Source organism: Elephas maximus, chromosome 17, assembly GCF_024166365.1.
Source record: "Elephas maximus indicus isolate mEleMax1 chromosome 17, mEleMax1 primary haplotype, whole genome shotgun sequence".
Classification (NCBI taxonomy): Eukaryota; Metazoa; Chordata; class Mammalia; order Proboscidea; family Elephantidae; genus Elephas; species Elephas maximus.
Genome location: NC_064835.1, coordinates 28,367,431 through 28,439,519, shown reverse-complemented (window position 1 = coordinate 28,439,519; position 72,089 = coordinate 28,367,431). Strand labels below are relative to the sequence as shown.

General features: G+C 39.6%; 1 protein-coding gene and 1 pseudogene across 1 annotated transcript; both read left to right on the top strand.

Moving 5' to 3' along the window:
- Positions 1–30,089: 30,089 nt before the first annotated feature.
- LOC126060195 (small ubiquitin-related modifier 1-like) lies at positions 30,090–30,421 on the top strand (annotated as a pseudogene).
- A 23,953-nt stretch (positions 30,422–54,374) lies between these two features.
- Positions 54,375–56,049, top strand: PATE1 (prostate and testis expressed 1). The gene is made up of 4 exons (XM_049856343.1): positions 54,375–54,380; positions 54,834–54,894; positions 55,026–55,154; positions 55,895–56,049. Exons 1-4 carry the CDS (start codon positions 54,375–54,377, stop codon positions 56,047–56,049), a joined length of 351 nt encoding a protein of 116 aa, XP_049712300.1.
- Positions 56,050–72,089: the final 16,040 nt, after the last annotated feature.

Genomic DNA, 72,089 nt, shown 5'->3' with positions numbered 1-72,089 from the left:
TAACAGAGAGGGAATATCAACAGAGAGATGTAAAATATAATAAAGAACCATTAGACCAAAAGTTTCTGTAATAGTTACAGGTAATTTACATTTTTTCTTTTCAATTTTTAAAAACAAACATGAATTTATTTTTTAATAGCTTAAAAACTAAAGAAAGGATATAGTAAATGAATTAAGTAGCATAACAGTATATTATTCCGTGGATAAGATCTATCTAAATTAAGATGACCCAGTTAATAGAAGAGCAGAAACAACTTTTTTTTTAAGGGAGAAAATATGCAGAGTTTTCAGTCATGATAATGCTGAGAATTTGCTAGGCTTTTTTTTTTTAGTGACAAGCAGATAACTCATGTTGGGTTCATAATAGAGGTACTGACGGAATAACAGTCATTAATACAAAACCTTGAACTACCGAAGTTTTCCTTCAATTCCATTTATCTTTCTATGTGTATAAAGAAACTCATTGTCATCGAGTCAGTCCCAACTCATTGCGGTCCTATAGGACAGTAGAACTGCCCCATAGGGTTTCCAAGGAGTGCCTGGTGGATTCCAACTGCCGGCCTTTTGGTTAGCAGCTATAGCTCTTAACCACTGCAGCACCAGGGAAGCCCTGGTGATTAAGAGCTACTGTTGCTAACCAAAAAGGTCGGCAGTGTCTGTCTGACACTAGAATCTCGACAGTTATCAATTACACTCTATTTCCCCCTAGAACAGAAAATTAGACAAGTTCCGTCTTGAACTGATCTACTTAGAAGCATGGACATGGTTCTTCTAAGAGGGAAACAAACTACTTTGATTTTCAATACAAGTAATATGTGACATGTTCTTAACAAACTTGTGGTCAAAGTAACACTTGATGTTGATCAGAAGCAACCACAATAAGCATATCAATAGCTGAATTGTATGTGTTTCCTAAGCTTGACACATAAATATTTTGTGAGGTGGGAATTGAATAGTGAGTTAGAACTTGTTAGAATATAGCATTGCACGAAGTACTATTTCAAAGGACTCAGACTTATGTTGTGTATGAATTGTTATTCTTTTGAAGTTTTGGAGCAACAAGTAACAAAGTACCACATATCTTATCCAATGAATGCTCTTGAATTTTGTGTACTCTGTCCTTGTCAAGCCCTTGCCAGCTGTTTGGACATTAAACAAGGTGGAGAGAAGCAAATATTGAATCTGATCATTTGTAAACAGATGTTCTCAAAAACAATTTCATTGATTTAGTTTTTTCAAGTCATTCATTTATTAAATAAGCCAGATTCTTGTAACTGATCCCTAGTTATATAAGTCAATTATGAAGGTAAGTTTTGGCGAAAGGTTAGGATGAATTTACTATAGAAACAAACAGATTTTTTTTTAGATACTATTTAGAATTTTTTCAAAAGATATATATTTATTGGGCACCTGAATGTAAAGTTAACAGGTGCGAGAACTCACTGGAACTCACAGTTATATGGTAACTGAAAAAATAGTGTCATTTAATTATCTATCAATGCAACTTATTTCATTTTTAGACAGATCTATTACTAAAAACCTGCACACTTTTATTAAATATCTCATTTGCTCATCAACAAAGCTACAAAGGTAATTGAAGTGGCAAAGTATTTTTTATTCTTTCTTTCACCTTTCAAAAGCCTATCTCAAGAAGACCTTCCAGAATGGCGAAGTAAGGGCCTTTAAACGTTTGCTCCTCCATAAAAACAATAGGAACATGGGCAAAAATTTTTAAAGTCCACTTTTTCCAAACTTTGGAAATTAGCCATAGGTTTGCAACATTCCAAGGAACTTTTTTTTTTTAATGGCTAAATTTAGTAAGAAAAGTGAGCTTTGTGACATTTTAACTTGCCTTATTTTATTTCCAGCTCTCTGTCCCCAGTTCTGTGGTAGCCTTGTAAGTCAGCAGCCTTGCAACCATGGTTAAAAAAAAAAAAAAAAAAACCCGTTGCCGTGGAGTCGATTCCGACTCATAGGGACCCTATAGGACAAAGTAGAACTGCCACGGTAGGTGTGAAAATCATCAGCTTAGTAGACCCTGGAGAAGGCAGTGTGAACTTGGAGCTCCCCACAAAGTCCCATTCCCAGAAAGTTGTTAGTTCTAGACCTATAGGGATGCTTTCTGGAAAAGCTTCATTTACAGAGTTTGCCTTTACGTGACCTAATTCAGGGCTTGTTCAGTGGGAAAATTTCTATCCTCAGAACATTGATCAAAAAAATCAGTGGCAATTGTTTAACATTGCAGATGCTTGAGGCAGTGATACCAGTTGGGGAAAATGCATGGAGGTCCAAAAAACCGAAAAGAAAAATCTAGGGAATGAGTTGTCCATAGTGGCTTTGAAAATCTCCAAAATATTCTTGGGACTCTAGAAAGATACACACATGTGCAGAGCTGTGCACATACTCAGAAAAGACCTGAGAAGACCCTAATATCTCACCTCTGGCTGACCTTGAGGCTTTGTACAAACAGGAAGTGAAGGCTAAGACAAACTTGTAAACTGCCAAAGCATTGAAAGTGTGCCCCCAACATACACAGAGTCCCTCAGTGAAAAGTGAGTTCAAGGCATTTAAGGAATTTGTTTCACATCATTAGCTGACCACACAGGTAACTGAGAAAAGATGTCAGTGGCCACAAATGATAAAGAATATAGACTTCGGAGAATTAGTTGAAGAAAGTCTTTTTTGAAATGAGCCAAAATGAATAACCTGAGAACAAGGCAATCATTACATTTTCTAGCGGGGGATGTAAGTATAAAGTGTTTCAGAGGGGCAAAGCATGCTGAATCAGGAGCCCTGGTGGCACAGTGGTAAAGTGCTTGGCTACTAGCCTAAAGGTCATCAGTTCAAATCCACCAGCCACCCTGCAGGAGAAAAGGTTGTCGTCTGCTTCTGTAAAGAGTATAGCCTTGGAAATTCTATGGGGCAGTTCAGTGCTGTCCTATAGGGTTGCTATGAGTCAGAATCGACTTGACGGCAATAGGCTTGGTTTTGGGTTTTGGTTAGGCTTGCTGTAGAGTCTTTACTCTTCTGGCTCCTTCAAGTGTTCCAATGTAACTGCTTCAGTCTTTGTCAATCACAGCTGTCAATCACATAGTAATGTGGTGTGATCAAGCCATTAAGCTGGTTGCCTTAGAAGTATGTGAATCTAAGGTAAGGGTAAGAGCTGAACAAAAGACCATTGTCTTCATCTGCTTAAAAATTATTTGATTTTTTTCTAAAAAACAATCCTATATTAATTTTGAAATTAAAAAATAAATTAGAATGAAGAACACCAAGGTCACACGACAACTAAGAGCCCAAGAAACAGAAAGGGCCACATGAACCAGAGACCTACATCATCCTGAAATCAGAAGAACTAGTTGGTGCCCGGCCACAATCAATGACTGCCCTGACAGGGAGCACAACAGAGAACCCCCGAGGGAGCAGGAGATCAGTGGGATGCAGACCCCAAATTCTCATAAAAAGACCATACTTAATGGTCTGACTGAGACTAGAGGAATCCCGGTGGTCATGGTCCCCAAACCTTCTGTTGGCACAGGACAGGAACCATCCCCAAAGACAACTCATCAGACATGAAAGGGACTGGACAGTGGGTAGGAGAGAGATGCTGATGAAGAGTGAGCTAATTATATCAGGTGGACACTTGAGACTGTGTTGGCATCTCCTGTCTGGAGGGGGGATGGGAGGATAGAGAGAGATGGAAGCTGGCAAAATTGTCACGAAAGGAGAGACTGGAAGGGCTGACTCGTTAGGGGGAGAGCAAGTGGGAGTACGGAGTAAGATGTACATAAACTTATATGTGACAGTCTGACTTGATTTGTAAACGTTCACTTGAAGCTCAATAAAAGTTAATAAAATAAATAAATTAGAGACTTCTGGCTTCACCCTGATATGTAAAAATCTTGGAATTTGTCCCTTCCATCTACATAACATGGAAAAAATGAACAAACTGAAAAAATTACTTTTCTTGGACTCATCAGATTGAGGGGAAAACCATTAACCTGAAATCTCCAGAGACCAGTAAATTCAGAGTTGTTGTTGTTGTTAGGTGCCGTAGAACTGGTTCTGACTCATAGCGACCCTATGCACAACAGAACAAAACACTGCCTGGTCCTGAGCCATCCTTACAATCATTATGCTTCAGCTCACAGTTGCAGCCACTGTATCAATCCACCTCGTTGAGGGTCTTCCCCTTTTCCGCTGACTCTGTACTCTGCCAAGCATGATGTCCTTCTCCAGGGACTGATCCCTCCTGACAAGATGTCCAAAGTATGTAAGATGCAGTCTCACCATCCTTGTCAAATCTGCTTATCCAGAGCAGAAGCTGCTGGAGCCATAAACTAATAAAAAAACAAAAACAAAAAAACACCTAAATGATAATTTTCTGGATGCTGGGTGTGGACTAACCTGAGAAAGTCATAGGGACTATAGTCTTGAGAGCGAGAGTCATGAATTGAATTGTACCCCCTCCTAAATTTTTGTCAGCTTGGTTAGGCCATGATTCCCAGGGTTGTGATTGTCTTCCATTTTGTGATTTATACGATTTTCCTATGTGTTATAAATCTCTACCTGCAGTTAATGAGGCAAGATTAGATTATATTAAAGAGGATTAGGGTGGGATGTAACACCCTTACTCCGGTTACATTCCTGATTCAACATACATGGAGTTTCCCTGGGGTATGGCCTTTTATCTCTCAAGGATGAAAGGGTAAAGGGAGGGAGCGGAGAGTGGGGGAACTTCATATCACCAAGAAAGCAGCACCAGGAACAGAATGCACCCTTTGGACCAGGGGTTCCTGTGCAAAGAAGCTTCTAGACACAGGGAAGATTGATAATAAGGACCTTCCTCCAGAGCCAAAAGAGAGGGAAGGCCTTCCCCTGGAGTTAGTACCCCAAATTTGGACTTCTAGCCTCATAGACTGTTATGGCAGCGCTAGATAACTGAGACTGGGGCAATACTTTTATGGGTTTTACCTTAAGGAACCCCAGTAGATTCTCACAGTGAAGACCTTAGAAAGATCTCCTCATGTCTGTGGCAGGGAAAGGTGGGAAAGTAATCACTGTGAAATACACCCAGAGCCTTCTCCACAACAAACAGACTAGATTTACCAGTTTAACAGAGACTAGAGAAACCTCAAGAATATGGCCCACAGACACCCTTTTAATTCAGTACTGAAGTCACTTCGGAGGTTCACCCTTCAGCCAAAGATTAGACAGGCCCATAAAACAAAACAAGACTAAATGGACACACCAACGCAGGGGCAAGAACAAGAAGACAGGAGGGGACAGGAAAGCTGATAGTGGGGAATTCAAGGTCAAGAAGGGGAAAGTGTTGACATGTTGTGGGGTTGGCAACCAATATCGCAAAAAATATGTGTGTTAATTGTTTAATAAGAAACTAATTTGCTCTATAAACCTGCATCTAAAACACACACAGACACACACAGACACACACACACAGCCTTCTCCAGAACAAGAGCTACTCTCAGGGGATAATACTTTACTATAGCCTTAATCCACCTGGGGGAGGGCATTCCTTCCACTCCAGCCCCCTATAGCCTTCCTGTCTCATCTAATGGGGGAAGAAAAAGCTATACCAATGGGGAAATACTTAAGGTCACAGCCCATAGATTTAGGCACACTAAAAAACTAAGATTTAATCTTGATGTCATATAGTGCTCAGCCTTCCTCACACCTTATCTCTATACCAACAGGGATCCAGTATAATAACTGGATTGCAGCTGAGAAAGTTGCAAGACACAAGCTCTGTCTGTGAGGACAAGTAATTAAGAAAGTGCAGATCAAGAAGGGAGAGAAAAACAAGAACAACTGAGGAATTTGAAGCCTCTGGTACCTACAGCTACAGCAATCATTAAACAAGTCTAACTCCTAGTCAGATTAGCATAAATTCTCACACTAAAGACGTCTTTTCCTCTGTTCCTATCACCTGAAAGATTGTATCCAGCTTTCAGCAAAAACAAAGCCCTGGTGGTGTAGTGGCTAAGAGAACATTCAAGAACAGATGGGTAATGTGAGCAGAAAGATGAAAATTCTAAGACAGAATTTTAACAAATGCTAGAAATGAAAAACATAACAGAAATAAAGAATGCTTTTGATAGGTTCACTAGTAGACATGATAAGACTAAGGAAAGAATCAGTGAGCTTGAAGACAGGCCCACAAAAACTCCCAAAATGGAATTCAGAGGAGAAAAAAGAAACCAGAAAAATACACCCAGAACAGACCATCCAAAAACTGGGACAGTTTAAAAAGCTATAATATATGCATAGTTAGAAATACAGAAGAAAAAGAGAATGGAGCAGGAGAAATATTTGAAGTAATAATGGTCAAGAACTTTTGAAAATTAATGACAGACATGAGACCATTTATCCAGGAAACTCAGAGAACACAAAGCATGGTAAATACCAAAACTATAACTAGACATATCATATTCAAACTATGGAAAACCAAAGACAAAGAAAAAAAATTGGAAAGAAGTCAGAGGAAAAAAAAATTATAGAGGAACAGAGTAAGGATTACGGTGGGCTTCTTATTAGAAACCATGCAAGAAAGAATAAAGTGAAGCAAAATATTTGAAATGTATGTGTGTGGCGGGAGGGGAGGGGAGGTGGGGAGACCCAACCTAGAATTCTACATCCAGTGAAATTATTCTTTAAAAGTAAAGGAGATGGAGTCACATCAGCAAGATAGCAGCATAAGCCACTCCACCTTCTCATCCCCCTACAGAAACACCAAAAAACAAGCAAAAATGGGCAGAATCAACATTGTAACACTGGAAACCAGTAAAAAGTTTACATCAATCAATTGAATGCTGAATCAAGAAGAAGGTGACTTCAAAAGAGTAGGAAAACTTTGTGCTCCACCTTTTCCCCAGCTCAGCAACCACCCACATTCCCAAAGACAGGCCCCCTTCCCAGGCACCAGAAGGAGTAGAGTAGGTTGTATTCAGAAATTACTGTTTGTCTGGTCTAACATGCCTAGGGCTGATGCAATGTGCTCATCTCTATTTTTTTCTCTCAGAACTCATGCAAGGTGGAAGAGTGGTGGACATTGCTTGAGCACTGTAACTGCCTGTAGCCACTGGGGCTAAAGAGTGCAATTGAGAATACAACAGGCAACTAAGGATTGGGAAAGAAGGTGAAGGGAGAATCCCTTTGGAAATTAGGGACTTCAAAAGAACCTGTGTGAACAGGAAAATTTATAAAGTTACAACTTGCCCAGGGCAAGACACATGCTTAGAAATTACCTGACAAGATCCTACACTTTCGACTTCAAGCTGATTCCTAGGCTCAGTGCTATCCGGGTAAGTGTTGGAAGAGTGCTCCAGCACAGACAATCTGAAAAGACAGAGAAAGGTGTGCTTTTTTGTTTCCAAACTCAGGATTCAAGGAAATCTCTGTCAAAACACTAGCTGAACAAGAGCAAGAGAAATAGACTTTGGTCACCAAATGCAGCAATGAATACAGTCTATGTGAACAAATATTTGGAAAAGTCATTAAACCAATGGACCACTACAGCTTTCAACAACAACAAAAACAAATGAAAAATAAATCCAAAACAAACAAACAGCAAAGCCTGGGGAAGGGGATGAATTTGATTTCTAAAGTTACAATACTATAATATTCTAATGTCCAGTTTGGAAACCCTGGTGGTGTAGTATTTAAGAGCTACTACCTGCTATCCAAAAAGTTGGCAGTTGAGTCTTTAAACACTGCACCACCAGGGCTCCTTACTATACAAAGACATTAAAACAACTGCATTAAATTAAGTTTAGTGAGATAAAGGAAAACAAGGATAAAGAACTAATAGAAATCAGGGAACTGATGTATGAACAAAATGAGTATAACAACAAAGAGATAGAAATTATAAAGGGGAATCAAACAGATATTCTGGAGCTGAAAAGTACAATAACTGAAACGAAAAATTCATTAGGAATGTTCAACAGCAGATTTGAGCAAGCAGAAGAACCAGCAAACTTGAAGAGACAGGAATTGAAATTATCAAGCTTGAGGAGCAAAAAGTAAAAAAAGGATTTAAAAAAGTGAAAAGATCGTGAAGGACTTTTGGAACACCATTAAATAAGCCAATATCGACATTATGACAATCCCAGAAGTAGAAGAAAGGGAGAAAAGGGAAGAAAAAATTTAAAGAAATAATGGTGGAAAATTCTCCAAATTTGATAAAAGACATAAACTACACATTCAAGAAGTTCAAAAAACTCCAAATAAGATAAACCTCAGAGATCCACATTAAGACCCATTATAATCAAACTGCTGAAAACTAAAGACAAAGAGATAATCTTGAAAGCAGCAAGAGAGAAGCAAATTATCCCACACAATGAGTCCTCAAATAAATTAACTAACACCTGATTTTGCATCAGAAATTACGAGGTCAAAGGCAGTAGAATGACATATTTAAATTTCTGAGGGAAAAAAATACCTTGCTAGCCAAGAATTCTACATCTGGCAAAACTCTCTTTTAAATATGAGAATGAAATTAAGACAACCCCAGATAAACAAAAGTTGGGGGAGTTTGTTACCCCTGGGTCTACCTTACAATATATGCCAAAGGAAGCTCTTCAGAGTGAAATGAAGGGACACTAGAGAGTACCTTGAAGCTGTATGAAGAAGTGAAGATATTTAGGACATGGGCAAATATAAAAATTGATACTATGTATAAGCTTATATGTGACAGACTGACCTGATTTGTAAACCTTCACTTAAAGCTCAATAAAAATTATTTAAAACAATTGATACTATGGCATTTTTTTATTTGTAACTCTAGTTGTTACATCCTACATGGTTTAAAAAATAATAAGTTCATCTTATTTGGCACATGATATTTAAAAATGTAATTTGTGACAACAGCATAAAAAGGATAGGTAAACCTGTATACAAGCAGCTTGTTTGTAGGGTATTGAAGTTAAGTTTGTATCAATTTAAACTAGACTGTTATAAATCTTGCATGTTAAATATAATCCTCATGGTAACCACAAAGAAATATCTAAGAAATATACAAAAAAGAAAATGGGAAGGGAATCAAATTTTTCGCTATTTAAAAAAAATAAATCAATTAAACACAAAAGAAGGCAGTAAAGGAGGAAATGATAGACAAAAAGGTATAAGGAACACAAAAAACAAATAGCAAAATGGAAGCAGCAAAGCCCTCCTTGTCAGTAATTAAATGTAAATGATTAAACTCTCTAATTTAAAGGCAGAGTTTGGTAAAATGGATGAAAAAAGATCCAACTATATGCAGTCTAGAAGACATTACTTTAGACTGAAAGACAAAAATAGGTTGAAAGTGAAAGGATGGAAAAAACATTCTGTGTAAGTATTAACCAGAAGACAGCTGGGAATGTTATACCAACATAAGAAAAAATAGACATTAAGTAAAAAGCAGTTACAAAAGACAAAGAAAGCCATTATATAGTGATAAAACTGTCAATTCATCAAAAAGGTATAACAGTTATAAACATATATGCATCTAAAAACAGAGTCCAAAAACATAGGAAGCAAATATTGAGAGAACTGAAGGAAGAAATTAATAGACAGTTCTCCAATAATAGCGGAGACTCCAATACTCCACTTTCAATAATGGATAGAACATCTAGACAGAAGATTAATAAGGAAACAGAGGACTTGGACAACATTATAAACCATAAACCAACAAGACCTGACAGACATATATAGAACACTCCACCCAATGACAGCACAATCTACATTCTACTTCAGTGCACATAGATCATTCTCCTGGATATAGCCCATACAAGTCTCGATAAATTTTAAAAGAGTGAAATCATACAAAGTATTTTCTCTAACCACTGTGGAGTGAAACTAAAAATCAATAACAGGAAAAAACCCAAAAAGCTGGAGAATACACAAACACATGGAAATTAAACAGCACACTATTAAATTACCAATGGGTCAAGGAAATCAGAAAATACTTAGAGTCATACGAAAAGGGAAGCACAACATACCAAGACGTATTGGATGCAGTCAAGGCAGTACTCAGTGATATCATTCACAGTGATAAATGCCTACATGAAAAAAGAAGAAAGACCTCGAAACAACTGCCTAACTCTACAATTAGAGGAACTAGAAAAAGAAGAGCAAACCAGGTCTGAAACTACCAGAAGAAAGGAAATAACAAAAGATCAGAGCAGAAATAAGTGAAACAAAAAATAGAAAAACAATAGAGAGAATTAACAACAGAAGGTAGTTCTTTGAAAATATCAATAAAATTGACGAACCTTTAGTTAGATTGACAAAGAAAAAAAACGGAAAAAGTGCAAATAACCAAAAATAAGAAATGAAAGTGGAGACATTACAGCTGATGCGATAGATAAAAAAGAATTATGACAGAATACTACGAACAACTGTGTGACAACTAATTGAATAGCCTAGATGAAATGGACAAATTCTTAGAAGCACAAAAACTACGTAAACTGACTCAAGAGGAAATAGCAACTCTCAACACACCCATAAAAAGTGAAGAGAGAATTGGAAATAAAAAAACTTTGAACAACAAAAAAAGTCCTGGACCAGATGGCTTCACTGGGGACATCTACCAAATATTTAGAGAAGAATTGACACAAACTTTGTTTAAGCTCTTCCAAAACATAGAGAAGGAACTAACTCATTCTATGAACCCAAAAGTACCTTGATACCAAAACTAGATAAAGTCAACACAAGAAAAGAAAACTATAGGCCAATACCCCTTATGAACACAGATTCAAAACCCCCTAACAAAATATTAGCTAACAGAATCAAACAGCCTATTAAAAGAGTCATATACCATGATCAAGTGGGATTTATTCCAGGAATGCAAGGATGGTTCAACACTAGACTATCAATCAATATAATACACTACATTAATAGGATAAAGGAAAAGAATCAAATGATCATTTCTAATAATGCAGAAAAGGCATTGGATAAAATCTAACACCATTTCTTGATGAAAATCCTCCACAGGATTAGAATAGAGAGCTCCTCAACATGATTCAAGGCATGTATGAAAATCCAAAAGTCAATATATTTAAAGGAGAAAGACTGAGAGCTTTCCCCTTGATATCGGTAACAAGATTAGTATGCCTGCTCTTACCACTCCTATTCAATATCACATTGGAAATTCTAACCAGAGTAATAAGACATGAAAAAAAAAAGGGGGCAGGGGCATTCAAATCTAAGGAGAAGTAAAATTATCTCTATTCAAGGATGACATGATCCTAGAGATAGAAAACCCCAAAGAATCCACAAGGAAGCTTCTAGAGCAAATGGAGGAATTTAGCAAAGTTGCAGGGTACAATGAATAAAAATCATTTGGGTTTCTATACACCAGTAATGAGAAATATGAAATGGAAATTAGGAAAACAATTACATTTACAATAGTATCTAAGAGAATGAAATACCTAGGGACAAATTTAGCCAGGGATATGAATGACTTATACAATGAAAACTTTAAAACACTGCTGAAAGAGATTAAAGAATAATTAAATAAATGAAAAGATGTTCTGTGTTTATGAATGAAAAGACAATATTGTTAATGTGTCAATACTACCAAAGAAATTCATAGATTCAACACAATTCCAATCAAAATTCCAACAGCCTTCTTTACAGAAATAGAAAATATTTCTTTACAGAAATAGAAAAACCAGTCCTCAGTTTTATATGGAATAGCAAGAGGCCCCAAATAGCTAAAGCAATTTTGAAGGGGAAGACAAAGTAGGCGAACTCACACTTCTTGATTTTAAAACATATTACATAGCTACGGTAATGAACACAGCCTGGTACTGGTATAATAATAGACATACAGACCAGTAGAATAAAATTGAGGGTCCAGAAACAAACCTACATGTCTATGGGCAACTGATTTTTGACAAGGGCCTATGTCCATTCAATGGGAATAGGAGATTCTCTTCAATAAATACCCAATGCCTTTGAATTGATTCCAACTCATAGCGACCCCATAGGACAGAGTAGGACTGCCCTATACGGATTCCAAGGAGCACCTGGTGGATTCGAATTGCCAGCCTTTTGGTTAGCAGCCATAGCTCTTAACCACTGTGCCACCAGGGTTTCCCTTCAATAAGTGGTGTTGGGAAAATTGGATTTCTACATCCAGGAAAATCAAACAGAGTCTGTGCCTCACGTCATATACAAAAACAAATCCAAAATGGATTAAGGACCTAAAAGTGAAGACTAAAACCATAAAATTCTTAGAAGAAACTGTAGAGACAACGCTGTGAGGCCTAGTTTTTAACACTAGATTATTTGATATAATAACAAAAGCACAAACAGCAAAAGACGAAAGAATAAATGGGACCTCATAAAAATTAAATACTTTTGTTCATCAAAAGACTTTACCAAAAGAGTGAAAACACTATCTATTGACTGGGAGAATATCTTTGGAAGGCATGGACTTGAACATAACCTAATAACATATATATATGTATTATGTATATATATGTATACACATGTTATATATGTGGGATCCCTGGTGGCACAGTGGCTAACCACTCAGCTGGTAACCAAAAGGTCAGTGGTTCGAACCCACCAACCTTTCTGTGGGAGAAAGAAGTGGCAGTATGCTTCCATAAAGATTTACAGCCTCGGAAACCCCTTATGGGGCAGCCCTACTATGTCTTAGGGGGTTGCTATGAGTTGGAATCGACTCAGTGGCAATGGGTTCATACATATATGAACATGAATGCTAGGATGATTCAACTCTAGAAAATCAATCAATGTAATACACCACATTAACACAATAAAGGAAAAGAACAACTTTATCATTTCTATTGATGTAGAAAAGGTATTGGATAAAATCCAATACCATTTCTTTTTTGCATCCCCATTCCTCCCCTTTCCCTTGTAACCATCAAAGATAGTTTCTTTTTGTGTGTAAACCTTTTCATGAGTTTTTATAGTAGTGGTCTCACATAGTATTCATCCTTTTGTGATTGACTTATTTCACTCAGCATAATGCCTTCCGATTCGTCTGTGTCGTGAGATGCTTCGCAGATTCCTCATTGTTCTTTATTGTTGTGTAGTGCTCCATTGTTTGTATGTACCAGTTTGTTTATCCATTCATCCGTTGATGGGCATCTAGGTTGTTTCCATGTTTTTTGCTATTGTGTACAACGAGTTAGAAAAAATGTGTACTTTGCAGCTGTTGGGTGGAGTGTTCTATATATGTCTATGAGGTCAAGTTGTGCCCTTTAGATCTTCCGTATCTTTGTTGAGTTTCTTTCTAGGTGTTCTGTCTTTACCGAGGATGGTGTGTTGAAGTCTCCTACTATTATTGTGGAACTGTCAATTTCTCTTTTCAGTGCTGTTAGAGTTTGTTTTACATATTTTGGAGTCCTGACGCTGGGTGCATAGATGTTTTATTATGGTAAAGTCTTCATGATGTAATCATTATACAGTGCTCTTCTTTGTCCTTTATGGTGGATTTTGTTTTAAAGTCCATTTTATCTGAGATTAGTATTGCCACTCCTGCTCTTTTTTGGTAGCTGTTTGCTTGATATATTTTTTTACATCCTTTGATTTAAAATAAATTGATGCCTTTGTTTCTAAGGTGTGTCTTTTGTAGACAGCATGTTGATGGATCCTGTTTTTAATCCATCTTGTCACTCTCTCTTTATGGGTGCATTTAGGCCATTTACGTTCAGTGTAATTATTGATAGATGTGAGTTTATCGCTGTCATTTTGTAGTGTTTTTTTTGGGTGCTGACATTTTCTTTGTTCCTCTTATTCTCCTGGGCTGAATTCCTTTTGTTTGTGGATTTTTTTTCCCATTTATTTTGTTTTTGTAGATTTTTTTGTTTACAGAGACTTTATGTTTTTCTCTTTTTTTTAGTGAATTTTTCTTAAAATTGTACTTTAAGGTTTACAGAACAAGGTAGCTTCTCATTAAACAGCACGCATACTGTTTTATGACATTGGTTAACAACCCCACAACATGTCAACACTCCCCCTTCTTGACCTTGTGTTCCCTATTACCAACTTTCCTGTCTCTCCTGCTGTCTACTCCTTGTCCTAGACTCATTTTGTTTTATGGGCCTGTTTAATCTTTGGCTAAAGGGTGAATCTCGGGAGTGCCTTCATCACTGAGCTATAAGGGTGTCTAGGGGCCATATTCTCAGGATTTCTCTAGTCTCTGTCAGGCCAATAAGTCTGGTCTTTTCTTGTGAGTTATAATTTCGTTCTACATTTTTCTCCAGCTCTCTCCGAAACCCTCTATTGTGATCCCTGTCAGAGCAGTCAGTGTGGTAGCCAGGCACCATCTAGTTGTACCAGACTCAGTCTGGTGGAGGTTGTGGTAGTTGTGGCCCATTAGTCCTTTGGACTAATCTTTCACTTGTATCTTTAGTTTTTTTCATTCTCACTTGCTCCCAAAAGGGTGAGATCAGTGGAGTGTCTTCAATGGCTCCTCACAGGCTTTTAAGACCCCAGATGCTACTCACCAAAGTAGAATGTAGAATAATTTCTTTATAAACTATGTTATGCCAATTGAGCTAGATGTTCTTTCAGGCCATGGTCCGCACAGCCTTCAGCCCAGCAATTTGGTCCTTCAGGGAGTTTGAATGTGTTTATGGAGCTTCCATGACCTTGCCTTGTACAGGTTGTGCTGGCTTCCCCAGTATTGTGTACTGTCTTACCCTTCAACAAAGTTACTACTTATCTATTTAGTGTTTTTCTATCTCCATTCCTCCCCTCCCTCAAAGATTGTCTCTTTTTGTGTGTAAACCTTTTCATGAATTTTTACAGTAATGGTCTCATACAATATTTGTCCTTTTGTAATCAGCTTATTTCACTCAGCATAATGCCCTCCATCTTCATCCATGTTATGATATGCTTCATGGATTCATCATTGTTCTTTAACATTGTGTAGTACTCCTTTGTGTGTATGTACCATAGTTTGTTTATCCATTCATCTATTGATGGGCATCTAGGTTGTTTCCATGTTTTTGCTATTGTGAATAAAGCTGCAACGAACCTGGGTGTGCATACATCTATTAGTGTGATAACTTCTTTCTCTGCTGGATCATATGGTATTTCTATTTCTAGCTTTATAAGGAAGCATCATATCATTTCCCAAAATTGTTGTACCACTTCACATTCCCACTAGCAGTACATGAATTCCGATCTCCCCGCAGCCTCTCCAATATTTGTTATTTCCTGTTTTTTTTTCGGGTTTTTTGTGTGTGTGTCAGTAATGCCAGGGTGAGATGGTACCTCATTGTGTTTTTGATTTGAATTTCTCTAATGGCTAGTGATAATGAGTATTTCATCATGTGTCTGTTGGACACTTTAACATCTTCTTCAGTGAAGTGTCTGTTTATTTCCTTTGCCCATTTTTAAATTGGATTATTTGTCTTTTTGTTGTAGAAGTGCTGGATTTTCCTGTAGATTGTAGAGATTAGACATTTCTCTGATTTGTAAAAGGCAAAAATTTTTTCCCAGTCTGTAGGTTCTCTTTTTACTGTTTTGGTGAAGTCTTTTGGTGAGCATAAGTGTTCAAGTTTTAGAAGATCCCAGTTATCTAGCTTATCTTCTGGAGTTTGTGTGTCATTCATTATGGTTTGTATCCTGTTAATGCTGTGTATTACAGCCTCTAGCATTGATTCTATTTTTTTTTCTTCTATGAACTTTATACTTTTTGGCTTTATATTTTAGGTCTTTGATCCATTTTGAATTAGTTTTTGTGTATGGTGTGAAGTATGAATCTTGTTTCATTTTTTTGCCCATGGACATCCAGTTTTGCCAGCACCATTTGTTAAAAAGACTGCTTTTCCCCATTTGATGGACTTTGGGCCCTTGTCAAAGATCAAGTGACCGTAGGTGGATGGATTTACATCTGGGTTCTTGATTCTGTTCCATTGGTAAATGTATCTGTAATTGTACCAGTACCAGGCTGTTTTGACTACTGTAGCTGTATATAGTAGGTTCTGAGGTTCTTGAGCATTTTTCTATCTTAAAGAACTATCTGTATGTGATCAAATTGACAACAGCAACTCTAAGTATAGATAGGAAGCTTGACCCAGAAATTCCACTAAGTTCTTGAGGTGTAGTGAGTTTATGCAATTGAGGAGGCTTGAAGTGCAATGAGTTTATGTAATTGAGGAGGAATAATTCCTAAAAGAAGGGTGAGAATGATTGAACAACCTGAAGAATGTAATCAGTGTCTCTGAATTGTACATGTAGAAATTGTTGAATAGGTATATGTTTTGCTGTGCATATTTTCAACAACAACAAAATCAGTTATGTTTCTATGCACCAGATATGAGCAATCTGAAGAGAAAATTCATAAGACAGTTCCATTTACAATCGCTTCTAAAAGAATAAAATACCTAGGAATAAATTTCACCAAGGAGGTAAAAGACTTGTACACTAAAACATTGCTAAAGAAATTAAAGAGGACCAAATATATGGAAAAACACCCCATATTCAAAGATTGGAAGACTTAATATTATTAAAATTGCAGTGCTACCTAAAGAAATCTACAGATTCAATCCAATCACTATCAAAATTGCAACAACCTTTTCTGCAGATATGAAAAAAATCTATACTCAAATTCACTGGGCCCCAAATAACCAACACACTCTTGAAAAAGAAGAAAAAGTGGGAGAACTCAGACTTCCAGATTTCAAAATGTTCTCACAAAGCCACAGTAATAAAAATAATGTGACAGTGATATAGATGTAGTCATATAGACCAACGGAATAGAATTCAGAATCCAGGCACAAACCCATACATCTATGGCCAATTGGTTTTGGACACTGGCATCAGGTCCATTAATTGGAAAAAAGTAAGCTTTTGAACAAATGGTGCTGAGGCCACGTGATTTTTATCTGCAAAAGAATGAAATCAAACCCGTACATCACACCATATAAAAAACTTAATCCACAATGAATCAATGGCATAAATATAAGAGCTAAAACCATAAAATTCTTGGAAGAAAACATAGAGGTAAAGCTTCAGTATCTTGTGTTTCACAATGTATTCTTAGATACAACAACAAAAGAATGAGTAACAAAAGAAAAAAATGAATAAATTGTACCTCATCAAAATTTAAAACTCTTGTAAATCAAAGCACAATATCAAGAAAGTGAAGACACCAACAGATGGGAGAATACACTTGCAATGGTTTAATACCTGGAAAAAATATATATACATATTTTCTATATCTCGATAGTAAAAAGACAAAAAGCCCAATTAAAAAATGTGAAAATGATCTAAATAACCACTTACCCAAAGAAGATATGCACTGAAACCCGTGAGAGCTGCAACTTGACGGAACTGCCTTGTTCTTCTGGATCTCACAAGTTTTCCACATTTTACACGGTGCGGTCTTACCACTTCTCTACTGCTCTCTATTAGTGGAAAAATATTTTAGTTTTCCTTCTCAGGCAGGTCTGTGCCTTACAAAGTTTTAGCTTTCATAGATTTTACTGTACAAATAGCTAATAATAACATGCAAAGATATTCAGCGTTATTAACCATTAGGGAAATGCAAATTAAAACCACAAAAAGGTAATAATTCACACCCACTTGGATGACTATTACAAAAAAATGGGAAATAAGTGCTTGTGAACATATGAAGAAATTGGAACTTTCATTCATTGCTAAGGGGAATGTAAAATGGTGCATCTGCTGTGGAAAAGTTTGGCGATTCCTCAGAAACTTAAATATAGTGTTAAATTAAATACAGCAATTACATGTCTGGTACATACCCAAAATAATCGAAAACAGGGGCTCAAACAGATACTTGTACATGAGCGTTCACTGCAGCATTTTTCACAATAATCAAAAGGTGGAAACAACTCAAGTGTTCATCAACAGATGAAAGGATAAACAGAATATAGTGTATACGTGCACTGGACTATTATTCAGCCATAAAAAAGAATGAGGCTGTGACACATTCTACAACATGGATGGACCTTGAAAACATTACGCTAAGTGAAATAGACCAGACACAAAATGACAAACATTGTATGTGTTTACTTATATGAAATATCTAGGACAGGCAAGTTTATAGAGACATAAAATAGGTTAGAGTTTACCAAGAGCTGCAGGGAGGGTAGAATGGGAGTTATTGCTTAATGTGTACAGAATTTCTGTTTGAAGTTATTAAAAAGTTTTGGAAATAGATAGTGGTGATGGTTGCAAACATTGAGAATGTAATTAACACCACTGAAATGTACATTTAAAATGTTTAAAAGGGCAAATCTGTTTTTTTATGTACTTTACCACAATAAAAAGACACTTAAAATATATATACCACACAACATTTACCAATTCAACATTTTTCAGGTGTACAGCTTAGTGATAGCAATATGAATTGGTTGTGTAACCACTTTTTACCAAAAAAAAAGTCAGCTGTTGAGGTTGTTTATGCACAATAAAACAACTCAGGGGATTTGTTTTGTTTCGAGAAGCCATGTGTTCATTGTTAACCTTTTGATTAGCAGCCAAATGCTTAACACCTGCTTCACCAGGGCTCCATCAAAAATCTAGAATAGGCAAATATGGTTTGCAGGTTTAGGCCCAATCAATTGGCCTAATATTTTTTCTCAGTACTTCTGTTCTACCACCTAGTTTTTTGTGTAGTGACTGAAGTCTTAAAAACTAGAAGCAGCCATCCAAGGTACAACAATTGGTCTCCATTCACCTGAAGCAACAGAAGAAGAAGGAGAGTCAGGAATAGGAGGAGGAAATGGGATGTGTGGCTAATTGCTTTCATGAACAACTGCCTCCCTTGCCATGAGACCAGAAGAACTGGCTGGTGCTCCACTACCATTACTGAATGTCTTGATCAAAGATTTTACCTAAGAATCCTGATCAAAAGGGGCAGGGAGGAGTTTGGAACAGATTTTCAGACTCTCAATGGAATCCAGCATTTCTGGAGCCATTGATGCTGGATAAGCCCCTGAAACTATTGCCCTGAGATAATCTTTAAATTTTAAATCTAAGAGGAGGAGCCAACATGGCATTATAGACAGAAGAACCATGCTGTCCCTCTGCAGCAAAGACCCAAAAAACTAAGTAAAACAGATATAAACATCAATCCTGGAACCCTAAGCACCAAATGAAGGAATAAAGAACTTGCTCAAGCACCAAATGGAATAAGACGCTGCCAGAGAATAGAGAACAAGAAAGAGGAGAGTTATGGAGTGGAGGTCCCCTACCTGCTAATGTGGCCAGATTCGCCATCTTGGACTACAGCCACCAAAGAATACAGACAAGGAGTATGAGAAGGTAGCTTTATGGAGCTCTGGACAGGAGATAGATCACCTGGTAACCAGGAGTACATGCTTTCCCACCCACTACCCTTCTTTCCTGTATGAGGCCACAGTTGCTTGGCCAGAGCGATACCAGCTCGCTGCCACCCAGATCCGCCATATTGCATCTCAGCCACCAAGGACTGCAGAGAGGGAGTACTGGAAAGCAACTCTAGGGAGCTTCCAACAGGAGACAGAGCACCTGGGAACCAGGGATACACACTTTCCCACCCCTCAGCTTTCTTCCTTCTATGCGACCTCTCCATTTCCAACGGGCCACTTGCTTGGCTGAAGAGACACCAGTTCTCTGCCACCAGGGTCTGCCCTGGCCCCACTGGATGGCCCCTTCGATGCCATTTTTTTGTTTGTTTGTAATGTGCATTTTTGTTTTTTGGGTTTTTTTTTTTTTTTGGCTTTTTTGTTGCTTCTCTTTCTCTCTTCCTTCTTTCTTTCTTTTCTCCCACTAACCTAGCCCTGTGCTCCATCCACACCCCTTCCTGACAGGCTGAGCCACACCACTTGGCTAGAGAGCCACCAACACATGGCCTTGCTGGTTCTGCCCTGCCCCCATCTACTGAATCCTATGGCATCGCTGTTTTATTTACTTTTTTCTTTTATTTTTTACTTCATATTTTGCATTTGTTTCTTTCCTTTCTCTTCTTTCACCCAAATCACATCCTCTCCTTTCCCTCCTGCCTATCTGCACTCTGCATGGAGTGCCATATCCCAAGTGATACCAACATGGTCCCCTGGACCCCATCCTGTACTGCCTCCCAGCCCCACTCTGTTGCCCTCAGGTCATGCTGCAAACTACCCATCCCCACCCTCCCGCTCCCACTGGAGCTGCCCAGCTGCACCATAGCTGAATGACTGGCCCTGCCCACCTGGATGAGATAGTGAGCATTATCATGCCCACAGGCAACCAAGAAATAAAACACCCCCAGCCAGCCTGCCCAGGCAGAAAAAAAGGCAGGATTAAATAATCAAATCTACCATGAGTAAACAAAGAAAATAATTCCTTAATGTCCTGGAGACAGCAGAAAGTATGAAAACATTAAAAAACAGGAGAGGATGGCTCCAGAAAGCAAACAAAATAAAACACCAGAAGACCTGCTAGAAGAAAAGGCACTGGAACTACCTGATAGGGAATCCAAAACTCTAATATCCAGGGTTCTTCAACAGATGAAGGAAAATGCAGGCAAAAATAAGGAAAAAATAGACAAAATCATGGAAAAGACTGACAAAATAATGAAAGAATTCAGGAAAATAACAGGAATAAAATGTCAAAATAAAGAAATCATACAAAAACAGCGATTAGAAATCCAAAAGATAAACAAGATTTCAGAATTGGACAGTGCAAAAGAAGGTTTTAGGAGCAAATTTAAAACAATGGAAGACAAAATCAGCAAAATTGAAGAAAATCATTGAATACCACTTTGTGGAAAAGAAAAAATCAGAGAAAAGAACAAAGAAAAATGAAGAAACTCTTAGAATTATGTGGGTTACAATCAAAAGCAAAAATTTGTACATGATCAGAGTTCCAGAACAGGGGGAGAAAGCAGAAAACACATAGAGGATCATTGAAGAATTGCTGACAGAAAACTTCCTTAATATCATGAAAGACAAAAAGCCAACCAACCAAGAAGCTCAACGAACCCTATATAGGACAGACCCAAAAGCAAAACACTAACAGATATCATAATCACACTCGCTAAAGACAAATGCAAAGGCAAAATCCTGAGAGCAGCTCAAGAAAAATGAAAAGTCACATACAAAGGTGAAATAATCAGACTAAGCTCTGATTACTCAGCAGAAACCATGCAGGAAAGAAGGCAATTGGATGACAAATATAAAATATTGGGAAAATTCTCAACAAAATTCTAGAGAATATAAGTCAGCATCACGTTAAAAAAAAAAAAAAAAAAAAACACCAAGACCAAGTGGGATTCATACCAGGTATGCAAGGATGGTTCAACATTAGGAAATCAATCAGTGTAACCTGCCACATAAATAAAATAAAAGAATCAAACGATCATCTCAAACAATGCAGAAAAGGGATTCAACAAAGTCCAACACCCATTCCTGATAAAAACTCTCAATAAAATATGTATAGCAGGGAGATTCTTCAACACAATAAAGGGCATCTATACAAAACCAAAACCAACAGCCAACTACATTCTTAATGGAGAGAGGCTGAAAACATTACCCCCGGGTACAGGAACAAGACAAGGATGCCCTTTGTCACCACTCCTATTTAACATTGTGTTAGAAGTCCTAGCTAGAGCAATAAGGCAAGAAAAAGAAATAAAGGGCGTCCAAATTGGTAAGAAAGAAGTGAAACTGTCCCTATTTGTGGATATGACAATATACATAAAGAACCCAAAGGACTCCACAAGAAAACTACTGGAACTAATAGAGAAATTCAGCAGAGCAGCAGGATACAAGATAAACATACAAAAATCAATTGGATTCCTATACACCAATAAAGAGAACTTCAAAAAGGAAATCAGGAAAACACCACCATTTATAATATCCCCCCCAAAAAATAAAATTCTTAGGAATAAATCTAACCATGGACTAAAAGATCTATACAGGCGGGGCCAAGATGGCAGACTAGGTAGATGCTACCTCGGATCCCTCTTGCAACAAAGACTCGGAAAAACAAGTGAATCGATCACATACATAACAATCTATGAACCCTGAACAACAAACACAGATTTAAAGATGGAAAACGAACAAATACGGGGAAGCAGCGACTGTTTTCGGAGCCTGGAGACAGCATCCCAGTCAGGTAACCTTGGCGCCCGGTTTAGGTCAGGGCCCAGGGGAGCTGACGGCGCAAATAAGGGGCGCAGCCCTACCCCCCGAACTCACCCCGGGAGGGGGCCCAGCCTGTCCGCGTGGGTGGTATGGCGACACAGCCCATGGGAGGAGTCCCTGGGAGGCAGTGACTGGTCTTGGAGCTGGGAGTGCAGCGTCCCAACCGGGGAATCTTGCCGCCGGGCTTTGACTGGGCACTGTCACAGCACAAGCACGGGGAGCAGCTCCACTCCCCTGAACAAACCCTGGGAGGGGGCCCAGCCAGTCCCTGGAGGTGGCACAGCGAAACAGCTGGCGGGACAAGAAGTCCCCGGGAGGCAGAGACTGATTTTGGAGTCGGGAGTGCAGTGTCCCAGCAGGGGAAACTTAACGCTCAGCTTTGGACTGGCAACGGAGGATCTGACCATGGCTTCAGCAGGCCAGATCCCCGGGGGCAACCTCCACACAGCCAGCACACATAGGTGACATGCCCCTCGGGAATCTCAGATAAAATAGTCATTCCAAGCAAGACAAGCAACTCCGGCTATATTCCGAGGTGCTACTCTCCTATCTCTCTGATCCCTCCCCCACCCTCCCCAGGCGGCTTCATTAACATTGGAATTTCCTGAGCCGGAGGGAGAACGGCTCTGGCTCCGCAGTGGCTTTGCTTCCCCCCACCGTTTTTTTTCTTTTGGTCTTTTCCTAACCCACTCTTCCGGCCTGAGAGAAGGAACCACAAAAAACCCAGGGACAAAAAATCCATCCCTAATTGGACTAAAAACACAGAACCAGCTACAGCCAAGCATATATGATCCAAATCTCAGACTTTCATCCTTACAGGGAACAAGGTGGTGGTTATAATCCAAAGGCAGTTCTGATAGGGATCTGACTGCATTTTTTTTTAGCTGATTTTCTGGAAAAACAAGTTTCCCAGTGATGTCTCAGAGACAGCAGTCCATATCAAACCACATAAAGAAGCAGACCATGACAGCTTCTACAACCCCCCAAACAAAAGAATCAAAATCTTTCCCAAATGAAGATACAACCCTGGAATTATCAGATACAGAATATAAAAAACTAATTTACAGAATGCTTCAAGACATCAGAAACGAAATAAGGCAAACTGCAGAAAAAGCCAAGGAACACACTGATGAAACAGTTGAAGAACTCAAAAAGATTATTCAAGAACATAGTGGAAAAATGTAGAAATCCAAAAGATTAACGATAAAATTACAGAATTAGACAATGCAATAGGAAGTCAGAGGAGGAGACTCGAGCAATTAGAATGCAGACTAGGAAATCTGGAGGACCAGGGAATTAACATCAACATAGCTGAAAAAAAATCAGATAAAAGAATTTTAAAAAATGAAGAAACCCTAAGAATCATGTGGGACTCTATCAAGAAGAATAACTTGCGTGTGATTGGAGTCCCAGAACAGGAAGGGAGGACAGAAAACACAGAGAAAATAGTTGAAGATCTCCTGACAGAAAACTTCCCTGACATCATGAAAGACGAAAGGATATCTATCCAAGATGCTCATCAAACCCCTTTTAAGATTGATCCAAAAAGAAAAACATGAAGACATATTATCATCAAACTTGCCAAAACCGAAGATAAAGAGAAAATTTTAAAAGCAGCCAGGGAGAAAAGCAAGGTCTCCTTCAAGGGAGAATCAATAAGAATAAGTTCAGACTACTCAGCAGAAACCATGTAGGCAAGAAGGGAATGGGACGACATATACAGAGCACTGAAGGAGAAAAACTGCCAGCCATGGATCATATATCCAGCAAAACTCTCTCTGAAATATGAAGGTGAAATTAAGATATTTACAGATAAACACAAGTTTAGAGAATTTGCAAAAACCAAACCAAAGCTACAAGAAATACTAAAGGATATTGTTTGGTCAGAAATCCAATAATATCAGATATCAGCACAACACAAGGTCACAAAACAGAACATCCTGATATCAACTCAAATAGGGAAGTCACAAAAACAAATTAAGATTAATTAAAAAAAAGCTCATAACAGGGAATCACTGAAGTCAATATGTAAAAGATCACAATAATCAAAAAGAGAGGCTAAATACAGGTGGCATAGAACTGCCATATGGAGAGTGATACAAGGCGATATAGAACAATACAAGTTAGGTTTTTACTTAGAAAAATAGGGGTAAATAATAAGGTAACCACAAAGAGGTGTAACAACTCCATAACTCAAGATAAAAGCCAAGAAAAACGTAACGACTCAACAAACATAAAGTCAAACACTAAGAAAATGAGGATCTCAAAATTTAATAAGAAAAACATCTCAGCACAAAAAAGTATGTGGAAAAATGAAATTGTCAACAACACACATAAAAAGGCATCAAAATGACAACACTAAACACTTATTTATCTATAATTACCCTGAATGTAAATGGACTAAATGCACCAATAAAGAGAGAGAGTCTCAGACTGGATAAAGAAACACGATCCATCTATATGCTGCCTACAAGAGACACACCTTAGACTTAGAGACACAAACAAACTAAAACTCAAAGGATGGAAAAAAATATATCAAGCAAACAATAAGCAAAAAAGAAGAGGAGTAACAATATTAATTTCTGACAAAATAGACTTTAGACTTAAATCCACCACAAAGGATAAAGAAGGACACTACATAATGATAAAAGGGACAATTGATCAGGAAGACATAACCATATTAAATATTTATGCACCCAATGACAGGGCTGCAAGATACATAAATCAAATTTTAACAGAACTGAAAAGTGAGATAGACACCTCCACAATTATACTGGGAGACTTCAACACACCACTTTCGGAGAAGGACAGGACATCCAGTAAGAAGCTCAATAGAGACACGGAAGACCTAATTACAACAATCAACCAACTTGACCTCATTGACTTATACAGAACTCTCCACCCAACTGCTACAAAATATACTTTTTTTTCTAGTGCACATGGAACATTCTCAAGAATAGACCACATATTAGGTCATAAAACAAACCTTTGCAGAATCCAAAACATCGAAATATTACAAAGCATCTTCTCAGACCACAAGGCAATAAAACTAGAAATCAATAACAGGAAAACTAGGGAAAAGAAATCAAATACTTGGAAACTGAACAATACCCTCCTGAAAAAAGACTGGGTTATAGAAGACATTAAGGAGGGAATAAGGAAATTCATAGAATGCAATGAGAATGAAAATACTTCCTATCAAAACCTCTGGGACACAGCAAAAGCAGTGCTCAGAGGCCGATTTATATCAATAGATGCACACATACAAAAAGAAGAAAGAGCCAAAATCAGAGAACTGTCCCTACAACTTGAACAAATAGAAACTGAGCAACAAAAGAATCCATCAGGCACCAGAAGAAAACAAATAATAAAAATTAGAGCAGAACTAAATGAATTAGAGAACAGAAAAACAATTGAAAGAATTAACAAAGCCAAAAGCTGGTTCTTTGAACAAATTAACAAAATTGATAAACCATTGGCTAGACTGACTAAAGACATACAGGAAAGGAAACAAATAACCCAAATAAGAAACGAGAAGGGCCACATCACAACAGATACAACTGAAATTAAAAGAATCATATCAGATTATTATGAAAAATTGTACTCTAACAAATTTGCAAACCTAGAAGAAATGGATGAATTCCTGGAAAAACACTACCTACCTAAACTAACACATTCAGAAGTAGAACAACTAAATAGACCCATAACAAAAAAAGAGATTGAAACGGTAATCAAAAAACTCCCAACAAAAAAAAGCCCTGGCCCGGACGGCTTCACTGCAGAGTTCTACCAAACTTTCAGGGAAGAGTTAACACCACTACTACTAAAGGTATTTCAAAGCATAGAAAATGACGGAATACTACCCAACTCATTCTATGAAGCCACCATCTCCCTGATACCAAAACCAGGTAAAGACATTACAAAAAAAGAAAATTACAGACCTATATCCCTCATGAACATAGATGGAAAAATCCTCAACAAAATTCTAGCCAATAGAATTCAACAACATATCAAAAAAATAATTCACCACCATCAAGTGGGATTTATCCCAGGTATGCAAGGCTGGTTTAATATCAGAAAAACCATTAATGTAATCCACCACATAAATAAAACAAAAGACAAAAACCACATGATCTTATCAATTGATGCAGAAAAGGCATTTGACAAAGTCCAACACCCATTTATGATAAAAACTCTCACCAAAATAGGAACTGAAGGAAAATTCCTCAACATAATAAAGGGCATCTATGCAAAGCCAACAGCCAATATCACTCTAAATGGAGAGAGCCTGAAAGCATTTCCCTTGAGAACAGGAACCAGACAAGGATGCCCTTTATCACCGCTCTTATTCAACATTGTACTTGAAGTCCTAGCCAGGGCGATTAGGCTAGACAAAGAAATAAAGGGCATCCAAATTGGCAAGAAGGAAGTAAAATTATCTCTATTTGCAGATGACATGATCTTATACACAGAAAACCCTAAGGAATCCTCCAGAAAACTACTGAAACTAATAGAAGAGTTTGGCAGAGTCTCAGGTTTTAAGATAAACATACAAAAAAAAAATCACTTGGATTCCTCTACATCAACAAAAAGAACATCAAAGAGGAAATAACCAAATCAACACCATTCACAGTAACCCCCAAGAAGATAAAATCCTTAGGAATAAATCTTACCAAGGATGTAAAAGACCTATACAAAGAAAACTACAAAGCTCTACTACAAGAAATTCAAAAGGACATACTTAAGTGGAAAAACATACCTTGCTCATGGATAGGAAGACTTAACGTAGTAAAAATGTCTATTCTACCAAAAGCCGTCTATACGTACAATGCACTTCCGATCCAAATTCCAATGTCATTTTTTAAGGAGATAGAGAAACAAATCACCAATTTCATATGGAAGGGAAAGAAGCCTCGGATAAGCAAAGCATTACTGAAAAAGAAGAAGAAAGTGGGAGGCCTCACTCTACCTGATTTCAGAACCTATTACACAGCTACAGTAGTCAAAACAGCCTGGTACTGGTACAACAACAGGCACATAGACCAATGGAACAGAATTGAGAACCCAGATATAAATCCATCCACATACGAGCAGCTGATATTTGACAAAGGCCCAGTGTCAGTTAATTGGGGAAAAGATAGTCTTTTTAACAAATGGTGCTGGCATAACTGGATATCCATCTGCAAAAAAATGAAACAAGACCCATACCTCACACCATGCACAAAAACTAACTCCAAGTGGATCAAAGACCTAAACATAAAGACTAAAACGATAAAGATCACGGAAGAAAAAATAGGGACCACCCTAGGAGCCCTAATACAAGGCATAAACAGAATACAAAACATTACCAAAAATGATGAAGAGAAACCCGATAACTGGGAGCTCCTAAAAATCAAACACCTATGCTCATCTAAAGACTTCACCAAAAGAGGAAAAAGACCACCTACAGACTGGGAAAGAATTTTCAGCTATGACATCTCCGACCAGCGCCTGATCTCTAAAATCTATATGATTCTGTCAAAACTCAACCACAAAAAGACAAACAACCCAATCAAGAAGTGGGCAAAGGATATGAACACACACTTCGCTAAAGAAGATATTCAGGCAGCTAACAGATACATGAGAAAATGCTCTCGATCATTAGCCATTAGAGAAATGCAAATTAAAACTACGATGAGATTCCATCTCACTCCAACAAGGGTGGCATTAATCCAAAAAACACAAAATAATAAATGTTGGAGAGGCTGCGGAGAGATTGGAACTCTTATACACTGCTGGTGGGAATGTAAAATGGTACAACCGCTTTGGAAATCTATCTGGCGTTATCTTAAACAGTTAGAAATAGAACTACCATACAACCCAGAAATCCCACTCCTCGGAATATACCCTAGAGAAACAAGAGCCTTCACACAGACAGATATATGCACACCCATGTTTATTGCAGCTCTGTTTACAATAGCAAAAAGATGGAAGCAACCAAGGAGTCCATCAACGGATGAATGGTTAAATAAATTGTGGTATATTCACACAATGGAATACTATGCATCGATAAAGAACAGTGAGGAATCTGTGAAACATTTCATAACATGGAGGAACCTGGAAGGCATTATGTTGGGCAAAATTAGAGGCAAAAGGACAAATATTGTATAAGACCACTCTTATAAGATCTTGAGAAATAGTATAAACTGAGAAGAACACTTACTTTTGTGGTTACGGGGTGGGGAGGGAGGGAGGGAGGGAGAGAGTTTTTTACTGATTAATTAGCAGATAAGAACTACTTTAGGTGAAGGGAAGGACAATACTCAATACATGGAAGGTCAGCTCAACTGGACTGGACCAAAAGCAAAGAAGTTTCCGGGATAAACTGAACGCTTCAAAGGTCAGCGGAGCAAGGGCGGGGGTTTGGGGACCATGGTTTAAGGGGACTTCTAAGTCAATTGGCAAAATAATTCTATTATGAAAACATTCTGCATCCCACTTTGAAATGTGGCGTATGGGGTCTTAAATGCTAACAAGCGGCCATCTAAGATGCATCAATTGGTCTCAACCCACCTGGAGCAAAGGAGAATGAAGAACACCAAGGTCACACGACAATTAAGAGCCCAAGAGACAGAAAGGGCCACATACACCAGAGACCTACATTATCCTGAGACCAGAAGAACTAGTTGGTGCCCGGCCACAATCGATGACTGCCCTCACCGGGAGCACAATAGAGAACCCCTGAGGGAGCAGGAGATCAGTGGGATGCAGACCTCAAATTCTCATAAAAAGACTATACTTAATGGTCTGGCTGTGACTTGAGGAGTCCCGGCGGTCATGGTCCCCAAACCTTCTGTTGGCACAGGATGGGAACCATCCCCGAAGACAATTCATTAGACATGAAAGGGACTGGACAGTGGGTGGGAGAGAGATGCTGATGAAGAGTGAGCTAATTATATCAGGTGGACACTTGAGACTGTGATGGCATCTCCTGTCTGGAGGGGGGATGGGAGGATAGAGAGAGTTGGAAGCTGGCAAAATTGTCACGAAAGGAGAGAATGGAAGGGCTGACTCATTAGGGGGAGAGCAAGTGGGAGTAAGGAGTAAGATGTATATTAACTTATATGTGACAGACTGACTTGATTTGTAAATGTTCACTTGAAGCTCAAAAAAAGTTAATAAAAAAAAAAAGATCTATACAACGAAAACTCCAAAACCCTACTGCAAGAAACCAAACAAGACCTACATAAATGGAAAAACTTACCATGCTCCTGGATACGTATACTCAACATTTTGAAAATATCAACTTTACCCAAAGCAATCTACAAACACGATGCAATCCTGATCCAAATACTAACAGTGTTCTTTAATGAAATGGAAAAAGTAATCATTAACGTTATATGGAAAGGACAGAGGCCCCGGATAAGTAAAGCACTACTGAAGAAAAAGAATAAAGTAGGAGGACTTGCACTATCTGACCTCAGAACCTACTATGCAGGTATGGTAGTCAAATGAGCCTGATACTAGCACGACAGACACGTTGACCAATGGAACAGAATTGAGAACTCAGATGTGAATCTATCCACCCACGGTCATCTGATCTTCGACAAAGGCTCAAATTCCATTAAATAGGGAAAAGACAGTCTTTTTAACAAACAGTACTGGCAAAACAATGAAACAGGACCCACATCTCACCTCATGCACAAAAACTAATTCAAAATGGATCAAAGACCAAAAACTATAAAGATCATAGGAGAATGTACAGGGTCAACATCAGAGGCCCTAATACACACACAAATAGCACACAAACCATAACTAACAATACACAAACATCAGAAGATAAGCTAGATAACTGAGATCTTCTAAAAATCAAACACTTATGCTCATCAAAAGACTTCACAGAGCCTCCTTGTTGCGCTACGGGGAAGAGAGATGGATTGGTAAACCCTAGAGTGAGATTCTGCCTGCCAGAGGTTGCTGCTGTGTGCTGAAGCCACCATCACCATGTTTGACCAGGAGGCAAAACCTTCAACTGAGGACTTGGGAGATAAGAAAGAAGGAGAATACATCAAACTCAAAGTCATTGGACAGGATAGCAGTGAGATTCACTTCAAGGTGAATATAACAACAAATCTCAAGAAACCCAAAGAATCATGCTGTCAAAGATAGAGAGTTCCAATTAATTCACTCAGGTTTCTTTTTGGAGGTCAGAGAATTGCTGATAATCACACTCCAAAAGAACTGGGAATGGAGAAGAAGTGATTGAAATTTATCAGAACAAACGGGGGGGAGGGGGGGAGGAGAATCATTCAACAGTTTAGATAGTCTTTTAATTTTTTTCTTTTCCCTTAATCCTTTTTTTTTTTTAAAGTTCTTTTGTGATGCAGTGTTCAAAATGGAATTGAAAACTGGCACCTCTATTTAAAACATCTGGTATTTTGAATTCTAGTATTCATTATTCATTATCCTTTGTTTTCATTGTGCTGATTTTTGGTGATCAAACTTCAGCCCTCTTCATATTGCCCCCTTCTTAAAAATTACATGTGTGCACCTAGATGTTACCTTTTCCTGGACTGTGCATCTTCAGGCTTGTGGGATAACTAAGATCGATCTATGCAAGTGTTCATAATGACTTTCCAATTGGCCCTGAAATTCTAGCATGTAATTGTTTCACTCTTGAACTATGACTTTCAGTGGGAGATGGAAGTTTTTCAGAGAATTGAACTGTGGAAAAATAACCTTTCCTTAACTTGAAACTACTTTTCAAATCTGAGGGCCTGGACTTAAAGAAAATGAATATCAAGTTGGAGTCATGATGACACATGGTGAGAGTAATGACTAACTCCAAAGATGGCTTCACTGAAGAGACAAAGCGTTTTAAGATTAAAATAAAATTCTTGTCAGGAGACCCTAGAAAAGTTCTAGTTTTCATTCACAGTTAATAAAGTTATTCATGCATAAGTGTACGTAACAGAACACGGCTCTTTTTTTTTAATTTTATTTGTACTTTTGGGCCTGGGATACAGGATTTAAACGGACATTGTCTATATCAGCTTCATTAAAATAAACAAAATATTTGTAAAAATTGTACTAACGTTCATTTTATTTTTAACTGTATAGAAGAAAAAATAAAATGCCAAAACATAAAAAAAGACTTCACAAAAAGAGTAAAAAGAGAACCTACAGACTGGGAAAAAATTTTTGGCTATGACAAATCCGACAAAGGTCTAATCTCTAAAATCTATGGGAAAATCCAACACCTCCACAACAAAAAGACAAATAATCCAATTAAAATATGGGCAAAGGATATGAACAGACACTTCACCAAAGAAGACGTTCAGGTGGCTAACAGACACCTGAGGCAATGCTCGTGATCACTGGCCATAAGAGAAATGCAAATCAAAACTTCAGTGAGATGACATCTCACCCTGACATTACTGGAACGAATCAAAACACAGAAAATAACAAACGTTGGAGAAGCTGCGGGGAGCTTGGAACTCTTACGCACTGCTGGTGGAAATGTAAAGTGGTGCAACCATTTCAGAAAACAATTTGGCACTTCCTTAAAAAGCTAGAAATAGCAATACTATATGATCGAGCAATCTCACTCCTAGGAATACATTCTAGAGAAAAAAGAGTCATCACATGGACAGACATATGCACACCCATGTTCACTGCAGCATTCATTATTCACAATAGCAAAAAGGTGGAACCAGCCTAAGTGCCCATCAACAGATGAATGGATAAACAGACTGTGGTGCATACATACGATGGAATATCATGCAACAATAAAGAACGAGGATGAATCTGCAAAATAACTCTAAACATGGGTGAATCCGAAGGGCATTATGCTGAGTGAAAAAGTCAACCACAAAAGGAAAAGTAGTGTATGAGACCACTATTGTATAAACTTATGTAAAGGTTTACACACAGAAAGAAACAATCTTTGATGGTTACTTGGGAGGTAAAGGGTGGGAAGGGAAAAACACTAACTAGACAATATAGAAGTGGTAACTTCGGTGAAGGGTAAGACAGGATAGAATTCTGGGGAAGTCAGCACAACTTGACCCAGGCAAGGTCATGGAACCTTCGTAGACACATCCAGACTCCCTCAGGGACCAAATTACTGGGCTGAGAGCTGGGGACCATGGTCTCAGGGGACATCTAGTTCAACTGGCATAACATAGTTTATAAGGAAAATATTCTACATCCTACTTTGGTGAGTACCGTCTGGTGTATTAAAAGCTTGTGAGCAGCCATCTAAGATACTCCACTGGTCCCGCTCTGACTTATAGAATCGCTACATACAACATAACAAAACACTGCCCAGTCTTGTGCCAGCCTCACAATCATTATGCTTGAGCCCATTGTTGCAGCCACGGTGTCAATTCATCTCGCTGAGGATCTTCCTTTTTTTCACTGACCCTCAACTTTACCAAGCATGATGTCCTTCTTCAGGAACTGATCCCTGCTGATAATGTGTCCAAAGTATGTGAGACATAATCTCACCGTCCTTGCTTCTAAGGAGCATTCTGTTTGTCCTTCTTCCAAGACAGATTTGTTCATTCTTTTGGCAGTCCATAGTATACTCAATATTCTTCGCCAACACCACAATTCAAAGGCATGAATTCTTTTTTATTCATCGTCCAGCTTTCACAGGCATATGAGGCAACTGAAAACACCATGGCTTGGGTCAGGAGCACCTTGGTCTTCAAGGTGACATCTTTGCTTTTCAGCTTTTTAAAGAGGTCTTTTGCAGCAGATTTGCCCAATGTAATGGATCTTCTGATTTCTTGACTCCTGCTTCCATTGGTGTTGATTGCGGATCCAAGTAAAATGAAATCCTTGACTTCAGTCTTTTCTCCTTTTACCATGACGTGGCCTATTGATCCAACTGTGAGGGTTTTTTTTTTTTTTGTGAGGTTTTTTGTTTTATTTATGTTGAGGTGTAATCCATACTGAAGGCTGTGGTCTTTGATCCTCTTCACTTTCAGCAAGCAAGGTTGTGTCATCCGTATAACGCAGATTGTTAATGAATCTTCCTCCAAACCAGATGCCCCATTCTTCTTCATATAGTCCAGCTTCTCAGATTATTTGCTCAGTATACAGATTGAACAGATATGGTGAAAGGATACAACCCTGACTCACACCTTTTCTGACTTTGAACCACGCATTATCCCCTTGTTCTGTTCAAACAACTGCCTCTTGCTCTATGCACAGTTTCCTCTCATGAGGAAATTAAGTGTTCTGGAATTCCCATTCTTTGCAATGTTATCCATAATATGCTATGATCCACACAGTCTAGTGCCTTTACATAGTCAATAAAATGCAGGCAAACATCTTTCTAGTATTCTCTGTTTTCAGCCAGGATCCATCTGACATCAGCTACAATATCCCTGGTTCTGTGTTCTCTTCCAAATTGGCTTGAATTTCTGGCAGTTCCCCGTTGATATAATGCTGCAGCTGCTTTTGAATGATCTTCAGAAAAATTTTACTTGCATGTGATATTAATGATATTGTTCAATAATTTCTGCATTCAGTTGGATCACCTTTCTTGGGAATAGGCATAAATGTGGATCTCTTTCAGTCTGTTGGCCAGGTAGCTGTCTTCCATATTTCTTGGCATAGATGAGTGAGCACCTCCAGCATTGCATTCGTTTGTTGAAACACCTCAATTGATATTCCATCAATTCCTGGAGCATTGTTTTTCACCAGTGACTTCAGTGCAGTTTGGACTTCTTCCTTCAGTACCATCAGTCCCTGATCATATGCTACCTCTTGAAATGGTTGAACATTGACCAATTCTTTTTGTTATAATGACTCTGTGTATCCCTTCAATCTTCTTTTGATGTTTCCTAAGTCTTTTAATATTTTCCCCATAGAATCCTTCACTATTGTAACTCAAAGCTAGAACTTTTTTCTTCAGCTTTTTTCATCTTGAGAAATGCCAAGCGTGTTCTTCCCTTTTGGTTTTCTATCTCCAGGTCTTTGCACACGTTGTTATAATACTTTATTTTGTCTTCCCAAGCTGCCTTTTGGAATCTTCTGTTCAGCTCTTTTACTTCATTATGTCTTCCATTCACTTTAGCTACTCAATGTTTAAGTGCAAGTTTCAGATTCTCTTCTGACATCCATTTTTGTCTTTCCTTTCTTGCTTTTTAATGACCTCTTGCTTTCTTCATTTATGTCCTTGATGTCATTCCACAACTTGTCTGGTATTCACTAATTTATGTCATTGCATCAAATCTATTCTAGATGGTCTCTAAATTCAGGTGGGACATAGTCAAGGTCATACTTTGGCTCTCATGGACTTGTTCTAATTTTCTCCAGCTTCAACTTGAACTTGCATATGAGCAGTTGATAGTCTGTTTGACAGTCATCCCCTGGTCTTGTTCTGACTGATGATATTGGCCTTTTCCATTGTCTCTTTCCACAGATGTAGTCAGTTTGATTCTTGAGTATTCTGTCTGGCGAAGTCCACATGTATAGTCACCGTTCATGTTTTTGAAAAAGGATATTTGCAGTGAAGATGTCATTAGTTTTGCAAAATTATATCATGAGATCTCTGGCATCGTTTCTGTCACCAAGGCCATAATTTCCAAACACAGATCTTTTTTTTTGTTTCCAACTTTTGCATTTCAATCTCCAGTAATTATCAATGCATCCTGATTGCATGGTCGATCAATTTCAGACTGCAGAAGTTGGTAAGAATCTTCAATTTCCTAATTTTTGGCCTTAGTGGTTGGTATGTAAATTTGAATAGTAGTCTTATTAGCTGGTCTTCCTTGTAGCCGTATGGATATTATCCTATCATTGACAGCATTGTACTTCAGAATAGATCTTGAAATGTTCTTTTTGACTATGAATGCAACGTCATTCCTCTTTAAGTTGTCATTCCCTGCATAGTAGACGATATGATTGTCCTATTCAAAATGGCCAAACCTGTCCATTTCAGCTCACTAATGCCCAGGATATGAATATTTATACATTCCCTGTCATATTTGACTATTTCCAATTTTCCTACTTTCATACTTTGCACATCCCACTTTCCGATTATTAATGGATGCTTGTTGCTGTTTCTTCTAATTTTGGGTCATGCCATATCAGCAAATGAAGGCTCCGAAAGCTTGACTCCATCCACATCTTTAAGGTCAACTCCTCTTCGAGGAGGAAACTCTTCCCCAGTTGTATTTTGAATGCTTTCCAACCCGAGTGGCTCATCTTCCGGCACTATATAAGACAATATTTTTTTTTTTTATTGATAAGGTTTTCACTGGTTAATTTTTTTCAGAAGTAGATAGCCAGGCCCTTCTTCCTAGTCTGTCTTAGTCTGGAAGCTCAGCTGAAACCTCTCCACCATGTGTGATCCTGCTGATGTTTGAATACTAGTGGCATAGCTTCCAGCATCACAGCAACTGGCAAGCCCCCACGGTATGACAAACTGACAGATGTGTGGTGGATCGGTCTCTTCTGGTCTGGAGTAAAAGAGAGTGAACAAAACTAAATACTCAAGGGAGCAATTAGTCCAAAGGACTAATGGACCACATGAACTGTAGCCTACAGAACACTGAGATCAGAAAACTAGATGCCTGGCTACCACCACCAACCACTCTGACTAGTATTAAAACAGAGGGCCCCAGACACAGCAGGAGAAAAGAATAGAACAGAAATTCAAATGCATAAAAAGACCAGACTTACTGGTCTGACAGAGGCTGGAAGAACCCCCGAGACTATGGCCCATAGACACCCTTCTAACTCAGAATTGAAGCCAATCCCAAAGTCCACCTTATAGCCAAAGATTAGGCAGGCCTATAAAATGAACAATAACGTTGGAGGAATGTTCTTCTTAGACAAATCAAGTATACAAGATCAAGTGTTGCCCAAAAACAAAGATGAGAAGGTGGGAAGAGACAGGTAAATTGGATGAATAGAAAGAGGGAACCCAAGGTGAAAATGGAAAGGGGGGGGGAGTGCTGACACAATATGGGCTTGCAACCGATGTCACAAAAAAAATTGTGTGTTAATTTTTTAATGAGAAACAAATTTGCTCTGTAAACTTTCAACTGAAGTACAATTAAAAAAAAAAAAAACCTGAGCCCTCAACATGGCACTATTCTTTGTGGTGATCAGCTACCTACTTGGTGGCAGGTTGATCACAATAGACTCTGCACATTCTGTACCAAAGAGCCTGGAGTTTTTGTGGCAGTCAGTGGTCTACTATCCCTCATCTGTAGAATGGGAAACATCCATTGATTTGGGTTAGGTTCCTCATGGCACCACCCTTATCAGTGTGATGATCATCAATGTACCAGAATAGATTAATTCATGTGAGTTTTTATCCTTAAGAAATTTAAAGTCTAACAAAAAGAGCATTGACATAGTTAGAAGAAGTGAGTATAGCAGGAGAGGGGAAGGTCCTCTCCTTCTCCAGCCCTTCACAGCATTCCTTCTCTATACCACACATCTTGCTGCCTGCTCAGTCAGTTCAGCTCTGTATTAGGTATTTATTTTCACTTACCCATCTATCAAATGTTCACTGGATACCTATTATATGCAAGGCACTCTGCCAGGGTGTGGGATATAGTGGTGATAAAACATAGGCCCAATCCTTGCCTTCAGGGAGCTTATAGTATATGCAGATTCATTTATATTTAGTGTTTTCAGCTATATTCATTTTGTCTCCTTTCAAAGACTGTAAATTCTCTGAGGGCCAATATCATTACAAGATGTCATTTGCATCACCTCCCACCTTCATTCCCCACTGGCTATCACTATGCTAAGTGCATCACAGGTGTGGGAAACTAAAATGTATTGCTCACATACCAAATGGCAGGCACGGTACTGGGCACTTTAAATGTTTTCTAATTTAATATTCACAATAGTCTTATGTGGAAGATATTATCCCCTTTATTCAGGAGGTGAGGCGGAGAGAGTTGGAGATGAGATTCAAACTCTGGAACCATTCCTTACCAAAGTGTAAGTGCTTTGTTGAATTAAATCTGCTGAAATGGAATCCTATGATCACTGGGTTCAGGCAGGTCAAGGGCAGTGAAGAAAGTTTTGCCTCTGCTCCTCTGTGTGCATGAAGACTGTTACAGCAGAGGTAGGGTGCTGGAGCTTCCTGTAGAACTAAGGGAAGGAAGCTCTGGGAGCTGGAAAGAGACAATGTGTCATGGATTGAATTATGTTCCCTCAGAAATGTGTGTATCAATTTGGCTGAGCTATGATTTCCAGTATTCTGTGCTTGTCCTCCATTTTGTGATTGCAATTTTATGTTAAAGAGGATTAGGGTGGCATTGTAACACCCTTACCAGGTCACAAGCCTGATCCAACGTAAAGGGAGTTTCTCTGGGGTCGTGGCCTGCACCACTTTTTGTCTCTCAAGAGATAAAAGGAAAGGGAAGCTAGCAGAGAGGGGGGACCTCAAACCACCAAGAAAGCAGTGCCAGGAGCAGAGTATGTCCTTTGGACCTGAGGTTCCTATGCTGAGATGCTCCCAGACCAGGGGAAGACTGATTCATCACAAGGACCTTCTTCCAGAGCCGAGAGAGAGAGAAAGCCTTCCTCTGGAGCCAGCGCCCTGAATTCAGACTTCTAACCTACTGGACTGTGAGAGAATAAACTTCTCTTTGTTAAAGACATCCACATGTGGTATTTCTGATATAGGTTTAGATGACTAAGACACATTGTTTTAAGCACTTGAACATGCGAGAATGCTCAGAGGAAAAAATAACATAATGGCACTGCAGAAGGGTTGTTGTGTAAGTAAAGTGAAGAGGAGGTCCTGAGAGATGAGTCCCCTGGTCATGATCCAAAATGCCGGGGAAAATCAGACTGGATTCCTATGTGCAAGAGGGGACAACAATAACAGGGGCTTCCTCAGGGTTTCATGAGACCCAGACAGGGTGGGAAATGGGTGCCAGAAACAGTGGTTCAGTGGTGTGCATTTGTTATCAGCCCAGCACTGTTGTTCCAGGAACAGCTTGAGATCCAGCCTCTGAGGTTAGGGGAACAGGACATCTTTTTCTTGGGGCCTTGACCTGAGGAAGCTTCTTATCACTAAAGCACAAATGGGCAGCAGATGAGAGAAGAAAACTCAGTCAGGTGAGAAGGGAACAAGGAGCACTAGAACGAGGCAGCACTAGGACTTTAGGCAGCATTCAGTGGTGGATGGGGAGGGAGTAAGAGGGAAGGATGGTAACTTCTTTGGTACATTTAGAAGGTACAAGCAAATTTTAAAGACTTAAACATGTACCAAAAATTTTGAAAATTGAAGGTTAGAAAGAGGACATAACCTCTTTTCCAAGTCTCTAGATATTTCTCGAAGATGTACGCTCACAAATTTTTTAAAAAAGTGAGTCTCTTGTAACGCCTCCATTCTCTCTCCCTATCCCCAAAAAGCCCCTTCCCCAAACCGGAGTCTGGAATGCATATTCAAAGGTACTCAGGTAAGGACTCACTGCATGGGTACCCATCGAAATACCCAGATTGCCATAATTTCAAATTTTAAAGTATCACAGATATAATGGGGCATAATTTGATCTATAATATAGTTTTCTTTTTGTTTAATTTTCAAGATATTTCTCAGTTCTCATCATTTGCCTGTGGTTTACCATTCTATCTCCTATCTCATCTCCCACCATTCAGTGCCAACGTTCAGATGATAGGATAAGGTCCAACATCTGGCATTTTCATTATCCAGATGCCGGCTTTTCTCCTGAGTTCCTCCTTAGAAAAAAGAACTAGCAGGCACAAATCTAACTTCACTCAGGAGGATTCTTCGCAAGCAGCTGAGTCAGAATATAGCCTATGATCAGAAGTCCAGACAGAAAAGACCAAGCTTATTTGGTACAACCTTGATACTGGTGGAGCCCTGGTGGCGCAGTGGTTAAGAGCTGACCAAAAAAAGTCAGCAGCTCAGATCCACCAGCCACTCCTTGGAAACCCTATGGGGCAGTTCAACAGGTTTGGCTTTGGTTTGATACTGGTAGGCTCACAAAAGCTGTACCAGTGAACCCAGTTGCCATCAAGTCGATTCTGACTCATGGCAACCCCACGTTTGTCAGAGTAGAACGGTGCCCCATCAGGTTTTCAGTGGTGGATTTTTCAGAAGTAGATTACAAATCCTTTCTTCTGAGGCACCTCTGGCTGGACTCATACCTCCAACCTTTCTAACCTTATGAAGACCTGGGCATCTCGGTGGGTACCCAAGTGCTTAAATGTTGTACCACCCAGGAATTCCAAGAGTTGTACAGAAGAACATCAATAATATTACCCATTAAAAAAAAAAAAATTGACAATAATACCTGGTGGCTCGAGGTTCAGGTTTTTAATATTTTTTCGGTACCCAAACCCTGAGGTTATATAAGTGATATGCCATGCTCATTTCTTGGCCTTCCTGCCGTATTAATTATCTTCCCCAGTGATTTCATCTCATAGCTCTAGGTTCCCTCTGCACACTCTGGTGCACAGATCTTTATCTTCTTTCCTAAACACTTCTTCAAGATTCAGGCTGATACCCAACCTCCTTCTTCTCATCTCCACTTAAATGGATATTTCAAACTTAATCATATGTTCAAAACTAAACTATTGATTTCATATCTCGTCTTGCTCCCACATAACACCCTCTACCCACCTTGAATCCTGATTTTCTCCAGTGTTGCCCATCTCAGCAATAACCTGCAGCATTCACCCGGTTGCTCAGGCTAAAAACTAGGAGTCATCCTAGATTCCTTTGTTTTCTCCCCTTATCCCACCCTTCTCCACCTCACAATCTATTAGCAAGCCCTGTTAGCTCTACCTTCAAAGTGTTTTCCAAGTTTCACCATTTCCTACCACTTCTACTCTAAGCCACCGCTGTCTCTTTTATCTCATAATTAGTTTTTAAAAATAATATTGGAATTTTTCTTTTTTTTTTTTTTCTCAGCAATCCTATACTTTATATTGGTTTCATTTTTCTGGTTGCAGTTGTCTTAATTTTCTTCGTGTGGATATAGTAATTATACATGGTATTTCTTTTTTAAAAAAACCAAACCTGCTGCTGTTAAGTCTATTCAAACTCATAGCCGCCCTATAGGACAGAGTAGAGCTGCCCCATAGGGTTTCCAAGGAGTAGCTGGTGGATTCAAATTGCTGACTTTTTGGTTAGCAGCCATAGCTCTTAACAACTGTGCCACCAGGGCTCGATCGTATTTATAAAGGTGGTAATTTTCTCTTTTAATTATTCAACCCTCATAAGAGGTCTATGCTATAGGCATTATAATTCTTATTATTTTTTTCTCCAGATAAAAACTGAGACTCAGAGAGGTAAAATGACCTGCTCAGGAGTCTGGGATTCCCACTCTGGATGATCTGATTTATTGAAGCCTGTGCTCCTTCTCCTGCCTCCCTAACTGAAGGAAAACTGGTTATCAAAAAATCTCACTAAACCCACTGCCATCGAGTCGATTCCGACCCACAGCGACCCTATAGGACAGGGTAGAACTGCCCCCTATGGCTTCCAAGGCTATAATCTTTACAGAAGCAGATTGCCATATCTTTCTCCTGTGCAGCAGCTGGTGGGTTCAAACTGCTGGCCTTTCGGTTAGCAGCCGAGGGCTTTAACCACTGCACAACCAGCCCTCTGTCTTAGTTAACACATATTTAAATAGCTATTTAGAATAAAATGAAATAACAAATATAATTCTGTACCTTTTCTTTTTAGAACATCACACAGTAAATTATTTAAGAAACTCCATAAGTCTGTATCCTTCAATTAGAGAACTGAGCCATGAAAACATGCTTAGCGTGTTCCTTGAACTGAAGATCAAAGCCTTTCACGGTGATTAAGAGCTAATGCATCAAGTTAAAGAGGCTTGGGTATGAATTCTAACTTTGCCACTTACTAGAAGTGACACCTTGTTGAAAATATTTAACATCACCATGCTTTGGTTCCTCATCAGAAAATGAGGATAATCATTGTCTTAGTTACCTAGTGCTGCTATAACAGACATACCACAAGTCGATGGCTTTAACAAAGAGAAATTTATTTTCTCACAGTCTAGTAGGCTTGAAGTCCAAATTCAGGGTGTTAGCTCCAGGGCAAGGCTCTCTGTCTCTGTCAGCTCTGGGGGAAGGTCCTTGTTATCAATCTTCCCCTGGACTAGGAACTTCTTTGTGCAGAAGCCTCAGGTCCAAAGGACACGCTATGCTCCTGGTGCTTCTTTCTTGGTGATACGATGTTCCCATGTCTTTCTGACCGCTTCTCTCTTTTATATCTCAAAAGAGGTTAGCTCAAGGCACAATCTAATCTTGCAGATTGAGTCCTGTCTCATTAACATAACTGCTGCTAATCCCATCTCATCAGCATCACAGGGATAGATTTACAACACATACGAAAATCACATCAGATGACAAAATGGTGGACAATCACACAGTACTGTGAATCATGGCCTAGCCAAATTGATACACATATTTTTTGGGGACACAATTCAATCTATGACAATCATGAAGGTTTTTTGTGCCTGACACATGATAAACATTTGATAAATGGTTCAGTGATAGAATTCTCGCCTTCCGTGCAGGAGAGCTGGCTTGAATTCCAGCCAATATATCCTTAGCACAGTCGCCACCCATCTGTCAGTGAAGGCTTGCTATGAGGATGAATAGGTTTAGCAGAGTGTCCAGACTAAGACAGATTAGAAAAAAGGCCTGGCAAGTTGAGTCACAATTTTTAGATCCACAACCGATCATGGAATGGTGCAGGATTGTGCAGTATTTCATTCCATTGTGCACTGGGTCACAATGAGTCCAGGGTGAACTCGATGACAGTTAACAACAACAGCAACATTTTATTATTATTTTATGGTTTTACCCAGATGCCACAGAGCCTGACACCATCAGAATCATTCCTTTGAGTTAAGAATTACCATATCTCAGTATTGCTTTTTCTAACACAAAACCTGGAATATTGAGATCCTCAATAAGTATGTAAATATGTACCAGATAAATTAGAATATCACGCTGGAGGGTACCCAGTCAAAAAACATTTTGATATGAATTAGTTTTAAAAAATTCTTTCCTTTGCAAAGGCAAGAGCTTAGGGAGAAGGCACTGACTTTTTCCACCCAGAGTCCTGAAGACACAGTGTGATACAAAGAACTCGATTTGGCCTTTTTCTCTGGTTTCTGAAAGATAGCCCTTGGATATTCCCCAGCAGCTGAGGTGCCTTTATTACATAAAACCCCTTGGCTGTGCCTGAGGATGCGTGCAAATGAGGGAGGGCCAAACATCAACCTGCTCAACCAAACTCAGCAAGGGAGTGGGGCACCATGCAAACATTCATACATATTCATTGATTCAATTGATCAATACTATGAATTCAGACCCCAGTCTCACATAGGCAGTGAGGTCCCAACGGTGACTATGAACAGGGAAGTAGGTGGACTTCCTAGATCGGCAGGAGTACGTGCTTTCGGGAGAGTGACACACCTCTTGCAACCATGGAAGTCTTCTGCCTGATGCGTCTCTTCATTTGTATCCTTTCTGGTTATCAGAAATGAGTAACTGTAAGTATAGGTAGTCTTCGTGAATTCTGAGAGCCATTCTAGGGAATTAATGAACCCAAAAGCGGCAATGAGCCAGCAGGGACTGGGATTTGCCCATTTGACAGTTGGAAACACAGAGTCCTAACTTGTGTGAAGACTCAGTTCTCCGTGGCCGAGGGTCATAGAAAAAGACTATGTGGGCAGTCCATCAAAGGGATAAAATAGAGCCCTTTTAAGATGCAAATTATGACCTAAATCTAGGTGGTTAGAGTCAGAGAGCAAAAGTGTCACGTAGGTGGCTGGCAATGAGGATAGGGGAGATGTGGGAAGGCCAAGGCTGGATCCATTTGGGGTGGTAACTGGATTCATGCTGATCCTTACCATGAAGTTAGTGCACTCACTAAAGGGCCAAAGAAGGAGATAGAGACCCTGATGCCTCCTCTTTCTCGGATTTACCAAGGGCTGCTGTACTTAGATACCCCGTGAGTCCTGACACAAAGGCATTTGGAACTTGTATTTCTCTTTCTTTGCTTTTACACTTGAATTTTATGTTTGCCTTCTTGAATAGTCTCATGATCTCTTATACACTGGCCAATCTCTCAGGCTTTCCTTGCAGAAAACATGTACTCCAGAATATCGTAATATATAACTCACTTACATTTGTTCAGACACCAGAGAGGTATGTAAATGCTTCAAAGAAAAGGAAATGGAAAAATGCTAGAAGAGCCTCTGCTTGTCTCAGACCCTGGGCCAAATGTTTTAAACCGTTCTTCTGACAGAGTGGTTAAAAAGTACATGAAATTTGGTGAAAGGCCCGGGTTCAATTCCACTCTGCTCCTTAGCTTTTTGACCTTGGCAAATCACTTAATTTTTCTTAGCCTCAGTATCCTCACCTGTAAAATAGGTATAATGATACATCAAGGTTAAAACCATCTGGTGTCAGTGTCTCAGTGTTCTCCTCAAAGACCTCCATTGAAAGTAACTGAGGACTCACCTTGACCATCCGGCAGTGCAAGGCATTTGGGCTGCAAGCAGTATGGCTTACTCTGCTGCTTGCATCACAGAGTCCCCTTGACCATGACAGAATCACAAGAAGAATCTTCGCTGGAATACAAGATATCAGCAATTCAGTTATGGCTCCTCACCGGAGCCACTGAGGGAGGGCAGAATCTTCCATTTAACTGTGGGACAAAACTTATCAGACATTTCCATAACTAGATATAAAATATAGAGACACCTTTCAAAATGATTATCACTTTTTGCTAGAAGATTGTAGTCGCTTGAAGGACAGATGAGAGGAGTGTAATGAGAAAGGCTCCTGGGCTTCAATGCTGATGTTTTTATTCCTTCTGCGTATGTGTTGTCACTTGAATCTTTTGAATCGTATCATTTTATAGTGTAGATTTTTGAGTGAAATGAACCTACAGTATTTTTTTTGTCTTACTAAAAGATATTTCTTTCTCACAACAAAGTACAATAGGGACACTTGTACAGTGCTTATTATGCGAAGCAATGGGCAATGGCTATGGACTCAAACTACCAAAGCTCATTCAAGAAGAAATAAATATGCTTTTGTCTATTAAAGATACTGAATTTGTATTTAAAAACCTTCACACAAGAAAAGTCCAGAGGGCTTCACTGGTGAACTCTACCAGACATTTAGGGAAAAAATAATGCCAATAGTATAAAAAGGCTCCCAGAAAGTTGAAGAGGAAGTAATTTATCCTAAAATACTCAGTGAGCCCGGTATTACCCTAATACCAAAACAAGAAAAGATATTACAAGGAAAAACTCCAATCTGTGATACAGTTTTTAATCTATAGAATTTTGACTTATCTTCTAAGCTCCAATTTTTATGCACCTTTTTTTTTAATAATAGAATGCCTTGATCTTTTTTTTAATTTATTTTGTTGTTACTGTTGAGAATATATATAGCAAAACATACACTAATTCCACTGTTTCTACAGGTACTATTCAGTGACGTTGATTACATTCTTCAAGTTGTGCAACCATTCTCACCCTCCTTTTTTGAGTTGTTCCTGCCTATTAACATAAGCTCACTGCCCCTTAAGTTTCCTATCTAATCTTTCAAATTGCTGTTGTCACTTTGATCCCATGTAGATAGTTCTTAAAAGAGCATAATGCTTAAGGCAGACATTTTTTACTAGTTAAGCTAAACAATTATTTGGTTTTAAGAAGACTTCAGGGGGTTTTTTTGGTTTAAGTTTTAAAGATAATCTCAGGGCAATAGTTTTAGGGGTTCATCCAGTCCCCATGGCTCCGGAATGTCTAGAGTATATGAGAATTTGAAATTCTGTTCCAGAATGCCATTAATTTTGAGTCCACCTAGCCAGCTAAGTCCTATGATTCCTTACATGGTACTCCCTCCATGAGTCTTTGCTCTTCCAACCTAGTCTCTGGTTATTGATTCCTCCCCTGAAAAGGGTAGACTTTACTGTGAAACTGTCTGAAAGAAATTGAGTTCTGTAATAGTAGGCCTCAGAATAGACTTCTGAAGTCTACTACTGAAGAGATATATTTTTAATTTACCCACCTAAAGGTGGAGATATTTAGAAAGAGAGCAAAGAAACTAACTGAAAGGCCAGCAAAGATACCACTGAAGCCAAGCTAAAGAAGTTGAGACTTGGTTTATATCCAGAGAAATGGTCAGAAAAGAGCTATCAAAAGTCATGGGAAAGAACAGGAGGACTTAATGAGCTGTGTGAGGGAAAAGAGAAACGAAGATGAAGGAAGAATAAAACATGTTGAAATGTTTGCAACCCTACTCCCAAAGGACAAATGCATAGTACAACCACGCGTTGTGTTGTATTTCATGATATAGCCGTATCACATAACACTGGGCTAGAGAAGTGAGAGATCACTCAGGTGAGGCTGAAGAATGAGCTTATTCCAGATTTCAGCCTGATAAGAATGGAGTTGGGGACTACAAATTTAGTTATTATTCAAAAACAGACTTAGGGCAAGGGACTCAAGATGTAACTGTATCAGATTTCCAATGAGGTGAGTCAACCATAGGATAGGTGATATAAGAACAAAGTAGTCAGCATTTGGGAGATGGGAGAAATTGTGGGCAGAGAAATTAAAAGAAAGGATCAGCACTATTTTAGAATGATTCTGTTTTACTCACGCAAACTTAAACAAAAAGATTGTGTTAAGGAAACCATGGCAACTATTCAAAGGGAAGGCGGCTTAAAGTCTGTATGCCTGTAGAGTAAAGCCTTATACCAGGGCTCAGCTTAGTAGTTGGTAGTATGACATGTAAGATGTCCAATGGTTAGAGAAAATGTGAGACAATGTTGAGTTTTACCTGAACCCTGTGATACTGAAAAACAGTGATGGTTAAAGAAATCCGCAACTTTAGTGCTCAGAAAAATGTCTTCCAACAAATAATCACCCTTACCGCATGACTTAGATAAGACTCACAGATGTTTACTTATGACAAGGCCAGACATATACTCTGCAAATTCCCATTCCTTGCCTTATAAATGAGTAACCCAATTGCTTGTCCCCACTGATCCGTAATAAGTAAAATATTTGTTACCCAAACTTTGGTTAAGCTTCTCTACTTTCCCCAAGTTCCTGAATTTTGGACCCCCTCTGCCTGAGCCAACATATTACTCTTCTCTGGGATAACAGGGTGGCCTCAGCATAAAACATGCTGATTTACTATCTAATGATGTCACTGTTTCATCCCACACCTGAATTTTTTTTAGCCTTGTTTGCTTTAAGTCCCTATAAAAGAAAATATTTTTCCCCTAACTCTTCAAGATACTTGCTGTTCTTATGCTCAGAGTATTTACCCTATTACTGTAAACTCCTCCCCTTTCCCCCTCCTCTTTCTGGATAAAACGTCTCCGTGGGTTTGTTTTCCTATTTGACATGTGGCATCTGAAGGCAGGTCCCATCTCTGCTGCACTTAAATGCCAGGCTGGCTTGGGGTTGAGGTTGTGACTATCTTCTCTTCCCTGGAGACTACTGTTTTCTTTTCACAATGCAAATTCCTTGTTCTAGGCCCTGGGTGGCCGTGGAGTAGGGAAAGGAAGTAGAACACCCACTCTCCTGGAGGGCCTCCCAATACAAGTGAATGAACTGTAGCTTTTAAAGCCCAGGTCATAACTCACAGAGCCAAATACTAAGCAGGTAACCGCAGCTTCATCAGTATCCCACATCCTGCCCAGTACACCATTACAGAACCCTTCCTGGACCTTGGGTGCCTGCTTCATCATCCTTTCCCTCTGCTGCTTTCCTCAACATACATGGACTGGCTCCTGTTCCTACTGCTCCCAGGAGCCCTCCTGGTACTGTGCTGGTCTCCCATAAAAGGTGAGTCCCATGGCATGGATGCAAAATAGGCAGGGTGATATGGTCAGGAAGAAAGATCCTGGAGTCTTTAGCCTCTGGCAGCTGAAAATTCCGTTCCCCACAATGAAAACTCTTTCTGAGACCCTGCTGTTATTGCCGTTCATTAGCTTCACCTAACTCTAACCCCAGAAAAGGTGTGAGGAGGGAGGTTTGAGGGGAAAGAGAGATAAAGGATCCTTTGGGGTCAATAGAGGAAGAAGTTAGAGAGAAAAAGTACCTGTTCTCTCAGCTAAGGCCCATATCAGAGTAGGTAACTCAGAAGATAAATCCTCCTCCTTCCACTCAATCACGGGTCTTTTCACAGCCAACATTGCCTAGCCCTACCAGCCATGAAATGTCCACCTCAGAATCTCCTTCAGATGCCACAGCTGCATTTTGATCCTGAAAAGGGAGAGCTCAGAGGGCTTCCTGGTAACCCCATAACTCCTAATCCAGGTTCCCTTATAGACCTGGGCTCTGCAGGGAGAGATACCCCTGGAAAAGATGGTCACCATAGGTCCCAAGGCCTGACAATGGGTGCCTGAAAAGTCTAGGACCCCAGCATTAACCCAGACACCTTCATCATGCCTCTCCTCTCATCCCCCCACCACTTGGCATCTCCTGGTCTCACTCCATGGTTCTGACGTAATGTCCAGATTCTACAAGGGGATCTACAGTTTGCACCTCCTGTGATGAGTTTGTTGGAAAGACCTGCAGAAAGAATTTGGGTTCCTGTCTATCCAAATATCCAGACTTTGCATGCCAGACCAAAGAAGTGTATTCTAAATATTTCACTGGAGGTGAGATGGGGGCAGGAGACGGAGAAGGGCTGGGAGTTTTAAGATTTGGCCTGGGGAAAAAAGGGTACTAGATCTGGAATCACGATTCTTAGTTTCACTAGCTCTGATGGCCTTGGGTTCTGGGAATGTTGTTTCCCCTCTCTGAGCTCAAATTTCCCATTTGTACCCATGATTGAATTTTAATAGATGACCTCCAAACTCCCATCCATCTCTGATAGTCAATGACTCTGTCCCTAGCAGTGTATGAGCATTACAGCCCCTCCACTGTACATGTATGTGGGTGTTGCAGGAGTGTGGTAGTGAGCTGCCCTGTATAGAGAAGTCCTCTTTTGTGTCAGGGTCTTCAAGTCTCAGACTTGGCACAGGGGACCTGAGGGAGGGGAGGGACTGATCACTCAGCCACATTCCCTGTCACATTCCAATTCTAACCTGGGGTCTCTTTGTGTTATTCTCCCACCCTTTTCAGCATACCTGTACGAATATTCCATCCTGAGGTGTCCAAAAAGATGTGTGGAATATGTAGTCTTCACCAAGTGGGAGAAAAATGTGTTCCTCTGTTGCAATCAAAGCTATTGCAACAGTTTGTCAGTAAAAGACACAGTTCCATTTAATCGTGGTTACATCACGAATTTTGCCTGAGATGCTGAGCTGATGTGTAGGGGTTTTCTTCCAGACTGCATTATACTCATTCCTTCCTGGACAAACATCAAGATTCAGAAACACCTTCACTCCCAACCCCCCACCCACACCATCTGCAGAGAACCAAGAGGTACAAGAGTAAGGAGCCTGAAGTGAGGAAGAAATGTAATGGAACTTTGAAATGCTGTCTGGGCCTGGGTCAGAGCCAGAAGGTCCAGTCGTCTGTGTCTACTGTTCTGCTTGGGGCTAAACCCCAAGTCCAGATGGGAGTGAGCAAGCGGGTGATTCTGTGCTGGGACATCTGGGGGCCCTGAATGGGTTACAGCAACAACTCTAATGAATAACCCCTTGCGAAAAAATTCATGGCTGTTTCCATAAGGACCAAATAAGAAGAAAGAATACTGGGGACAGAAAGGTCTGGGGAAGGTCCTCAAGTCATTTCATTTCTCAGATGTCTGAGATCCTAAATCCCTTTAGGACCTTGACATTTCAATCCTGGGGGCAGGGAGGAGAGTCCCTAACACAGGATGCCCAACGAGGAGGCCTGGCTTTCCACAGGGGAATCCTCTGCCTTCTTGGGGCTCTTTGAGGACTTTTGGAAAGAAAAATTGCTGGTCATTGTATGATGTATTTGAGAAAGCCAATTCAAAGGGATGGCCTGAATTTGAATCCCATCACTCTCTCTTACCAGCTCTAATGATCGTGAGCAGATGACTTGGATTTTCTGCACCACAGCTGTCATATCTGACTTCACACTGTTTATGTGAGAATGGAAAGAGTGCATAGCTATCGGGTATATATTCAACATATGGTGTTTGCTTTTTCTTATCAACTGTGTGCCAAATACTGGGAGGGCACTCTACATATCATCACATAAACCCTCATTGACAACCATGCAACAAAAAGCTTATTACTTACCCTTTTACAGAGGAAGAAACTGTGAGTCAGGAGTTTGGTTAACTTTGCAGGTAGCTGGCAGAGTAGGTAAGGGGTGGAGATGAAGATGCATTAAAAATTGCAGTTAAAACTATCAAGGGACTTATTAAATGATAATACTAGATCCAAAGGGATGAAGGGCTTCAGGGATGGCTTATTCCAGCAGAGATCTCTATTACTAGTTGGTTTAATGGACTTCGGGAAGAGTAAAGGGTAGTCCCTCAACGAGGTGGATTGACACAGTGGCTGCAACAATGAGCTCAAGCATAACAATGATTGTAAGAATGGTGCAGGACCTGGCAGTGTTTCGTTCTGTTGTGCATAGGGCCGCTATGAGTTGGAACCAACTCGACGGCACCTACCAAGAACAACAACAGAGGGTAGTCCCATGATGTGAAAATTGGTGTGAAATTGTCTGTGAAAGTCTAACAGTAGAATGAAAAGCAGAGTAAAGCAGAATTGTATAAGGAGTTTATATCTTGGTGATAGAACCACATTGGCAGAGTTTTAATCTGGAGTTGAGAACTCTAGTCTTACCTGGCACCATGCTGAGCACCTTACGCATCTCATTAACACTCACAAGAAGTTTGGGGAGGGCAATAATGCATAACACCCTGGTCTTTGGAAGCTAACCATATTGATACGTGAGGGGTGCGTGTACTTACATTTTACGTTCTTTTTGGTAAGTGTATTACATCTCACAAACATAACAAGGCCACACTTACACAAACACGGGGAAAATAGCAAGGAGAAATCTTAGCTAAACTGTTCAGGGATGACCTCTCTGAACTCAGAGAGATTATATTTACAGTCTGGAGACTGACATTAACAAAGAATGTAGTAAACTCAGTGATACAAGGGCCGTGTGCCACCTGGGGCGTTCTGGCATTTTGTAAAGAGATTTCTTTGGCCTTCACATACTGGTAAGTTTACCATGGAAAGCACTAGAGGAGTCTCTAGCTAATTTCTTGCTGGGGTCATGCATAGAAAGAGTTCTTAGGGTGATAATTGGACTTGCTGATGCAGCGTATTGAAAGTTCAGGAAGTTGTATTTAAGCTACAGGCCGTAAACAGGAAAAATGGATAAATTGTAGGCTACTTCTTTGCAGTTGAAATACTAGTCCTGCCTCCCTAGCCATTTCAGTGTTTATGTTATCTTTTCTACGCCAAAGCAGAGTGGAAAGGAGCTATCTATGCAATTTAGGGCATACTGAACAACTGTGAGAGATTCCCAGAAAATTCTAGGGGATGGCAACTCTCCTCGTGGCTGGTAGAACAGAAGACACACATAAAGGCTCACCAGAGGCACTTGTTTCATGCTGTTTCTTGAATCTGCATGTATTCTATGGATATTTCCTTTATCTTTCACGGCCCTGAAGATGGTAGAACCACTCTGACCTGTCTGTTCCCAGTGACCCAGAGCCATGCTGCACACTCACTTGAGGAAGAAGAAGCAGGCATTTCTGACCTGATTGTTCAGACCTCTTCTGGAAGAAACTGTTCTTTCCCTGATAAGTATAAGGTCTATGGGCATTGGGGAAACACCAGCAGCCTGATGCCATTGGTGCTGCGTTGGAACAGGAACTGGGGTTCTTCATCTTATTTATGCTTCTCATTATACGTAGGATCTACCTAAGCTGAGATCTCTTTCCTCAAATCCTGGTGGTTGTCACCAGCCCCATTAATGTATGGAAAAAGGTTATTGTGTGAAAATATCTAGATTACCTATGAATCTCAGGATATTTTGCTCTATTCCTGGTGAAGAGTAGATGTGTTTCTTTCAAAAATAATAACTGGTTGAAAAGTGAATTTCCACTCAAGAAATTTTTTTAATGATTTCCATGTTAACATTGCAGGTGTAAACTAAAAACCCTAATATAACCATCTCCTAATCACACATATAACGTAATGATTAGGTACCTAACTGCTCTCAGAACTGAGGTGAGGTCCAACATTGAGCTTACTCTTCGGCACTAATAGTACCTCCAGAACTCTGTGGTGGAGGGAGGAGAGCTGAAGGAAACACACAGGCTGTATTAGGGTTGGAACAATAGGCCAAAGGGATTCCTGAATACTTTTTAAGTCATGGGTGTGGAATTTACAACATAAGAATAATGATTTTGGGGTGTCCTAAGAGGATAAGAAAAATTACTAGGAGCACTTGGAAAAGGGACAGCATTTAGGCCAGTAAGAAAATCAAGTACCTTGGGAGATCCAAGGGTATGAAATTGAAGCAATTTGAAGAGAAAAGTAAGTCAATGAAATTGGGTTCAAATATAGGCAAGGAGTCCAGGCTGGCCGATACCTCTGGGAGGAGGAAATTTCTGCAGCAGGAGAAGTGATGTAATAATACAGAGGAGTGTAATTAGATGAGGGGCCAGCTTATGATTCTTTAGTATGGGGAAAGGGAACGGAAGTGTTTTTTCTTTCTCTTTGTGAGCTACCATTAGCTAAGGAATTAAATATAGCAATCCTGTAAGGAAATAAGGGAAGCCCTCAAAAATCAGGGGTAGGGAATGTAAAGATGCAGAGAAGATGCTAAATGTCAGGGCAGGAGGAGGATGAGAGGAGGGAGGGGAGAGAGAGATTGGCTAGTGAGTATAAACCCTGAGTATGCAGAGCAAAAAAAAAAAAAATCAATGATGCCATTTCAGGTGAAGACATAGGTGGGTGAATGGGTGTGTGTGTGTAAGTGATACATGAATACTTAATGTGTCATTTGAAAGCTTCACTAGGGTAGTTGGTGTCCTGGTTAAGCAGTTAACTAATATATACCTCTCCCTCCCAGTATGAAATATCAGTTTGCTCTTTTGGCACACAGACTCAATGGCAACCAACAACGACAATAACCCCCAAAGTATGATGGAGAAAATCTCTTCCACAAAAAACTGTCTTATTCATCTAGTTCCAATGGCTGGCACATCTTAAAAGTTCTCCACATGCTTTTTGTAGGAACACATGAATGCATAAATAAAAACCATCCAGTTCTGAGTAAACACCTATAATATCGGTCCCTTGAATTATGTGAAAAACTATAAGAAACACTGTCTGCTTTCCAGAAGATCACAACTCAGAATACGTATGACAATCATATGTAACCCAGTATCTCAGCTTCCCCATTTTGAGAATAAAAAATAAAAAATATACCTCTTTTGAAGGCTCAAAGTGCAATAATTTTATCCCTCATCTGATGTGACTGAAGAAAATCCAATTTTTCCTCCTGCCCAACTGCTTCTAGGCCTCTTGTGGTGGTATTTAAACATTGCACATGTCACACTTGTCTGGGCCGGGCCAGTTCAGCCAGCATCAGGCTAATCCACCACCCTGCTTGGCTGGAGACAACATTGTGCCCTTTTGCAATCTGCTTGCTTTCAGTTGCTGCTGATTCCTCATTGTTTGCTGTCACCATGGATACAGATCCTTTCCTCAATTCCCTCCAAAGACAGCAGAGATGAAGCTGCAACATTCATTACAATTTACCGACGGCTTGGGAATTTTTTTTTTTTGGGGAATAAGTGACTACAACTAACAGAAAATTTGGAATGGGACACTCAATACGGCTGTTCTTAGAATAAACAGGCCACCTCCCTGCCTCATGCATATGTAGCCTGACATCAAGTGGGGAGGACCTGCTTACCTCCCTCTAGTCCCATTCATCTCTTCTAACCAAAGTCCAAGTCTCAGCCACTAGAAAACTCCAAGAAAGGGAACAAGTTTCCTACTCACTCCAGTCTAAGACCCATCACCTCAGCTCTCCTCTTTCATCCCAGGGTTTGCTACTTTCTAGGATAATCGATAGTGGGGATCTTACTCCCCTCAAGAGAATCCTCTATCCACGCCTAAATTTTCCACCTGCTCCTGGTCTCCATTCCCTATAGATTTGCATTTTTTTTCTGGCTCTGTGCACAGGATTCTTCCTCCTTTTCTGTATTCCAGTTAGTTGCACTCGTACATTCTCTCAGCTTTAGTGAACATCTCAGCCCTGAGTTCCCCCACATTGTGGTGTCATGGAAAACCATAGACCTCAGCATCAAAAATCTCTAGTGGTGAGACTAGACTCAATCAGGCCCAGAATTAACTAGCCAGTCTCTCTTCTCCCCAAGTTGCCAAGAAGAGAAATTATAGAGTCACTGTTTTCATAGGAATAGAGTATGCTTTGGTAGGACTTCCACTTTGTCCCCACCCCTAGCCCTTTCTGGTGAAGCCCAACCAGGTAAGGATATAAATAGGCACCCATAGCTTCCTGCCCTAACCTTGTTCTCTCTTCCTGCAAAATGGACAAGCTCCTTCTGCTAGGACTCTCCGCCTTTCTCTGTTACTTTCCATGTAAGTTCCTGGGGTGGTCAGGATCCTGGAATGGGTCAGGGCTCCTGTGACAGAGGATCTTCTAGAAGGAGCCATATAGTATCAGAAGCATGACGAGCTGTCTTTCTAAGTCCGTTCCTTCCATCCACAATGTGTCATGTCTCTAGACCCTTCACCAAGGCCCTTTAGACCTCCCCTTGTAGGAGAAAATAGGTAGACTAGAGAGGACTTGGAGAGAATTTCCACAGAAGCTGTGAGATGGAGTTTGGAAAATGAGATAATCAAAGAATGTATCTTATTTTTTCTTTTTGTTTCCTGTAGTGCTCCCTGGGTCATTTCTAAAACCAGTTCTCCCAGGTGAGTAAAAATGGATCAGAATTGGGGATGGGGGGAGGGAGTGTGGGAAGCCAGTGGGGCATTGGGCATAGTGGGCATTAGAGGTTGAAGGCAACCAAGAGACAAAACATGAATTTCAATACTCAGTGCCCTCAATCCCAGCACAGTGGGGCTGGGATGAGAGCTGATTTTAGGTTTGACAAGAAAAGATGAGGGCCATCTGATAAGGCTAGCAGTGAGTGTGAAGAAGGGTAAGAAAAAAGGAAAGGAGGAAGTGGAACAATGACTTAACAGGCCCTGCCTGACCATGTCCTAAGTGTAGAACTGTCATGAATTTCGAGTGTATGTTCCCATTGTCAGCTTTCAGGCACATGCAGGTGAGAATGCCACATGGGATCAATTAAAATGAAGGGCATGAGGCTCCAAACATATGCATTTGTCTTTATCCTTTGGGTTCGTGCTGTAGGGAAGGATAGGGGAGTTTGAGAGTCCCTAAAGAGGTGAAGAAAATTGCATGGAAGTAGGGAAGAGGTGCAGAGATCCCATGAGATGGGGGTGAGAGTTTGGAGGGACAGAAAGGGCTTGGAATGACTCCAGGTTAAGGATATAGGCTGGATCCTAAAGGAGAGATGACCACAGCCCTAGGCAGGGGTCAAATCTCAGACAAAACTGCAGGCTTGTTCCATTTATCTTTACCAGCAATAAAAAGTAGTTGTCGAAAAACAGTAAAATTCTAGCAGGCATGAACAAGATCTGCTCTGATCATCTCAGCCCGGACTTTGTTCCTGTTTCTATTATCCTTCCACTCTTCTTTCCCCTCCTGTTTTCAGGCTAAAACTCCAGAGACCATAAACTCCATTCACTGTCTTGGTCTAGCCTATTTTAATAGAGGTAGGTGCCCTGCTAAAGGCTCTGGGAAACCCCTCTGGGCTCCAAAGCAACTTCACTTCTGAAAGAGGAGATTGGCCCTTTCAAGGTAGTTTGAGGACTACTCTAATTTTTATTTGCCTCCTTTACTCTAGCTGAATTTGCAGACACTGTTCAGTGTAGGATGTGTCACATCCAGTTTCCAGGAGAGAAGTGTTCCAGAGGAAGAGGAATATGTACTGCAGATAAAAACGAGGCCTGTGCAGTAGGCAGGATTTACAAAAGTAAGTTTTGAATTTGGGGAAGGTGGAATGGGGAGAGGAAGCCGGTAGACAAAAATCAACCATAGTGAGAAGAAGACCTGGCTTTACCACATGCAGTGTCATCCCTGGGATGACTGGTATTGCCACCCCTGTCCTATACCACAGGGAAAAATGGATGGAGGTGGACAGTAAGGGAAAGGGTGTGGCTATGGAACCAGTGTCTTGGGAAGCCTGAAGGAAATAGAGGAGGCTCAACTGAGGTGAGAGGAGAGCCACACTGCACCCATTGGAGAACAACTGGTTGGTTGGGGGTGCAGAGGGAAGCTTATTGTCTTGGTGCTTGCCTGGACTCACTTATTAATAGTTCTAAACTGGGGAAATTTAGGAACCAGTGTCAGCAATAGGAACTGGCTATATGGCCCTCAATGCGTAAGACTAAGTAAGCATCATGACTTTCTTATCTTCCCAACCTTAAAGTTCAGTGATCCCTTGACATTCATAGCTTTCTATTAAACAAGTGTTTAGATTCTCCATTGAACAACTGAGCCTTGGGATTCCCTGAATTGCTGCTCTCGCTACCTCCCCATCTCTCTTCATGAAAATTTTTGAAGGGCTCTGCCAATGTTCTTCTTTTGGAAACACCCAACTTGCCACATCTTCTAGTCCTTCACATTTGACCTACAGAGCCTTGAACTATTCAAGGCTTCCTTGCAGAGGTTTCAGGTCCAGACTGGCTCATCTGTTTCTCCACTCTTTCTCAGAGCAAAGAAATTTATGGTCAATCTGGTTAATCTTCATGGGCTGCCAAAGGAACTGTGCTGAAGTTGAAAAGATAAAGTGGAGTGTCTATATGGTGGCATTCAGATGCTGCCGGAGTGCTGACCTGTGCAATGAAAACTTGACAAGAAGTGGGTGATCTTGCTGCCCGGGCCTCTTCACAATGGCTTCCTACAAAACCACGCTACAAAGGAGGACTGCAAGCACCTGGCTCTGCCCTCTGCATGTAGAAGAAAAAGTCCTCTCCTTTTCTAGCTTCTCTGTCTTCACCCCTTAAAGAGAACAGAATAAATACATCCTGCAGATTGTCACAAAACCAGGGACCTTCAATGTATACCCAAGTTGCTCAGGAAAAGAAGAGGACAGCTCGATTTCAAATGAAAATACCTTCCTCTTTTTCCTGCTGCTTTCTTTTCTTCTATGGCAAGATATTTTCACATTTTTTAAATGTTTTTTTTCTCTCTGTATTTTTCTTCACTTCCCACTCTAATTAAAGCATGTAACTCTGGTCTCTTGGGGAGGAATGTGGCAGAGTGAAAAGAGATGCCTTGAGTCTTCTTGGAATTTGTTTATGAATTCCAATTCCAGAGTGAGGGGAATGTGAGTGAGTAGAAAGGAATTTACATCAGAACCAGGAAGACAGAAGGGTTTCTGCTTTCTAGAATGAGACTGTCTTTGGCATTGGGGATTGGAGGAGAAGAGAAGAGGAATCTATGGGGTTCTAGAGAGGATGCCAGCAAACTGCTTCCCTGGAAAACACATGGAGAGGAATAAAGATATTTGTTGCCAGAACATCCATCTGTAAACCCCAGTTTCTCCTCCTCAATTCAGTTGGTCCTAAGAAACAAACCAAGAGACCATAAGTCTATCATATAGGAGAGGAGGCAATGGAGCAGAAGTAGCACCCGCTCACCAACTTCTTCGTGCTGTTATTTACCATTTCTACTGGATGACAGGCTGCTAGTGTGCATGCCCAAACTTATGGCTTGATGACCTAGAAAAAAACCAATTAGTGAGGAGCAGCTTAGGTTTCATGGTCACTTGATGACTAATATTTAGGGAAGTTGAGTCATAAAGAGGTTATGTCGTTAGCCAAGATCATATAAGTAAGAAATGACAGATCCCTTGCCTCAGTCTTGGGATTTGACTATTGATTTAGGGATGGTAAACTCTCTTCTTATTACACAAATTTATAGGATATGAGAACAGGAAGGGCTCTATTTGGCTCCTGTGGGATAGAGAACTACCACAGTATTTGTCTGTCTCTCCCAAAGTCAGTCCTGAAGAAATTCTAAAACTGGGTTTCTATGAACCAACGAAACCACGAGAAACCCCCGATGGTGATATAGGGCTGTTGGAAGCAGTATACGGGGTGAGGGACAAGGGTGTTATTGGCAGAGTCTGGGGCTATTTAAGAAAAGCTGTTTCAATTCTTTGCCTCTCTTCCACGTCTCTGTTGGACTGTATTACCTGTTCCTTCAATGCAGAAATTGGCAATTACCCAGACTAGATTTGGGGCTCAGGAATGGAAGGGTATATTAGTAGGTGAGAAGCTGCTAGTCTGCTCCTTCCAAAGGGCCAGGAGCTGTGGATGACCATTTAGGAAAACTTTCTCAGACCAATGCTACTTCTCTCTAATGGTTATACAATACAACTCTGATGGGGGAGTTGCTTGATGAAACGTCTGCAAACAGGAGTTATTAAGTGTTTTATAGCGCCTGAAATTCACCTCTCTAGGTGAATTCCCTTCTCTCCTCTTTGAATTCACTAGGACTGATAGATTAGGGCCTTCTACCCTTCCTAAAATCCATTATCAGACAGAGATTCTGATAACTGCCAGGAAATACAAATCTACCAAAAAAAATATATGTATATATGTATCATTAGGAACCTGAAAAGTACAACTATGCCCAAAGAAAATAACACTAGACAGCATGTACCATCCGAAGGTAAACTGTTAGGGATACAAAACGAGAATTTTTAAAATATACTTCAAGAGGTCATAAAAGATTTGAGATGAAACAAAACATAAAAAGGAACAAATGAAAATATGTATATAATATATAAGTGTATAATAAAAACTACAAAACCAAACCTGTTGCCATCAAGTTGATTCTAACTCAAAGCGACCCTATAAGACAGAGTATAACTGCCCCATAGGGTTTCCAAAGGGTGGCTGGTGGGTTCCAGCTGCTGAGCTTTTGGCTAGCGGCCAAATGCTTAACCACTGCAGCACCAGGGCCGCAAGCATGTGATAGATAACACAAAAGATGGAATATTAAATGGATAAACAGATTAAAAAAAAAAAAAGGCAGTTTGAGGCCAGAATGAGCAATTCTCTCAGAATACAGCATGAAAAAAAAAAGTTAGAAAATAGAACCATAGAATAAAATGGCTCACAGAGTACCAATTCAGAAAAATAATAATGAACAAACAAACAAAAAACCCTGTAAGTATTGAGTTAAAGAATATCCAACACTAACCCAAGCCTTTAAGCACTTCCAGTAAGAAAGAGCAATTCCCCCAGGAAGGAACCTTTCTTGACGTTTTTCAACTGCATTAACAAAGACAGCATTATTCATAACTTCTGAAAAGCAGATATGTCTAAATTTTATTGCCGAGGTGGCAAATGAGTTAACAGAGATGGTGAGAATTGCAGACGTGCAAAGGTTAAAGGTTATATTTCATAGGAGTTTGCAACTATCTTTAAAGTCTGGGTACTTAAAAGACCCCTTTGATAAAGGAAAAATAGAACAAGATTATATATTTTCACAGAATTCTCTTTGTGTATAGAAAATAAAATGATAACTTGTGAATGTTTTCAATTTACCTACTTACCAGTACCTGTGTTATGACAGAAAATAGCAGGTATAGAGCGTTTTCTCAGTCATATCTTTCTAAATTCTTTTCGGTTACCTTAACATTTCTTACTTCATTCCACCTCCACTATTAGCTTTTTTATTGTTGTAAAAATATATACAACATATTTAGCAGTTCAACATATTTCGCATGTACAGTTTGGTGATATTAATTATGTTCATCAGATTGTATAATCATCACCTCTAATTGCTTCCAAACTTCCCATCACCATAAACAGAGACTCAGTGCTGCCTGAACAACGCACCCCGCCTTTTTCCTCTTCCTTCCTGCCCCTGGTAACCTCTAATAAACTTTGCTCTCTATACGTTTCCTTACTTTTTTTCATGTAAGTGAAATAATATAATATTGGTCTTTTGTGAATGACTAATTTCACTCAGCATAATGTTTTCAAGGTTCATCCATGTTGTAGCATGTATCAGCACTTCACTTCTCTCTACGGCTGAGTAGCGTTCCATTGTATGTGTGTACCACATTTTGTATATCCATTCATCCACTGATGGATGTTTAGGTTGTTTCCACATTTTGGCCATTGTGAATAGTGCTGCAATGAGCACTGGCGTACATTTGTCTGCTTCTGTTGCTGCTTTCAAGTCTCTTGGGTATATACCTAGGGGTAGCAAGTCAGTTGGTTTTTTATTTGTTTCTTAAAGAAACTAAAAACCAAAAAACTGGACTGCCCCATAGATGCAGTTCTGACTGGCTTGCTACCTTCCTCTTTGGACACCCCGATGGTGTAGTGGTTAAGAATTACGGCTGCTAACCAAAAGGTCAGGAGTTCAAATCCACAAGGCACTCCTTGGAAATTCTGTGGGACAGTTCTACTCTGTCCTATAGGGTTGCTATGGATCGGAACTGACTCGACGGTAATGGGGGCTACTTCCGGAGTCCTGGTGGTGCAGTGGTTAAGAGCTTGAACCCACCAGCTGATTCTTGGAAACCCCATGCGGCAGTTTTACTCTGTCCTATAGGATTGATATGAGTCAGAATCAACTCAACAGCAACAGTTTTGGTTTGGGGGTTTGTTTCTACTTCTTTTTTTTGGAGAGAATGTGGAGAATTGGCATCATTTTTTCCTTAAATGTTTGGTAGAATTCACCAATGACCACCTCAGCTTCGTGCTTTCCTCTTTGGAAGGTTAGTAATTATTTAATTACTTTAGTAGATTTGGCCTATTCATGTTATATATTTCTCCTTGCATGAATTTTGGTAGTTTATTTCTTTCAAGTAATTTGTCCATTTTATACTAATTATTATATTTGTGAGCCAGATTTGTGCATAACCACCAGTTGTCATTTCTGACTCATGGCGATCACAAGTGTTTCCGAGTAGAACTGCACTCCATAGAGTTTTCAACAGCTATGATTTTTCAAAATAGATCTCCAGGCCTTTCTTCCAAGGAGCCTCTGGGTGGACTTGAACCGCCAGCTTCGTGATTAGTGCCCAAACACTTAACCGTTCTTCTATTATACTATCAATACGAATGGGACCAGAAGTGATGACTCCTTTTCTTTTCTCGTATTGGTAATATGTATCTCTCTCTTCTTGCTAACTTGGCTAGAGGTTTTTCAAATTTTTTAGCTTTTAAAGGAATAAGATTTTAGTTTTGTTGCTTTTTCTCTATTTTCAATTTTATTGACTCTAATTTTTTTTTTCTTCTGCCTGCTTTAGGCTTAAATTGCTCTTCTTTCTCTAGTTTCCTGAGGTGAGAGCTCTAAAAAAAAAAAAGAAAGTATTGCCATCGAGTCAATTCCAGCTCATAGTGCCCCTACAGCACAGAAGTGAACTGTCCCATAGGGTTTCCAAGGAGTGGCTGGTGGATTCAAACTGCCAACCTTGGTCAGCCGTCAAGCTCTTAACCACGGTTGAAGCTTCATTTACTGATTTTACATCTATCATTTTTTGTTATAAAATATATGCACTTGATGATATAAACTTCCTTCAAAGTGCTGCTTTTGCTGCATCCCACAAATTTGGATAAGTTGTGTTTCCTTTTTTATTTTGATCAACTTTTAAACTTCTTGTAAGACTTCTTTCTTGACCCATGTGATAGGCAGAAGTATATTATTTACAATATTTGAGTATTTTCCAGCTATCTTTCTGTTATTGATTTCTAGCTGAACTCCATTGTGATCTGAGAATATACTTCGCACAATTTACATTCTTTTAAATTGGTTAAGCTGTGTTTGTTGTTGTTGCTGTTGATTCCTACTCACAGTGACCCCATGTATGCAGAGCAGAACTGCTCCACAGGGTTCTCAAGTGGCTCAATGGTTAAAGCACCTGGCTGTTAACCAAAAACCCAGTGGTTCGAATCCACCAGCTGCTCCACAGGAGAGAGATGTGGCAGTCTGCTTCTGTAAAGATCACAGCCTTGGAAACCCTATGGGGCAGTTCTACTTTGTCCTATAGGGTCAATCTGAGTTGAAATCAACTCGACAGCAATGGATCCTCCTGAATATACCATGTGACCTTGAGAAGAATGTATATTCTCCTGTTGTTGGTTGGAGTGTTCTACAAATGTCAATTAGATCAAGGTGACTGATAATGCTTTTCAGGTCAATATATCTTTAATGATTTTCTGCCTGCTGGATCTATCAATTGCTGAAAGAAATGTGTGGAAACCTCTAACTATATCGTGGATTTGTATATTTCTTCTGGCAGCTCTACCTGATTTTGCAACACGTATTTTGCCACTGTCTTGTTGTTAGGTGCATAAAAATTTAGGATTGTTCTGTCTATTGGAGAGTTGACCCCATTATTATTATATAATGTCCTCTTTATTCCTGTTCTGAAGTCTGCTTTGACTGAAATGAATGTAGCTATTCCAGCTTTCTTTTCTTTTTTTGAACATTTTATTGTGTTTTAGGTGAAAGTTTACACAGCGTATTAGTTTCCCATTCAAAAGTTCATACGCTAATTGTTCCGTGACATTGGTTGCTATCCCTGCAATGTGTCAGCACTCTCCTCATTTCCACCCTGCCTTCCTTGTTTCCATACGTTCACTTTTCTTGCCCCTCCTTGCCTTCTCGTCTTTGGTTTTGAGCAAATGTTGTTCATTTGGTATTGTAGTTGATTGTTCTAAGAAGCACATTCCTCACAGGTGTTATTGTTTATTTTATAGGCTAAATCTTTTATTTGGCTGAAAGGTGACCTCTGGGAGTGTCTTCAGTTCCAGATTAAAAGAGTGTCTTAGGGTAATAATCCTGGGGGTTCCTCCAATCTCTATAAGTCCAGTAAGTCTGGTCTTTTTTTGTGAATTTGAGTTTTGTTCTGTGTCTTTCTCCCATTTGGAGTCCTCCCATTGCATCCCTGGTCAGAGCAGTTGGTAGAAGTAGCCTGGCACCATCTAGTTCTTCATCTCAGGCTAGAGGAGGCTGTGGTTTGTGCGGGCCACTAGTCCTGTGGACTAATTGCTTCCTTGAGTCTTTTGTTTACTTCATTCTCCTTTACTCTAGATGGGAAGAGCCCAATAGGTGTATCTTAGATTTCAGCTATCTTTTGATTAATCTTAGAATGGTTTATCCTCCTCCATCCCTTCACTTGTAACCTATCTGAGGCTTTATATTCAGTATGGGGTTCTTATAGACAACATAGAGTTGGGTCTTGTGTTTTTTGTTTTGTTTTTGTTTGTTTGTTGTCCACTCTCAGAAACTGTCTTTTAATTGGTGTAGTCAGAACATTCACATTAATAGCATTATCAATATAGTTGGATTAATATTTACTATGTTTTTAACTATGTTCTAATTTTTTTATTTGTTTTTTGTTTCTTCCTTCCTTTTTTCTGCGTTTTTTCCAAGGGTACTTTTTTTTTTTTAATAATTTTTATTGTGCTTTAAGTGAAAGTTTACAAATCAAGTCAGTCTCTCACACAAAAACTTATACACACCTTGCTATATGCTCCCTCTTACTCTCCCCCTAATGATGCAGCTTGCTCCCTCCCTCCACTCTCTCTTTCTGTGTCCATTTCGTCAGCTTCTAACCCCTGCTACCCTCTCATCTCCCTTCCAGGCAGGAGATACCAACATAGTCTCAAGTGTCTTCTGATCCAAGAAGCTTGCTCCTCACCAGCATCCCTCTCCAACCCATTGTCCAGTCCAATCCATGTCTGAAGAGTTGGCTTCGGGAATGGTCCCTGTCCTGGGCCAACAGAAGGTCTGGGGGCCATGACCATCAGGGTCCTTCTAGTCTCAGTCAGACCATTTAGTCTGGTCTTTTTATGAGAATTTGGGGTCTGCATCCCACTGCTCTCCTGCTCCCTCAGGGGTTCTCTGTTGTGTTCCCTGTCAGGGCAGTCATAGGTTGTAGCTGGGCACCATCTAGTTCTTCTGGTCTTAGAATGATGTAGTCTCTGGTTCATGTGGTCCTTTCTGTCTCTTGGGCTCGTTATTACCTTGTGTCCTTTGTGTTCTTCATTCTCCTTTGATCCGGGTGGGTTGAGGCTCATTTAGGCACCTTAGATGGCCGCTTGCTAGTGTTTAAGACAAGGGAATGACTTCTTGAGTGTTTCCCTTCATTTATCAGTTTTCATATAACTAAAATGCAGCTCATCCCTAGCATCTTCCAAATGACGGATGAATTAACTCTCTGAACACACGTATGAACATGTGGGATTTTAGAAACATATTTGAAGTGTGTCAAAACAATGGAATCATTATCTGCTAATGTTCGAATTGCTGAAAGTGCCTCTCCAAGTTCGTTCTTAAGTTCTACCAAGTCCAGGAGGAGTTAATAGTGTCTTTGTCTCATGAAAATACATCCCAAGACCATGTACATTTTCTGCTCCAGAACTGGAATCTGCTATTTCTCTAAGAAGCCTTGGTTCATTTTAGTGGGAAACAATGCTTAGAGATCACAATCGGGGTACCAGAAGCACTCATTGCTACTAAGTTGGCCATTATTTCTAGATCTTTCCGTGGGTATAACTAGAAAATATTTTTTTAAAGTAAGTTCATATTGATTTTTTTTATTTCAAATATAGTGTTACAGGGTTTTTTTTTTAACAGACTTTTTTCTTGTTTGTTTTTATATTTCTATTTATTTTAAAATATTAGCTCCTAACTTTAACGCAATCAATGATTTTGTACATAAAAATTATTTTCACAAGAATAATGCCAAAATTAGAACAATATGATTACTAAAACTAGTTTAAAATTACATAACATTAACTAAAATGTAATTTTGTATATTTACATATACTTAAACTATTATTAGGAATTGCTCCCAAACATTAATAAAGTTTATTTTTAGCACTTATTTACATTATTACATGATTTTTGTTAATTTATCAAAGTAATTAAGTTTATTTTTCAGAATTAAACTTAACTGCTCTAATAAACTCAACTTATCACTCATTAATTTTTAGTGCATTGCTGTATTCTATTTGTTAAAAAATATTTTTGTTTTTCCCCTATTTACTTTGTTTGGAAAAATCATTTTTTAAAGAAAGGTTCTCATTATATTTTCCTACAGCTCCTTTATATCATTCATGGATCTATATTTATATCATTTTTCAGCTTCCCAAACTTCTATATTTTTTTTTCTTTAACCATCCTCTCAAGGGGCTGGTGTTTTTTTATTGGGCTTTTGAAATTACTAGTTTCATTTTTTTTTCTATTTTTTTGTAGGTATTTGTTTCATTAATTGCATCTTTTATGAATTCTATTCCCAGTTTCTCTGCATTTATTTGGTGTGTTTTTTGTATATTTTAAGATCTTAAAATGACTTCTATGTTCCTTTATTTCCAATTTGTTGTCTTTACTTATTAAGACAATTGAGCTTATACATTCTCCACTGAGGAGAATTTTCGCTAAGCCTGATCATTTATATTATGAAGTAGTCTCTTTTTTACTGCTTTATGGAGGGTTTGTGTTTCCCCTTTTGATCATCTCTTCGGGCAAATCTTACCGAAGACTATACTTAAGTTTTATAGTTAAGACTGTAGTTAAACAGAGGAAAATATTCTTTGATGGTTACTAGGATGGTGAGAGAGGGAGGGGTATTCACTAACTAGGTAGTAGACAAGAATTATTTTAGGTGAAGGGAAGGACAACACATGATACAGGAGAAGTTAGCACAGCTGGACTAAACCAAAAGCAAACAAGTTTCCTAAACACAACCAAATGCTTTGAAGGCCAGAGCAGCAGGGACAGGGGCCTGGAGACCATGGTTTCAGGGGACATCTAGGTTAATTGGCATAACAAAATTATTAAGAAAACGTTCTGCCTCTCTTTGACATCTGGGGTCTTAAATGCCAGCAAGCGACCTTCTAAGATGCATCAATTGGTTTCAACCCACCTGGAGCAAAGGAGAATGAAGAACAGAAAAGTCATATGGTAAAGATGAGCCCAAGATGGTCTGACTGAGACTAGAGGGACCCTGGTGGTTATGGCCCCCAGACCTTCTGTTGGCCCAGGACAGGGACCATTACCGAAGCCAACTCTTCAGACATGGGTTGGGCTGGACAATGGGTTGGAGAGAGATGCTGGTGAGGAGTGAGCATCTTGGATCAGGCAGACACTTGAGACTATGTTGGCATCTCCTGCCTGGAGGGGAGATGAGAGGGTGGAGGGGCTTAGGAGCTGGAGAAATGGACATGAAAAGAAAGAGTGGAGGGAGAGAGTGGGCTGTCTCATTAGGGGGAGAGTAATTGGGAGTGTGTAGCAAGGTTTATATGGGTTTTTGTGTGAGAGACTGACTCGATTTGTAAACTTTCACTTAAAGCACAATAAAAATTATTAAAAAAAGAAAAAAAAAAGATGAGCCCAAGAGACAGAAAGGGCCACATAAACCAGAGACTCCATCAACCTGAGACCAGAAAAGATAGATGGTGCCTGGCTACCACCGATCACTGCCCTGACAGGGAACACAACACAGAGTCCCTGACGGAGCATGAGAACAGTGGGATACAGACCTCAAATTCTCTTAAAAAGACCAGACCTAATTGTCTGACTGAAACTGGAGGGACCCTGGAGGTCATGGTCCCCAGACCCTCTGTTAGCCCAAGATTGGAACCATTCCCGAAGCCAACTCTCCAGACAGGCATTGGACTGGACTATAAGATAGATAATGATACTGGTGAGGAGTGAACTTCTTGGCTCAGGCAGACACATGAGACTATGTGGGCAGCTCCTGTCTGGAGGGGAGAAGGAAGAGGGGGTCAGGAGCTGCTTGAATGGACATGGGGAATACAGGGTAGGGAGGAAGAATGTTCTGTCTCATTAAGAGGAGACCAGCTAGGAGTACATAGCAAGGTGTGTATAACTTTTTATATGAGAGACTGACTTGATTTGTTAAACTTTCACTCAAAGCACAATAAATAAATAAATAAAGACTGTGGTTAGGTTTTCTTGTTAGTGCTGTTATTCTTTTTTTTTTTATGCTTTGTTTTTTGGTTTATTAACAAGGAATAAAGTTGTAAATCTCTACTTTTAAAATTTTGTTACAATTTTTATAATCTTCAAGTAACTGTAAATGATCCAAAACCACAATGAAATACACCTACACTGCCACTAACCAAAAAAACCAAACCAGTTGCCATGGAGTCAATTCCAACTCATGGTGGCCCCGTGTGTTTCAGAGTAGAACTGTGTCTCATAGGATTTACCATAGTGTTTCCCATGACTGACCATTCTGAAGTAGACTGCTAGGGCCTTCTTTTGAGGCCTCTCTGGGTGGATTCAAACAACCAACCTTTCAGATAGTAGCCAAGTGCTTAACCATTAGTGCTACCCAGAGACTCCATGTACCACCACGATAATGGCAACAGTCAGAAAAAAAAAAAAAAAAAAAAAACAGAAAATAATGAGTTAGTGAGGATGCAGAGAAATTGGAACTCTCAGACATTGCTGGTGGAACTGTAAAATGGTGCGTGCGGCTCCTGTGAAAACCAGTATGGTAGTATGATGGTTGGGACTGTGTGTCAACTTGACTGGACCATGATTCTCAGTGTTTATATGTGATCATTCCCATGATGGGATCTGCTGTGAGTAGCCAATCACCTGGAAGGGAGTTTCCTTGGGCCTACATCTGAATATAAGCAGATGTTCTCGTTTTTTGCTCGCTCTGGATCCTGTGGCTGCCTTCTGTTCATCTGACCTCCTGTTCTTGGGAATTAAGTTATCAGCTTATCTGACGATCTTGGGATTCATCGATCTTCACAACCTCTGAGCGGGAGCTCTGCTTTCCGACCTGCTGATCTTAGGTTCCCCAGCCCCTGCAGCTACAGGAATCAGGAGAAGGCTTGCAGTCTTGTCTGCTAATCTTGGGATTCATCGATCTTCACAGCCTCTGAGCAAAAGCTCTGCTCTCTGACCACCAAACTTGGGTTTGCCATGTCCTGTGACTACATGAATCAGAAGTCTCTATCCTGAACCACAGACTTGGGACATTCCAGCCTCTACAATTACATGAGCTGGTTGCCTTGACATAAATCTCTCTCTCTCTCTCTCTATATATATATATTTATATGCTTTACTGGTTTTGCCTTTTTACAGAACCCAGTCTAAGACAAGTAGTCTTAAAAGCTTGCAAGTGCCCATCCAAAGCACAACAATTGGTCTCTATTTGCCTGGAGAAACAGAGAAAGAAAGAGCATAAGGAATAGGAGGAGGAAATGGAATTGTGTAGCTAATAGCCTTCATGAACAACTCCCTCTTTTGCCATGAGACCAGAAGAACTGGATGATGCCTGTCTACGATCACTGAACATTTTGATCAAAGATTCTATAGAAGAATCCTGATCAAAAGGGGGAAAATGCAGAACAGAATTTCAAATCTCATGGACTCCAGACTTTCTAGGGGCATGGAAGCTCAATGAACCCCTGAACCTATTGCCCAGAGACAATCTTTAAACTTTAAACCAAAAATATCCTCTAAAGTCCTCTTAAAACCATAGTTTAGCTTAACTAGAAAAACTGGAGAACTTCATAAAAATCTCCTGGGTTCAAGTTCCACTCCTTTTGTGTTGAACTTCCTGAGCTTATATCTGAGCAGTTATGGACAGTTACCCTTTTGCACTGCCGTTTTTGGGAACTGAGTTCCCATCTGCTCTGTCCTTTTCTTTCCACTTTGGGAAATTTCTGTTTGGTGCTTGAGTTTCATAGGGAGTTTTCCCATTTGTGTTATCTAATAATTTTCTTGAACTGAATTCAAGAGTTATCAAACTGAGCTCCATAAAAGGTGTCAAATTTGATCCAAGGAATATGTCATATAATTTTGTTTGAATACTTGTTCCCGTTGCAAGCCAGGGGTTACTTGCCTCAGTTTGGGTACAAAATATCTCTGACTGGGTCCAAGGGAGGCCTCAGATAATTGTAGTTGAATACTTGAACTGGATTCAAAGGAAATCAAACTGGGTTCAAGGGAGATCTCTGGTAATTTTAAGATGGGTCAACCTGACCGAAACAGCTTGGAATTGCATAGCCATTTTTGTGTGCGTATGTTGCCTAGTTTTGTGTTGTGCTGTTTTAAGCATGTTATGCTGTTGTTAATCACCATAAAATGGAAAATCCTAACATAGAACAGAGGCTTAGACCCTGTTACGGATTGAAATGTGTCCCCCAAATATGTGCATCAACTTGGCTAGGCCATAATTCCCAGAATTGTGTGATTGTCCACATTTTGACATCTGATGTGATTTTCCTATGTGTTGTAAATTCCACCTCTATGATGTTAATGAGGTGGGATTAGAGGCAATTCTGTTAATGAGGCAGGACTCAATCTACAAGATTAGGTTGTATGTTAAGTCAGTCTCTTTTGCGATGTAAAAGAGGGAAGTGAGCAGAGAGAGAGGGGCCTCCTATCACCAAGAAAACTGAGCCAGGAGCACAGTGTGTCCTTTGGACTCAGGGTCCCTGTGCAGAGAAGCTCCTTTACCAGGGAAGATTGATGACAAGGACCTTCCCCCAGAGCTGACAGAGAGAGAAAGCCATCCCCTGAAGCTGGCGCCCTGAATTCAGACATCTAGTCTCCTAACTATGAGAGAACAGAATACTCTTTGTTAAAGCCATCCACTTGCGGCATTTCTGTTACAGCAACACTAAATAACTAAGACAGACCTTAAAAGCCTGTTGTTTGAGCTGGCTCCACAGACCAGTGAATGTGTGCTTCCCATCAAAAATGGCTTCCAATTGGATGAATTTTGCAGTGGGTCACCTAAAAACATGGATGAGCTTTTGTCTTGAGAACTTTAGTTTTGACCTAGAGAGGGCATTTGATCTGGGTTTTTGTTTTGCTTTATTTTGTTTTTCTGTGTGCCATCATGAGTTCACTTCAAGCCTCAGCCCCAAGAAAAACTGCTTCTTGTTCCTGTCTTATGATTTGGGATTTCAGTAGCTACTCTAAGAAACTTTCACACAAATTGGTTCATTTTAAAAGTGCACTGAGAAAAGGGTGGGTTGTTTATTTTGATTGGTATGATGAGGTCTAAAAAAGATAAAAATTATTCTAAATTTACTTCTCTAAAATGTGCAGAAGATAGGGTTATGAAAATGGAATGTTTTCCTACCTCTTGATGGTATTATTATATTAGATTACAATACTCCTTCAAAGAGCTTTATTCTTATTGTTTTAGTGATAAAATGGAGTTTATATAAGTTAAATGCTCCAAATATTCCCAATGAATTAATGAAAGTGAATTCCTCCTTCCTTAAAAGCAGTTTCTAAGCAAATTTAAAAAAAAAGCAAATTAGGAGAGATTAAGTGTATGGAATGTGTTCTGATGAGGGAAAAGATAGCAATTTTGTCCTCAAATGAAAGAAACTGGTTGCTCCAGAAGGAGAACGAGAAAGGCATAAAAAGAAAATCTGGATGGAAAAAGAAGGTAAGAAGAAGGTTACAAGACAGTTAAGAGGAAAAAAAAGAAGTCAAAACTGCTTACCAAGAGAAAATAAATTGGTTCTTGTAAATACTCTGAGCAATTAAGGTCATCTTTTGTCCTTCACAATACTTGTTGCTGCTGTTGTTAGGTGCCGTTGAGTCAGTTCCAACTCATAGCAACCCTACGTACAACAGAACAAAACACTGCCCAGTCCTGTGCCATCCTCACAATCACTGTTATGCTTGAGCCCATTGTTGCAGCCATCTTGCTGAGGGTGTTCCTCTTTTTCCCTGACCCTCTACTTTACCAAGCATGACGTCCTTCTCCAGGAACTGGTTCCTCTTGATAACATATCCAAAGTATGTGAGACTAAGTCTTGCCATCTTTGCTCCTAAGGAACATTCTGGCTGTACTTCCTCCAAGACAGATTTGTTCATTCTTCTGGCAGTCCACCGTATATTCAATATTCTTCGTCAACAGCATAATTCAAAGGTATCTATGCTTCTTCAGACTTCAATATACATTGTCCAGCTTTCACATGCTTGTGAGGCAATTGAATACACCATGGCTTGGGTCAGGCTTTCCTTAGTCCTTAAAACGACATCTTTGCTTTTTAACACTTTAAAGAGGTCTTTTGCAGCAGATTTGCCTAATGCAATGCATCTTTTGATTTCTTAACTGCTGCTTCCATGGGCATTCATTGTGGATTCAAGTAAAATTAAATCTTTGGCAATTTCAATCTTTTCTCCATTTATAATGACTTTGCTTATTGGTCCAGTTGTGAGAATTTTTGTTTTCTTCATGCTGAGGTGTAATCCATACTGAAGGCTGTAGTCTTTGATCTTCGTCAGTAAGTGCTTCAAGTCCTGTTCACTTTCAGCAAGCAAGGTTGTGTCATCCGCATATGGCAGGTTGTTAATGACTCTTTCTCCAATTCTGATGCTGCATTCTTCTTCACATAGTCCATCTTCTCAGGTTATTTGCTCAGCGTCCAGATTAAATAAGTATGGTGAGAGGATATAACTCTGACACACACCTTTCTTGGTTTTAAACCACACAGTCTCCCCTTGTTCTGTTCCAACAGCTGCTTCTTGATCTATGTATAGGTTCTGCATGAACACAATTGTTTTGGAAATCCCATTCTTCATAATGTTATCTACAATTGATCCACACTGCCAAATGCCTTTGTATAGTCAAGAATACATAGGTAAACATCTTTCTGGCATTTTCTACTTTCAGCCAAGATCCATCTGACATCAGCAATGATATCCCTCATTGCACATCATCTTCTGAATGTGAGTTTAATTTCTGGCAGTTCCCTGTCAATATATGCTGAAGATCACATGATCACATTTTGCAAGACCAACGACTTCTTCACTGCAAATCCCTTTTTTCAAAAGCTTAAATGGCACTATATACATGGACCTTGCCAGATGGAATACACAGGAATCCATTTACTACATCTGTGGAAAGAGACAATGGAAAAGCTCAATATCTATCATCAGGCACAATAAGGCCAGGGGCAGACTGTGGAACAGACCATCAATTGCTCATATGCAAGTTCAAGTTGAAGCTGACAAATATTAGAACAAGTCCATAGCAGCCAAAGTATGGCCTTGAATATATTCCATCTGACTTTCAAAACCATCTCAAGAATAGATTTGACGCATTGAACACTAATGACCAAAGACCAGGTGAGTTGTAGAATGACATCAAGGACATCATACATAAAGAAAGAAAGTGGTCATTAAAAAGACAGGAAAGAAAGAAAAGACCAAAATGGATGTCAGGAGAGACTCTGAAACTTGCTCTGGAACATCAAGTAGCTAAAGTGAAGGGCAGAAATGATGAAGTAAAAGAGCTGAACAGAAGATTTCAAAGGGCGGCTTGAGAAGACAAAATTATAATGAAATGTGCAAAGATCTAGAGTTAGGAAACAAAAAGAGAAGAACACATTCAGCATTTCTCAAGCTGAGAAAGAGCTGAAGAGAAAATTCAAGCCTTGAGTTCCAATACTGAAGGATTCTACAGGGAAACTATTAAACAACACAAGAAGCATCAAAAGAAGATGGAAGGAATACACAGAGTCACTGAACCAAAAAGAATTGGTTACAGTCAACTATTTCAGGAGTTAGCATAAGATTAAGAACCAGTGGTACTGAAGAAAGAAGTCCAAGCTGCACTGAAGGCATTGGTGAAAAACAAGGCTCCAGGAATTGATTGAATACCAATAGAAATGTTTCAACAAACGGATGCAGCATTGGAAGTGCTCACTCGTCTATGCCAAGAAATTTGGAAGACAACTACCTGGTCCACTGACCGGAAGAGGTGGATATTTGCACCCATTTCAAAGAAAGGTGACCCAACAGAATGTGGAAATTACTGAACAATATCATTAATATCACACACAAGTAAAATTTTGGAGAAGATCATTCAAAAGCGGCTACAGCAATATATTAGCAGGGAACTGCCAGAAATTCAAGC

Coding starts and splice junctions, on each gene's coding strand:
- PATE1 (XM_049856343.1), top strand. Junction 54,895..55,025: donor TCTAGCCTATTTTAATAGAG/GTAGGTGCCCTG, acceptor CCTTTACTCTAG/CTGAATTTGCAGACACTGTT. Junction 55,155..55,894: donor AGTAGGCAGGATTTACAAAA/GTAAGTTTTGAA, acceptor ACTCTTTCTCAG/AGCAAAGAAATTTATGGTCA.